A 69,672-nucleotide genomic window follows, 5' to 3' on the forward strand; every position below is an offset into this window, starting at 1 on the left:
TCATCTTGGTGCAGGGTTGTCGCGGAGAGGTGAAGACTGACCCCGGTGGGGGGCCGAGAGGGGACAAGCGGGGGCCGAAGCACCAGAGGGAAGGAGCAGCAGGAGGACGGCTGCGCGGCGCCACGGTGCCCGCTCCAGCAGGTCAGTGCGATCGCTGCGTGTCCGCACGGGGCCCTGCAAGGCACCCAGGCTGCGAAACGAGGACTGGGGAGGAAATCCCTGCCCCTGCCCCTGCCCCTGCCCCTGCCCCTGCCCCTGCCCCTGCCCCTGCCCCTCCTCAGCGCCCCTGCCCCCACGACCAAAATGGCCGCCGCAGCTTCGCGCCGCGCTGCGCCACCGCGCGTGCCCTCACGCAAGATGGCCGCCGCCCTCTCCGCCCGCCGCTAGGGGGTGGGCGAAAGCGCGGCGCGGCGGCGCTCTGCCCGCGCGACTCGATGGTGCACAGGTGCCGGAAGCGCGAGGCGGCAGCGGCGCGAGGAGGGAGGCGCCGTCGGGGCCGAGGCGACCGCCCGCGGCCGGCGGGCAGCAGGTGGGGCCGGGCCGGGCCGGGCCGGGCCGGAGGGGGCAAGCGGGGCTGCCGGGGTGCCCGGGGAGGGGGCGGCGGGGGCCGCGGCCGCGCCGAGCAACGCGCGGGTGAGGGAGAGCCGAGCCGCGCCGCGCCGGGCCGGGCCGGGCCGGGCCGGGGGTGCCGCCGGTGCCCCCGCTCGTTGCTGTGGCTTTCGCCGGTGCTTCAGCCCCCGGGCAGGGCGGCGGGGCGCAGGGGCGGCGGGGCGCCTCGGCCGCCCGAGCAAATCCGCGGGGAGCCGAGCCCGAGCTCGGCCGCGGGGCGACCCGACGGGACGGGGACGGGGAAGGGGTCCGGGAGCGGGGAGCACCGCGCCCGCCAGGCCGGGCTTCCAGCCTGAGATTTTCTGGTTGCTGAGAAACCCGTCACTTATCCAGCTGTCGTGGATTCGGGGGAAGGGGAGACTGAGCAAAAGCGGGCTGCTGCGGCCCCTCGGCTCTGCTGCCTCGCCTCTCCTTCCCCCGTCGGCCGCGCACAGCCCGTCCTCGGGTGGAGATGCGATTTCTTGGCAGCCCTGTGTTAATTTGGAAGGGCAGCAGTTCTGCCTCGCTCGTAGCCCTGGAGTTACGGGGAGGGTTATAACGTGCATCACAGCCTTAACGCACACAGTGTTTGTGGTCTTCAAACCGTGTCGTTGTGCGAGGGAGTTTGTTCTGGCGTTGGAGGCATCCCTCCCCGGGCGTCAGCTGCAGCCAGGCGCGCACCTTTGCAGACGGCGTCGCTTGCCTGTTGGAGTCTCAGAAGCTGCCGTGTTTGAGAAGGCTGCGAAAAGCAAACGAAACCAGGAGAGGTGACGGTTTTGCTCGGTTCTGTGAAGCTGATGTATGCTAGAAAAGCGTGGCTAGCGGTTGCACGGGTTGCTGTCACTGCTTCCTTATTTGAAACTGCTCTCGCGAAGGTGCTTGGTGTTTGATATTGAGCATTGCTGGGCTCCTCGTTGGGGGCAGTTAGCTGGAGTGGGGGATGCTTGTTTTGAGCTGGTTGTCAGGCAGTGGCACCTGAGTAGGTCTCAGTTATTTAAATGATTCCACTGTTACTATATTTCTGAACTGTGCAAGTCCCTGAAGCCGTATCTGTAGCCAGCAAAGATGTCCTTACGCATCTGAAGCAGTCTGATGCACAGAGTCAGCTTGGGTATTTTCCGCTATCCTATGCAAAATCTGACAAGCAATTAAAGTAGAGACAGTAAAAAAAAAAAAAAAAATGGGGGGGCAGGGGGGCAAAGCTAACATGAACTGAAAATGCTGATAGGTGCGCCCAGCTGTGCTGGGGGAGCAGCAGGTGCTGTCTGCAGGTGTGAAAGGTTAGACCTCAAATTAGCCAGTGCAAAGCTTTGAGTGACTGTTTTGAGAAGAAGCCTCTGTCTTTGAGCCGAGAGCCCTTCCCGATGATCTCCTGGCCTTTTAGAAATGTGTGTGTAAGTATTAAACTGTGTTTCCCTTTCCACCTAAGGCACCTCTGTGCAGTGCTTGGAAGCAGCAGTTAAACCTTCTAAAACTGGATACAATTTTCTTTTTATTCCTTAAAAGTCACATTTCAAGGTCTGATACCTTGAGTTTTGTAGGGAGTCTACACTGAAAAGAGTAAACATACCCCCTGATGCTAGGGTGAGGTGAAGTAGTATGGTGTGCGGCCTGTGCTTCAACTATTGTACTGCACAAGAAAAGAAGAACCAGTGCCTGAATGCAATTGCAGATACTAAATTCACGTTTCTTTCAGAATTGGACTTCAGGGGCTCAGTTTTGTTTTGTGCAGGTCACTGATGGCTGAAGTGTTGCTTCTGAGCTGGGCTACGTTTGAATTGACCCTCTAAAAGAGGGGAGTAATAGGCTACCAAGTGGTCCTGAACTTTCGAGTTCTAGCTTACAAGCAAGGCCATGTGCAGCAGCATTAGGCTTTCAAAGGTTTTGATTGAAATAATGATGTTCCCAGGAAGATCTAGGGAACTGGTGTGCCTTGATGCCTAAAGTCTGAACCTGCATGAAAGACAAATACTGTGTTTGGTATAAAATGTCTTTAAATCTGAAAATGCCTGTTCTCTAGATAATTCAGTATTAGATTTTAGGTGGCTCAGTATCCCCAAGCTCGATTTAAAAACCATTTCTGCCTCTGTAGGAACCAAAGTGTTCTTGCTTGGTACAATCTGGTAGGTTAACTTCTATTAATATGAAATAATTAGGAGCTTTAATGCTGTCTGCTTCCAATACCTAGAGTGTTCATACCTACCAGCAAGAAGCATATATACAAACCTATTTGTTATAAAACAACTAATAGTCAAAAATGATTAAATGATGTGTAAAGCAGGATTTGTATAGTATCAGTCTTCAGAAAAGAGAGTACTCGCTTGCCACTGTGGAAGGAAATAACACCTATCTGTCAAAAAAGTAGCATTTTGCTCCTTTCCAATGCTCATATTGACTAGTGGGTTATGTGGTTGGTATATTTAAACATGTTATGATCTAACTTTTTTTTTAAATTTTAGTGTACTTTTTTTTGGGGGGGGGGGGGGGGGCGGGGGATGCAGTCATTTAGATAACTAAATCTTACCTGAAGCCATGGAAGGAAAAGCCTTCCAAAGTACACCCAGCACTGCTAGCCTAATAATTCCTAGGAAGGCTTAAAGTAGAGAATAGCGTGAGGGGCCAGAGCAGCAGCTTTGCTGGATTTGCTCAACCAGGGAGCTGAGTGACTCTTGCAGCTTTTGCTTTCCTGAAGCCTTAACTCAAAACTGGAAACAACCATCATATAGCAATTCTCCAGTTTCAAAAAAATGCTGTCATGGAGGTAGCAGGGTGGTGGTGGGGGGGATTTTCTCACTTTTTCTGAGAAGTTAAGTTTTGCTTTCTCCTTTTCTTCTTATTAAATGATCATCTGTTAACTTCTGTATACAGACCAGTGTCCTGGGTCTTGCCCATAGCCTTTGAGCACAACTAATTTCAGTGTATGCTGCATCACTTTTCTAGAAGAGCCTCTGCAGTCAGTGTGCTTGTTGTATCTGTTTCATCTGCAAGGAAACAGCACAAAAATCTGTGTCACCGCTTCCTTATAGAGGCTGTGGGAGGAAGGAGGGGCTGGCAGGCAGACGGTATTTGTCAGATGGAGAGCAGGTAATTAGGAAGAAAGCATGCTGTCGGAGGCGGGTATGGCTTGGCAGGAGAGCTCTTGTAGGTTGAGCCCGGTGCTGTTGGATGGTGCTTTATGGAGCTGCTGTGCCACTGCAGCTGCAGATGCAGCTGGACAGGCTGCACGGATCAGGCAAAACTGCTCTTCACCGCTTCCCTCAGGTGCCCTGGAATGGGTACAGATGCTTTCCTCTGGCCTGTACTGCCCCGCCAGGAAAGTGTTAGGACTTCCCCACCCCATCTGACTATAACTTCACCTAGTGAAATGCTCTGTGACTTGGAGAATTGAGAAATGGCTGTTTTAAAGGAAGCCAGGAGCTCTGCCTGTGTAAGGCACAAGATTCAGGCCAAGGCCTGAATGTGTTGTGGACACTGTGTCGTCTGTTGTTCATCTGTCTGGCGGAACTGGCAGGGGCTAGTGGTGGTGTTGACACAGTCCTAGTTCCATAGCTAGAGATCTTCTCATCAGTTGATCTGAACTCTTTGGTGGGTATTCAGTTTCATTTACAAAATAAACCATGTGGGCTTGGCTCTCAAATTGAGGGAGAAGAGGACTGTTAAGATTGAGGTTCTTTGTGGCTGCCCTGTACTTTGCAGAAAATACTCTAAAGGTGAGCTGGACAGTGCTGGCTAGAGTTAATACTGATTGAAAAATCTTTCTTCACCCAAAGGCCTGTTCATCACTGGGAAGGAACCTCTGCAGCAGCCTTACTCTGCAAGTGATGGGCTCGGAGAATAGCGCTTTAAAGAGCTGCACGCTAGAAGAACCACCGTTTACGCTGCCAACTGGACACACGATTTACCCAGCTGTGTTGCAAGATGGCAAACTTGCTTCGGTCTTTGTGTATAAGAGAGAGAATGAAGATACAGTTAATAAAGCTGCCAAGGTACTGTAGAGAGCACGTGTGGAACAAACTCTTTGGAGCTTCTCTCCTTTCTAGGAGCGGTGGAAGTCTGCCAGTTGCTGAATGTCAGACCTAGGGGTGAGGGAAGGAGAAACTGTTGTTGTCTGAATATAGCTGCAGTGTGGTGGGGAAGAAGGGGACAGCTGCAAAGCTACTAGTGCGCTGCTTCGTGCTAGCAGTGATGGGAAGGGAGGTTCAGATAGTAACACTTGCATTCATTTGTGGCGTATTAATCTCTTGCAGATATTCCTAAGAGAGAATTTCTTAGGTGGGCTATGCCCAAAATGCTGTGTTTATTCTTTTGTGTAAGACTTTGTACCTAGACCTATAATAAAAGTTCAGTGAGTGAATGAGCGAGTGTGCTAAGTGCTTGGTGAGCAGCAGGGGTGGACTGTCTAAATTCAAGCAGAAAATGGTGGCTAAAGGTATGTGGTTGGACTCTGAAGTCAAGACAGAATCCCTTCCCCCCTTTTTTTTCTCTTTCGAAGCACCTGAAAACCTTGCGCCACCCTTGCCTTCTGCGCTTCCTCTCCTGTACTGTGGAAGCAAATGGGATCCACCTGGTTACAGAACGTGTGAAACCATTGGAGATGGTCCTGGAGACGCTCTCTTCTGCAGAAATCTGCGCAGGGATCTACGATGTGTTGCTGGCTCTCATCTTCCTCCATGACAGGGTGAGTACCAATGGAGGCAGTCATGGAGAGTCTGACGGGAGTCAGATGGAACATGACAGGAGGCTGTTGTAACACAAAAAGATAGACTCATAGCCCACAGGTTTTTGTTTGTTTGTTTGTTTGTTTTTAGGCTGAAACTGCTAAAAACATTAGCTGCCTTTTAGAAGGAATAGTAAATTAAAATACTGTGATTTTAGGAAATGAGGTTCATGAACTGAGAACTGCTTCCAGTGCTTCATGCTTTAGGGAAGTGAGACTGCTCGGCCTCAGCATTTATTTACAGCTGTTGCCACTTGTCAGATACCAGTGTCACTACTCCCCTGTTCTGGCATTATGCATTTGTCCAGGACTGAAGATAAATCCCAACTCAGACTGTAGCTTTCAGGCTTTCTGTTTGTAGTTGGAGGTTGTCTCTGCACTTACAGTTGCATTACAGGGCTGTGACAATGAAACCTTGCTCTGAAACCATAGTCCTTTTGAGGGATACCTGCTAGTCACCTACAAAATCCTTAAGGACGTGTAGAGATGTGTTCTTTTTGGCAGCTTTTCCTTAGTTCCTCACAACACCTAGTTAGAACTACTGAAGATCTTATGTCTTCATCTATCCCCACGTCTCTCTCTCTCTCTCTCTCTCTCTTTCTCTCTTTCTCTCTCTTTTTTTTAATGTTTTAGGGAAACTTAACACATAACAATGTCTGTTTATCATCTGTCTTTGTAAGTGAGGATGGGCACTGGAAACTGGGAGGAATGGAAACAGTCTGCAACTTTAGTGAAGCCACTCCAGAGGTAAGAGACAAGTAAATCATGCCTGGAAGAGGGCTTCTGCTCTGCTGAAGCTGGCTTTCTGCTGATGTGAAGGCCCAAGTCCTAAATCCTTCCAGTTATCTTAGTTTACTATTAAATGTGTTGGCTTGTTTCCAGCTCTGACCTGAATCTTTGCTCCAAGCATGCTGTTACTATAAACAATAATGTCTTCATAAACACAGAAACTCATTCCCCCTTAGCTAAAAAGCAACTAACTTTCTAAAGGAGGCAGAGCTGGCTGGAAGGTAGGTTAAAATTGGGGATAAGGAGGCATCTGTGCTTCTCTGGACTTACTTAAAATAAACTGCTTTACTGGGAAGCAGAAAGATGCAGGTTGAAATGAATCAAAACCAAAAATAATTTCAATGATTCTGGCTTTTGCTGCTGGCATCTTCATTGCTTGTTACTGATTTTGGCAGAAAGATTCCTAGTTTGATTTCTGCTGCGTGTTGTGCCTAGTCATTGCTGCAGCCTAGCAGTCTGTAATAAATGTATATTGCCCTTTCTCCCAGAGAATGCACAAATCCTTCACAAACTGCGCTTAGTGTCCCTGGTATCACTTTTCAGAAGGGATAAGGCAGGTACACAGCTGAGGTGTGTGGTGGTGCATGACAATGCAAAGAGTGTAGCGGTAAAACCTGACAGCTACAGGTCATGAAATCCTTCTCCTGTGCAGGTGGATCGTGCAGGGACTGTAGAACTGAAGACCTAAAGGGATGAGTTGACTGTGATGCCCTGAAGTTGCTTTATGTCAGCTTGGCATTTCACACCTGACGCTTACGCAATTGTGCTTCCCCTGTGGGCAGAGCAAAGCACAGCCCACCCTGGATGCGAGCTGGTGGGACAGGGGCAGCCTGCAGCTCCGCGCGCAGCCCTGGCTGCGGAGAGGAGGCTGCTGTGCTGTAGGGAGAGGTCTCTCCTGCTGCTTGGCCGAGAAAACGGATCAAGGCAGCTAATGTCTCCCCCTCCTCTTTGCAGTTCCTCTGTCACGTGAAGTCCGTGCGAGACCAGTCTTGCATCCCTTCTGAAGAGATGGTGAGTAATATTGCTGCCTTGCAGCTTGCTGGAGGAACTTGTTGCTGGCAATAAATAAACGCGCAATGCTCAGAAAAGGATTTTGACTCGCGTGTTTTATCTCTTCATGCTTGAATGGGAAGAAATGGCCATTGGATAATAAGTGAGGTTTAATTTTCCTTTTTTTTTTCTTCCTCTATCCCTAGTCCGGGTATGGTGTTGGGCACAGGGAAGAGAAATTTCAGAATAGTACTGATGGAAGAGCAAGTTCTTGTAATTATTTCATTTTTCGTTGCAGCTTTGATGCTTCTAAGAGTAGTTGCTGAGGTTGCCAAGATCACTGTGATAACATGATTATGTAGCCCTCTCATGTATAACAACCTGTTTTCATTTATTTATTTCTACTTGTTAGTCATCTTATATCTATTATACATCTTATGAGCTGCGTATTCTAAAGAAGTGAGATCTCCCTCTGATTAACACCCGTTTCCATAGAAATGCTGAAAGTTGTTGACTTGTAATTGCTATGTGCATTCGTGGGGGAATTATTACGTTGTGATGTAGTTGTTCCTTTGGGCTATAAATTCCCTGGGGGAGGATTTTTTTAGCATAATTTACTTGTAGGGTGCTTGGTAAGGTTTGGAGCTATAAAAAGAATTGAAGAGTGTGTATGGGAGGGTGGATAGGCGTTCATGGAAACTACCAAGTATTTTATAAACTCCTGCTTTGCTGATAATTATTTTTTTTAGTCTGCAGATTTCAAAATTCTACCCAACAGCTATGGGTATGCACGGGATGCTTATGCGTTTGGAATGATGGTTGAAAATCTCCTGACTGTCTTAAATGATCAGGGTGAGGAATGAAAATGAGATGTGTGTATTTTTCTGCGAACAGTCCTGCAGAGCTTATTCCTTACATGCATAAACTGAGGTATTTGCCTTTTGCTGCAGCTGCGTATTGTGACAGATGTGTTACAGGGATGGTGGGCAGTACTGTTTCTCATTTTTGCCAGGAACTGCCAAAATAAGAACTACTTCTGTACAAGTTCCTCCTGTTTCATGCTTCACCTTTTTAGGAGTGTCTTTGGGGAAGAATGTTGGTTTCCTGCTTACAGAGACCAGTATGGCTCCTGTTCTAGGAGTCATAGTCCCTGGTGGGGTAGTGTCCTGTGTGAATAGGAGCTGGCCGTGATGATGTGGGTCAGGGTTGTCTAGAAGCTGGGGTGTCGGGTTGGTGGTAGGCAGAGCTTGTGTCTGTTCCAGAATCTTGTCTCCGTGTGCCTACTTTTGGTAAACTGCATAATTTTTGTCTTTTTTTCTTCATCTGTAAAACTTAATAACTTGGACCCCCTTTCTCTGAAAGGGTCTAGGATGGTTGGTGAGGAGTGATATGTGTGCAAGTAGTCCTTGAGATAACTTCTTCCCTCTTTGTCTCAAACTGAGTGTAGCAGCAGCTTTCTGGATATGGAGGCAGGACTGACTTTTATCTTGCAACAGCAGATGAGAACTAGGTAACTCAGGTTAAAATGCAGTCTTAGGTTTTTCCTCTCTTCCTGCTATTGAGCATGGTCAGATGTGCTCTCCTAGGTTTGGCTGGAGGTCAACAGCCCACCCAACACGAGCACTGCCAAGTCCATCCACAGCTTGGTCCTGCCCCCATCAACTGCTTCATCAAAAGTTAGGGGCACAGATGCACAGCGCACAGATGTGCTGTACTGCAGCGAAGTTGGGCTGCTGCCTTCTAGCAGAGAGGGAGGAGGAAGCTACTTGCTGGATAGATAGTAACACTCTGGTCAAGGCAAGTTTGTTTCCATTAGAACACTGACCTTTATAATATGCCTTTGCCTGTTCACTGTTAAAACTCTTTATTTTCCCAGTAGCTCAGCAGCTTAGGGAGAAAAATGGGAATGTGGTTCTCCCTTCCCTTGGGGCAGGACAGTAGAGATGTGAGCAACTGAACAGTTTGCTATCAAATAGAGCTTCTAAAGGAAATTTTCAGAAGGAGTGGAGGATCCCTGATCATAGTATGTTCAGTGCTGAGACAGAAATCTAACTGTAAGTGCTCTGGCTTTCAGTTTCAGCAGATATTCTCTCCAGCTTTCAGCAAACGTTGCACCGTACACTGCTGAATCCAGATCCAAAGTGTCGTCCACCGCTGTCAAGCTTATTGTCTCATGAGTTCTTCAGGTAAGGAAAAGAATATCCTGCCTGTTTTGGCATGTGTTGATATTGCTTATTTCTGCATTGTCAACATATAATCAACATTCTGAATGAGGTATTTAGCTAGCAGTGGTGACAAAAGTGTGTCCTTCTGTCACATGCAGCCGGTTAGATCTCAAGCCCATGGGAGGAGATGGGGAATGCTCTAGAAAACAAAATCATTCAAGGTAGCACTTAGAGTAAAGCAGGCTTTGAGATAACCTGCACAGACCTGTGTCTTCTGTCACTTAAATGTTTCTCCAGATAGTGGCATTGGAGTAGGGTGGGCACTTGTTTCTGCTTATTGCCCCGGATGGTGGTCAGAAACAGCTAGTGCAGCCTGTCCTCATCTCCTTGTGAATCGCTGACTTCGGAAGTGTCAGCTGTACTTTGGCACTGTAAACATACAGCTGGTGGGTCACAGGTCAGACTGTCACACAGGTGTTCTTGGTCCACCAGCATTTGACTTTCATCTCCCTTTCTGTTTCTGTATACTAAGTAATGCAGATTTGTGAGATCTTAGTTGTGGATGGTTTAAGCATCATCAAGGATCATGCTTGACAGCCTACATATTTATCCTTAGGAATGACTTTCTGGAGGTTGTGAACTTTCTGAAGACCTTAACACTAAAGTCTGAGGAAGAGAAAACTGAATTTTTCAAGTAAGTCAAATAAGTGTACTCTGGAAGCTTTTTATTTCGGAAACACTTCTGCCAAGTAGGATCTTGTGGGCAACTTGGAAGGCTGGTGGCCTGAAAGATTCTTCCTCAGGTATATGATTTTGATCCTTTTGGCAGACCACTGTTTGCTCTGTAATGTAGTAGTCCAGGTACTCCAAGCCAATCTAGTGCTTGTATCAGAGGAAATTCTTCCTTCCATCCTCCTCTAATTTGTTGGGAACAGTTTGGTGTTTGGGAGGAGCAGTGCCTGCCAGCCTCTCTACATTATTCTGATAGCAGCCTCTGGAATGATGCTGTGGACAGCTATATGAACAGCAACGTTTACCTGCTACAGACCAATTGCTATTGCTGAAGAATCAGGCAGAAACTGGGCTGCAGTAACACGCAGCTCACTTAAAATGTGCTTTTCTGAATCCTGTCTGTTTTTAGCAATTTGGTTGAACTGATGCAGGGCTAAAAACTGAAACTTTCACAAGGGTAACTGGGATGTAAAAAGAAAACAAATTTTCTCTTGTCTGTAACCTCTTTCCATTGTGTTCTAAATGAGATCACACACTCTGTGGGGAATAATGTTGATGTTATTACCAGGAGTTTAATTATTCCAGTTTTCCCCATTCTTCTTAGCAGCACTGTCTCATCTCATTGCACTGCGATTAAGCAGGAATTGTTTGAAAAAGCCCATTTGTATGCTCTAGTGTTGTGCTACTTGCTGTAGTTGAGAGTGGTATAACAAGCTTGTCTGCTGCAACGCTGATGAACTGAGTTGAGCTTTTTCTGCTCAGCTCTGGTGAGCAGTTCCTGACCTCCAGCCTGTACTCTGGCGCATCACTGGAGCTGTTCCTGGGCCCTGCCGCTTTCCAGTCTCCTTGCACAACAGATTTGGCTTGCTCTTCCGCTTGCCACTGCTCTTCTGCAGCTGTGTCCAGCCTCATCGGGGCCCTTGGGTCCCAGATCACTGCTCTTCCTTCCTCACCTGTGTGCCTGGCTCTTTGTGGCTCTTGTTTGTGCTGAGTGCCTCCTGCCTCTTACAGGCCAGCCCTAGAGTAAGGGAGGGGAGATTAGTTGTCTGCGGCAGCCATGGAGGAACTACCACAGCGCTGAGGTTTCTCATGTCAGCCCTGCTGCTGAGAAGGCCGAGATGTTTGGTGTGGCTGGACCATGGCAGTGTGGTAGCACAGAGCTGGAAGGAGTGCCACCAGCTACAGCAGTCTCTGGGAAGCAGCTCTAGTCTGCTGAGCATGTGAGAGCTGTAAGACTTTCCCTATGGCTTCTGTCCTGATCCAGGCTAAGCATGTTGTACCTCTTGCTGTTGCAGGGATGTTCTTTACACAAAAGCCACCTGCTTGCCCAGTTTCAGAGTGTATACTTTAAAAGATTAGAGAACTTCTTTTGACGTGATTGGGGGCGGGGGAACACCTTTCACAACCCTTGTTCTTAGGAGTAGTTTCATCATTTTAGATGAGACTTTGCAAAGTGGAATCTAGCACTGCTTGAGGCTGAAAACTTCAATTTTTTAGGCAGATTTTGTAAACTGCTAAGGATACAGTTTTTGATAGGAAATGTTGAATGACTTAAACTTGTAGTCTCAGCTTTGTGTGGGTAAAATTGTTGTCTGCAATGGCAATGGATGTCTAAGCTGTGCTAGTGCTAGTAGTCAGCATTTGTGGGAAATCCTATTGATATGCTGCCCAAGAATTGTTTTTTTTTTTTTTTTTTTTTTTTTTTTCTCTCTAAGAGAAGCTTCAGTGTAGTCATGGCATATCTGGGCTAGAAAAAGGGAGAAACTGAATTTCTCTTTCTTTGTGTATTTAAAGGCCTGGGAGTTCTTACAGAGCTATTTTCCCACTTGCTCTGCAGTTGTGTGGTCACTGTCAATTATAAAGCTATTTTGATTTCACTAGTTTGAGACTTAGTTGGACCAAAGAAGAGGAGAAAGAAAATCTTTGCAGGAACATTCAGAATGGTTCTCAGCATCTCTCTAACAACAATGTCTACAGAGGGAGATAAAACCCACTTCATTTAAAACTACGATAGAGCTGTCCCCTTCCCAGCATGCTTTCTCACAGCATGTGCACTATTAGTCTCCTCCAAACCTAGGGAAAAGCAGTATCTGTTACTGATATTTTTAAAAGGAATATTCTACAAGAAAGTGCCATTAAACGAAATCAAACTCTTGCAGCTTAAACCCACCCCGTGCTTTGACGGGCACCTCAAACACTTTTTGTGTTAGATGGAAGTGGTTTCAAGTGGGATTTCCTTTTTGCAAGGGAGGCAGCCCATTTGCAGACTGTAGTGGGTAAAATACCCTTTTCTCAAGCAGAAGAACAATTCTTCCAGTGCACTGAGGTGTGAGATAGGAGTGCAGCTCTCTTTTTGCAGTTTTAACGCTTTACTGCTTCAAGTGAGCTGCCGGCTGTGAGCCAGCCGGGATGCCACAGCAGTGGTCAGCTCCTCTGAAGGGGAAGCAATCGGGTGCTGGCTGTAGGTGCAGCAGCACTTCCACGTGCGCTCTTGACAGGCAGTGGTCTGGGTGTAGGATTTGACAGGGTGCGTCTCTCGGTGTTTCTTTATTGCCTCATGATTTGTTTTACAGTTGCTTAGAAGCTTCAGTTAAGAGCAGAGCTTTGTCCTTCTAGGGCAATTTACAGGCAGAGTGAGAGATTGTGATGGAACTTCGTCTCTAGCAGGCAAGGCAGACTCAAAAGTGGTACTTAAGGGCAACAGTTGTAAATGCATGAAAGGTTGTGTTGGTACTAACTGCTCTCTCTTGGAACACAGATTCCTGCTGGACAGAGTGGCCTGCTTGTCAGAGGAGCTGATAGCATCACGGCTGGTGCCTCTCTTACTCAATCAGCTTGTATTTGCTGAACCTGTAGCTGTCAAGAGTTTTCTTCCTCATCTGCTGGGTCCAAAGAAAGGTGAACTTTAAGTACTTCAGAATTTTCACTGACAAGTTTGGAGTGAATTTAGAGACCAAAAAGATTAGTGGTGTTTAAGCAGAACAAATACTGTAATACACAGAACTGGTTATTCCACATACTGGGAAATACTGGCTTCCTCATTTGCAGTAGGCTTTTCACTGTCCTACTGATACTAGGAAGAGCATTAGAAATTGCCTGTTCTCTTGTTTCAGAAGTATTCTCCAATCAGCCTACCACAGGCTTTCTCTGTGGTACGTTGCATATCCTTATGCTCCCTTTTCCTCTAACCCTCCTTGCCCTTCTTTTCTTCTGCCACTGAACTGGTGTGTGGCAACCTCTTTCTCCTGTAAGGGTGTTCAGTCTCTTCTTTCCTCTGCAAGAGGTGTGTGGCATGTCTCGCTGGATCCCCAACTGTCTTCTATCCCTGCAGTATGCCTCTCCTCCCGTACAGTTTCTCCAAAATAACTGCTGGTGTTTTAGCCAAGCAGTATCTGGCTTGTGATTGTTTGGCCTTAAGTGTTCAGAGCCATTGCTGTTGAGCAAAGCATTCCTGCCTTGCTTCTCCTCCTTCCCTCCCTCCCTTCTTTCCTCCTTTTTTCTTTTCCTCCCTTTCTTACTCTCTTCTGTCTCCTCTGACATCCCAAGGAAGCTGAGTTGAAAGCTGACTGTGCAGGGAGCCAGAACAAAGAATCAGACCTGGCAGCTGGGTGACACTGTATCTCTGCTGTAGAAATCTGCCAGTGAATAGTTTTGGGGTGAGCTGTCTCTGGTTTGTGAAGCAGCCTTTTCCCACTTTTCGCCTCTTTTCCGTAGAGCAAATTGGAGAAAGCCAAACCAACTGCCTCCTGTCACCAGCCCTGTTCCAGACTCACGTGATCCCTGTGCTGCTGAAACTATTTGAGGTTCACGAAGAGCATGTTCGAATGGTGTTGCTGTCTCACATTCATGCCTACGCAGAACTGTTCTCTCGGGAAGAGTTGAAAAACATCATATTGCCACAGGTTAAGGACAGCAAAACCATATGGTGTTTTCTACTGCTGGGATCAGTTCTGGTGCAGTTTAAAGCTAAGCTCTTGTAGTCCGGGCAACCTCTGTGCAAGCTTTCTCCCAGCTGCCCCCTCTACCAAAAGCATCTGTCACAGATTCTGATTCTAGCACCCCACTGCCAGCCTCACTTGTGCTGCTCAATTCGTGTGGAATATTCCTATCCTAAACCCAGCAGTCAGGACTGTTGTTTCTGGTCTGAGGGACTCCTTTTCTTCCCATCCTACCTCCCTTTACCAGTAGAGTTAGTGTTGCCTAATGCTGGTGTGCAGCACCCTTTTCTGTGCCGGTCCTGAGCCCCTTCCTGCAGCACTGAGGCCTTCTGTTACCCACCATCCGTGCTGACACCTGGCAGCTTCATAACAAGACCGCATTTCTGCTTGACGCTGCTCTACAACTCGAGTGGCTCTTGACCAGAGAGGACGGATCACTCTAAGCTGAGGGTGTCTTGGCAAAGAGAGTACAATGTTCACTAGGCACTGGGATTAGCTGTACTCTTTAACTTGTAACAAAAAGTGGAAGGCTGTTTTTTTTTTTTTCTGCTGCAGAATAATGTCCTGTATCTGCTTAGTAAGAGCTGTAAGGCAATCTTAGAAATGAAATGTGCTGCAAATGTAACATGTAATGAGAGAAGAGCAAAACAGCAGAATTTTCTGTTCTTAGTAACAATCTCTTATTATTTGTGTAGGTATTGCTGGGCCTTCGAGATACCAGTGACTCTATCGTTGCAATAACACTGCACAGCTTAGCAGTTCTCGTCTCTCTGCTTGGACCTGAAGTAGTTATAGGCGGCGAAAGAACTAAGATTTTCAAAAGCTCTGCACCAAGTTTCATGAAAACTACTGATCTCTCTCCAGAAGGTAAACGATGTACTCGGAGGTGTTAGGATTCCCGTTATATTGTTTCTGCTTGTTCTGTCCAAGCAATGTAGGCAGAATTTCTTGGGTAATTAACTTCTGACTGTTCACAGGCTTAACTGAAAGAAGCTAATTTGCAGCTAAACTTTAATTCTAAATTAGGTGCTGACTGTTTGCAGATACAAAACTGGCATCATAAAACAGTTATATAAAAGGACCTTAAATGCAGGAAATATAAGAACACTTGCACCTCTTTTTCCATTTAAAAATCTCTGTAAGCAAGAGGTACTTTGTGTGTTCATCGCTCGTGGAAAAACTATAGTGCTCTTTATGTACTTACTTAACAGATGTTTAGTATTCCTCTGTCCTTCATGTTTTTAAAATAAATAAATCTCATCCTCTTCCTCCCAATTTCTGTTCATAGATTGGAAAAGGAATACGAACTTCCCTATTTTCTCAGCTCTCAGGAGGCTTTTCAGCTAATCCAAATGAAGAAAGTAGTCCCTGCAACTGCTAGCTAACCTGGAGACAAGCATACTAAGGCAAAGCTTTTCTGGATATTGAAATTTAAAATGCTTACAATTGGAGGGAAAAAAAAACAACTTTTGCTCTACTTTAGACTTGAAGTATAGATACCAAATGAAATGCATGATAGAGAACAGCTTAAGTATAAATGTTTTCTCCTGATTCTGTATGTACTGACAAATACAACCCTCCATTAAAATCTGTGGATGGTTCGTTGCATTATTTTTCTTTACATTATTTTAATAGACTACACTAAAGGAAGACCTTCAGATTTCATGCTTGAAACCAATTTATTTTTCGAAAGAGTAATATAGCTCTGATTTAAATATAGAGGAATAAGAGGGAAAAAAAATCTGGGTCCTAAACTGTGAGTGGTGACCTGCAAAAAATAGCACTAAAGGGTGAACAAGTAGAGGCTCAACAAGATGTCTGCTTAAGTAAGTCCTTCAAAGCACGTACCTTTTAACAAGGGTGCTTTTGGCTAGGGAAGGGTTCTTAATTGCAGTCCTTTTCAGCACTGCAGTCCACACTTCTCTGGCTACACTGATAATCCCTAGCATAGGCAGGTACAGTTGGCTGCCAACAAAGCTAAACCAGACGGATGCAAATACACTTTCTGCACTTAGCACTGCACTAAGCCATCCTGTGTAAAGCTCTGTTCCTTTCTAATTCTGACTAGGCCAGAGTTGTGGTAATGGGGCCTTAATACAGCCTAGGCCAGTGCTGGCAAACCATTGCCATCAGTGACAGTGTGCATCTCCCAGCAATGAAAGGCAACTAGGTGCTTGCTGAGGCATGATACCAGGTATGTACATATGATACACTGTTGCTCAGGGTATGTGTGACATGAGCAAGTCTTTTAATACAGCCTTCAGACAGTGCATCAACCTCCTGTTTCTGTAAACTAACTGCTTTACTCAGGTCCAAGTGTAAAAGAAGGGTAGCGTAGTAGCATAGGTTTGCTTTTGCTTTGCATTCTTGTGAGGCACATAACAGGGGATTTGTGATGCCATGCAGTTTAGAAACCGGTGGTTTTTTTTTTTTAAGCACCTGTTCAGAACATAAGAAGTCTGGTCATTGTGTATTTCCTGAAAGAATGTATCAACAGAAACTGACCCATAATTCACAGTTGCCTAAACTAAACTTTTTACCAGTACAAACTGTAGACTGTAGGAAGAGAGGAGTATTGTTTCATATACAGACCAAGAGGTGCAGCTGTCACATTGCAACTCCTATCTTTATTCACTGTTCCTTGCCTCTGTTGTAGGTAAGAGCACCCTGATGCTGTGGGCATTTTCAACTAAAAGTGAAAACAGACCATGTGGAGTTGGTATCCTTTTGTTTTGCTTTATTCCTGCAGGATCCCCCAGTCATGTTGTAAGCCATCAGAGAAATCCACCCTCTCAGCCCTTGAAGAATAATTCCAGCGTGTTCCCCATCTCTGGAAATGTACCTGTCAAGAAACAGTCTGTGCGACAAGACAATTCACTGGTTTTAAAGACAGGTAAATCTTTGCCCCAGCTGTTCCTTTTTAGAAATGAAATGTCATAGAAATGAAAAATTGCTTGAAATATTGTTCGTCTTCCCCATGTGCTGATTCAAAAGACATTTAATGAAGTAAGAAAGGTAAAAGTGAAGGAACAAGAATGTGATCCTTGGTTTCCTCGGGAATATTTATTTGGGAATCTGGTTCACACACACATTGCTGGCCAGCCTGTTTGACTTGAATTTTTGTGTCACTATTTATGGGCTTCTCTGACCTCAGAATCTGACTTGGTTTATTTTCAAGGCCTTTTCTAAGTCATCTAACTTAACACTTATCAGTAGTGTTAACTTATCACTTATCACTTATCAGGTTTCCTAACATTAATAACCCTCCTTCACAAGCAGGAAGATGGCTGTGCTTTCTAATATGAGAATAACTTAGCGCTGAAATATATTCCAGTGAATGTGACTTTTTGAACTGGCTTGTTTCCATACCAGGTGCTACCTGCAATGTCAAGGATTTCAGAGAGTTTTAGGCACAGCTCAGTCTTTGTACTTGTCCTTCTGAGATGAGTATGTAATACCCTTGTCTTCTGTAGGTGAGCAAGACAGTCACCTCCCCCTAAATGGAGTTCCTGGAAGCATTAACACACTAGGGAGCAGCAGGAGCTCTTTGACTGCCTCTGAAAAACCAGCAGAGGAGTGGCCAGACTGGAGCGAGGCAGAGGAGACAGACACTGAGAAAACTGTGAACATCCAAATTCAGCCCCGAGAGTCGGAGGGCAGAGCGGGACCTTACTTTGCTGATCATGATGGTGATGAGAAGCCGTGGGATGACTTTGAGCCCAGCAGCCCTAGTCCTGAACTGTCCTCAGGAACCTGCCTCACTGTGACACAAGCTGATGCAGTTCAGCTGCAGAGGCCTCTGCCAGGGACCCATCCACTGAGCAGAGAACTTAAAAGCCTCAAACTGAGCTCCCCCGCACAGTCCTACCCTCACAGTAGCTGGAGCAATGACAACTGGGACCACCAGGAACAACTGGGAGAAACCTTTCAGGAAAGGCCAAAGTCTTCATCAGAGTCTGGCCTAGGAGAAGAGTTCACTATCCAAGTAAAAAGAAAACCCGTGCAAGACCCTGAGCTGGACTGGTTTGCTGATATGATCCCAGACATTAAACCATCTTCAGCAATCTTGATTTTACCTGAAGTGAGGACAGAAGCAGTTGCTCTCAGTCACTCTGGTGCAGTATCCAGCAGAGAAGGTGCCTCCCAGAATATGCTGTTTTCATCCAAATTTGCAGCTATTGATGTTACTGAGGTAAGAGTCTATGGATAGTAGGGTTAAGTGACTGTACATATACACTACAACATACTGCTCTGGTACTAGCAGGCTCCTTGATCAGATGGTGGTTAACCTGAGGAAGTTTAAGTAACACATGACTGTGCAGTTGAATCTTTACTTGTGCATACAAGATAACTGAGCTGTGAATGATGTGTTTAGCAGGCACCAGGTAGCTTAGGGGGCTGTGTGGCAGCAGCAAGACAGCCATGTTAAGAAACACTGAAGGAATTGAAGTAATTTGTGCTGTACTGAAGGCATGAACTAAGGAGTTTTTACTGTATCCTGGATGCTAGAGACCTGCATTACTTTAAGGAAAGTTGGTTTGTCAGACAGGGGAAGTAGAATGAAGTTGGCCCCAAGCACAAACAGAAGAGGGCTTTCAAGCATAGAGTATGTATGTTCTGGGCTCGGTGTTCCCTGGACTCATCTAGGAAAAGCTACAGGAGGAACAGGAAATCAGGATCTCTGGTTTACTGAGGAAGGTTTTTTGGGTGCCTAATTTTCAGGAAGAAACAGCTGAGACATTTCACTGTTTCAGTGAACCAGCAGGGTTTTAAAACTCTCTTTTTGAGTGAGAAGGTAAATCCCTCTAGCCCACTGCAGATACTCAAGAGGCTGTTTCCTTCTGTTAGGAGGAGAGGGAGCTAGCACTCCCATAACTGCTAGCTGAATAGACAGCTCCATTGGGGAATAGGTGTTGATTTCAGGCTGTTTTGCTAACTCAACCCTAAGAGACCTACCACAGAGGTAGCAGGGGGAAAGGAACCTTGAATACAAACTGAAGTTGTTTACATAGTTTGAAAATGGCACGTGTGATTCCTAAGCAGCACTGTCTTGACATCAGCCCCCTTTTTGGGGTCACTCACTGTAGTGCAATGATCTGGTGTAGTTGCAGAGCTATGTTAGTGAGACAATTTTTCCTTTAAACTGTTTAGGAAGGAAGGATAGCAAATCCTCTGTTACTTTGCTTATAATATTTAAGGTGTTTCCTTTTATTGGTAAAGCCCTTTAAGCTAGGAAGCTGCAAACATTGGCACCTCTTGGTCTTACTGAGAGGCTTTCGGCTACTACAGCTTTCTCTGTGAGCACTGCTTCTTAGAGCCAAGGTGCTCCATGGGGCAGGAGGAGGCTGCCTTTCTGAACAGTCATCTTGCTCTGTCATTACGCACTGCCCAGCTCCTTTGGCCCTTGAATGCCTGACTTTGTTTTTGGCTGAGTGAAGTACAGAAGTAAGTACATGTGCCTTAATGTTGATAACTTTGCATGATTCTAGGCTGAAGCCACAGGTTGGGGTGAAGAAGAGGAGCTGAACTGGGAAGATGATACGAACTGGTAATGGGACTGAAAGACACAAAGGCTTTACGGCGTGTTGGATTCTGTAAGAGAAGTCATTGCTTCCACAATATAATGGATAAGTACCTCAGCACTGCTTTAGCTGGAAGGCAGGCACTTGCTGTAGCAGTCAGCAAGATCTCCCCCTGGGCCCGATCCCTTCCTTGCCAAGGATGCTCTGTTCCAGCCTGTGCCAAAAACTGCAGGGGTGAGGCCTGCGCTCAAGCAATACGCCCAGCTGCAGTGCATGCCACTGCTGCTGGAAGGAGGATCACTCTGAACAGTGTGTTGGTGCTGATGTGCTACTGGAGGACATGAGGGGTGTAAGCTGTTGTTCTAGAAATCATTGCTGCTCTGAAAAAACTGATGACAATAAATGAAAGTTACATGCAGTTACTTTGTTAATGTGCCATTTTTTCAGAAAAAGCAAAGCCATTAGAAACAACTCCTTTTATCTGTAAGATGATTTCAGGGTGAACATACGGTTTACTCAACATATTTGTTTTTGTTTATACCCATAGATGGCACAAGAGATGTTAGGAAATTTGCAGTGAAGGACTGTTGAACACAAGCTTGTTCAAGTACTGCATTCATTCTGCTCTTAACTGTGACCAATATTTTTTTTTAAAAGATGATGTTACAGTGGACTGGAACAGCAGCACAGGTACGTTCACTGAACAGCATGGAGCCTTAAATTGTTATTGAGTGTATTTTAAAATAATATAAAAATGCCTACTGCCCTCTCACCTGTACATAACAGGAAAAAACATAAGTTACTTCTACAACAAGGTCAAACACCTTTATCTCCAAGACAATCTCATTAAATGTTTGTTATCATACAGTATCTTAGAAAAAGTGAGCTATACATTGGCAATATATAAGATGACAGCTTGGGTGCACAATAGAGTCCATTAAACATATCAGTCCTTTCCAGCCTGATACTATGAAAGACTGTCCATCTCGCACATCAGTTCATTTATGTATCTTAACTACCACTTAATAGTGTAGCAGAACATCACCCTGTGTCACGCTTTTTCCTTCTCCAGCAATCATGGTACAAAGGTATTTCTTCCCTCCAACCAGGGAGCTGAGCTGTTTTAGAGTCTTTGAAATCTGCTGAACAACCTTACCGTACACTGTTTCTCAAAGTGGCTATATCTGTATGTAGAGCCTCCAGCTTCACTGCAAGCCAAGCAGGGGGTGACCCTTTCTGGAGCAGCAGCTTCACAGCCTCCACTGCCCGCTCTATTGTGCCTACTGCTGACTTATACTGCTCCTCAGAGGGTGGGTGACACACTCTTTTTGCCAGAGGCTGCAGATTTAAACACAGGTTAGACATCATTTGTAATCCCGTACATAAGTGATTAGTCATCCTCCAACCGCAGAAGAATCTCTGTTGGAGAAGAACTGAGGGACACTCCAGTGCCTTGTGAGAGCTCTTCCCAGCTGGCAGGTGGTGCAGAGCATTCTGGTTTAACATTAAGGGGCAGCAATGCACACAAGCCTTTTTTTCTTAGAACAGGAAGGGCAGCAGGGCAGAACGGACACAAACCTACATAGAGCCCAGAAAATTTAAAGACTTGCACGTACCTCTCCTGCTGACTCCAGTTCTCCTGTCTTTTTCAGAAAATGAGCGCTGTGGATAATCCTTTCTCGTTTCACACGTTCTGTTCGTGCTTCTGTTGTCTCTTCTACCTGCCTTGTCTAGGGAGAAAGCCACAGGAGAGATAACTAAACAAGGAGGCATTACCAGCCTTCACAGGTTCAGTTTGTAAACCAGAACAATGGAGAAAAAATTATAAATCATTTCAACTTGCAGTTCAAGTTGAATCTAACTCCTCCCTCACTTCTGTGAGCAAACCATTAAAGTTATCTCCAACCTCAGTGCATCATCAGTGCTTATCAGTTTTTTTTTTTACTGATTATCTGCTTGACAGGAACTGCTTGTCCAGATACCAGTCCCTTAAGATTTACAGCCCAATAAACAACTGGAAGGAGGTAGTACAAAAATCATTATGCAATTTAATTTTTGTTCAAGGATGGAAGAGCAAAGCATTTTTATCAAATCTGGGAAATACTGAAAAAGCATCATGCATAGATACAGGATTTGCTAGGCCTGCTGATTTAAGCAAATAGAAAAATTCAAGCAGATTTCAATGAACACAGCAATTTATATTAAGCTTATCTATTTAATCTGCATGCAAGTGATACAGGTATAGACACAAACATGATTCAGATGCTACGTTATTGTGGCACTGAAGCCAAGCTCATCAGTCCTACTTAATATGGCTTAGATGTGTACAATATCAACTTATAAAACAGTAAAATAGTTTAAGATCATACCTTAGCCAGAAAACTAACAACTTTGTTCTTAATTTCTTCAGAATTAAGGCACTGAGGAACAACCTCTTCATGGCTTGTTTCCTATCAAAACCATACAGTAATAGTTGTTCAGTAAATTCGTATTAACAAAGAAATAAAGATGAAGGAGAAACTGCTTCCCCAATGATCTGGAAAGAATTCTGTGCTGACAAATTTTTTTAAACTACCTTGCTCCTTGCAATCAATTTAAGCAACCACTGCTTGATTTTCCTTCAGTTCTAGATCCTGAAATCATACCTAGTGTATTAGCCCTTATTACTTTTATTCACATGCAACAGCATCTGTAATGCTAAGATCTAAATTGGTCAGCAAAGAGCAGCAAACATTTAAGACAGAAGAACTTCTGTATGACAAAAGTTAACAGATCCAAATCTATACATCCAAAGCACTACTCTGCTTACCTCTGCAAAGCGTGTGAATGCCTCCAGAGCATGCTGATGAATCAGCCAAGCCTTGTCAGCTAGCAGAGAAGCAAACAGACATGACAACTGAGGTACAACTTGCCTCTGAAAGAGAAAAAAGTATTAATCCGATTTTCCGGGACTTAGTTGTGCGTATCTACCACCATGGAATTTTATGAAAAATTCACTCTAAGGTCAAAGGGTAAGTTTGTGAAATTTGAGAGTGCTACCGCCATGCCTGGCAAAAAACACTTCAGAACCTGTATGTTCTATTTTTTCCTTCTTGGGGGGGTCTCAATGTCAGTCCTGCCTAACTGTTGAGAAGCAACATGCAAATGAACGCATCAAGCATCTTACATACGGTTAGCACAAGTGTCTCAATGAAAAATAAAACCACTATAGATCATTAAGCCATGGCAGTCGATGTATTTAAATAAGCAGCATATCTTTTCATCAAAAGACTTGAGATTAAATAAGGCCCCAGTTAATATTTACCTGGGCTTCTTGTGGTATAAACACTTTTCCCATAGAAGAGAGAAAATCCAGCATTGCTAGACGAACATGATCTGGGGGATCTAACTGGAAAAGGGAAGACTGCAGTGCAAACACCTGCAGGAAACCCAAATGAAGCTTCATCAAACATGGATTACAAATGAAAACTGTTCTATCTGATCATTAAATATGAGGACATTAATTTTAGAATACTGGACACTAAACCAGGTATGTGGCACTTTGGTTAACGTTGCTTTCGAGAATCCTGTTATTCTGTAAGATAGAGCACATATATATAGCTATGTTATATAATATGTTTATTTCTCTCCAGAAGGCACACTGTGTGTGTACTAGCCAGTTTTATTCAACCTGTAGCATACCTACTTTTGTTTAAAGACCAGGAGAATAACCAAGGATGTTAGAAACTTCCTTGTGTTAAAGGAAGGCCAAACCATGAAAAAGCTCATTAGAGATCTTTGGTAAATCACAAGCACTTGGTTTTCATGAAATAAATTACTCATAAGCTTCTTACCTGAGTAATTAGTTGAGCACTTAATGTTTGGATGAAAAATTCCAGAAGGTGAAGTAACAAACACAGTGTCTGCTGGAGACATGGGTCATCTGACACCTTCAACAGTTCATACAGTATTAGTATCACTATTTTCCGCTCAAGGAACAACTTAACAAAGAATATAAAATCACAGAAACATTCCAAAATTCTTAGCCTTATTTCACATGTATAAAACAACACATCATAAGCAGCAGAAGAAAAGATTAAAGTAATCTTAGAAATATTTCAAGGCAGTTGTATTTTACAAGGCCCTTTCCGTATATTAAGGATCTTTTTTATCCAATTCTTCCTTCTCCACTGTTGCCAATATAAGAAGCTAAACAAACAAGGTTAACTTAGCTATTTCTTTCATCAGTTGTCAAATGTCTTCTTCACACCCAGTCTCAAATTTTATTTTTTAATCTGGAGTATAAGCCATGACAAATCCTTTTTTCTTTACTCCTCCAACTGCAGACATGAACAGTTGGATATAGAATCATGAGAAAACCTTTCCCTCTTGTGCTCAAAGATAGAAGGAGGGTTACTACCTCTATGGGCTTTCATGTGCTAATCTAAATCACCGTGTTTTGTTTGCACTCTAATCAACATTTAAAATCGGTCTAACCTGTAACTGATATAAATCAGAATGAGGTATTTCAGGCTTCTTGTAAAGCAAGTCTGAACTGGACCAAACAGATGGAGTAGTGAGGAGTCATATTTGTAATGTTCACAAAAATTCAAACTCCATGCTTCCCAGAACACGCCTAATACATACACCAGCTGACAGCACACGGGAAGCACAACTACATTGCACTTGAGGGAAATGGTCCAATCCGAGGGAAATGATTTAATAATATACATATGAAGAAACCACACAAACCTCCAAAAGAAAGCATGCTTTAGAATACTGTTTGAATAGCAAGCTCTCTCACCTGCTTAGCCTGGAGGGAAGACCAGAACTGACCAAGCACTCCTGAGATAGATGTCTGAAGTTCTCCCTCCAGAGTGTCACCAGCAGAATTACAGGCAGTCAACATGACAGAAAAAGCAATGTTCTGGTAGAAAAAAGGAGTACAAAATAAAACCAAAAAAACCTCCATACTTGTCAAACAAACCCAAACCCCAGTTTCATATTAAACTTCTAAAACTACGAGATGCCTGGAAGCCCAATGTGCTTAATGTCAGCTGTACAGTACAGCTAATCCACCAGCCACTGGCCAATAAAGCTTCCAAATCAAGGATAATACGTTCTACTTCTGAGAGTTTCACGCTGTGCTATGGTAGTTAGCTGCACTGTCAGGGAAAAGATGGTAGCTAACGCTTTGTGTCCGAGGAATCGAGAATGCTCCGATTTCTCACGCTCATCTCCTTTGCCACAGAGACCAGCAAACATCCTTCAGACATAATGCCACATGAAAACGTCTCCAGCTTTAAAACTGAGAAGTAATTGTATGATAAATCAAAAATTCTAAAGAAAAATATATCTGCTCACCCAGAGAGAAAGTAACAAGAATAACTAGTGAACCACAAGACCTCCGCTATCACCTGCAGACTACAGAGTTCTAATATGCTATATAACAGAATGCAACATTAAAATGACAGTCTTTGCTCAGATGTTTGACAGCTAGACATGGGAAAAAGCTGTACAGCAGACAGACAAATAGAACTGAGGTGAGAGCTACCACAGAATCCTTATAGTTTGGAAACCTGAAGTTAACACATTTTTACAAAGAGAATCAAACTTGCTTTACCACAGGTCGGAGCTCTCCCAAAGCACGCCTGCTATTCAGCCATTGCCTGCACTGTGTGAGCCCTGCCACACAGAGCTGATGTGCCACTTGTTTCCTAAGATCAGGATTCAGAGCCTTGAGGGATATATGCTGCCACACTACCAAGTTTTCCACTTCTTTGGGAAGAAACTTATGAGTAAATTCTACCTGCAAATAAAAGTTAATATGAACAGAAAAGAATTTGCTAATCTGTCAAAGAGTTGAAAAACTAACAATCAAAAAGCACTGCTCATTTGCTCTAGAAGTATTACATGAAAAAAGTCAAAAACCTTTTGTTTAAAGTTCAATTTTTTGTATTAAAAAAAAAAAAAGCTTACGTAACTGCCACTTTCCATCACAAATAGGATGTTAGAATGAGTCAGCAACTTATTCTTTCAGCCACTTGAAGCAAGGGCCATATAGAACTGAAGAACGAGCTTAAGGGTCATAAATGTGCATGATTTCACTAGAGACAGTAGACCAAACCCAAATCCAACCTAAAGATTAAGTTAGAGAACTTGAGAATGAAACAATTTCTCATTCTTGAAGAGCAATACTGTGGAGGTTTTTCCTGCAGTGATCAGTGTTTCCATCAACGATGAATCAGATCTGCCAACACTTGTTCACGTAGCATACACTGGGAACAGCCCAACCATCTGCAGTGATGGTTCTTAGGAGTTTGCAGAACCAAGCTGTTACTCTTCCTACTCGAGGACTACTAGGCAACAAAATTCGAGTATAGTTTTCTTTTCACAAATGTGAATGAGCATATAACAGCTACTATTCTTTTACTGTGTAATTGATACAATCAGTTGCAGATCAGTATATAAAAAAAGTTAACATTATATTCCCAAGTAACAAAATGACTTTATCTGGTTTTTACTCTATTGATTTTCTTTATACTAGTTATCTATTCCAGCATTATCCTTCACTATAATCTCTATTAAATGACTTTTATTTGTAATACTCAGTCAAATTGCATCCTTCAGTTCATTTTTAAATGAATTCTGTCTTTATTCTACAGAAAATTTTATTTTATACTCATTAAAGTGGAGATATAGTGAATTTCTACCCCACTGGAAAATATTCTTTATATAAAGAAAATAGGCATCGAAGGCTGGTTCCACTCCAAAAGAGAAACTACAGTCACAGTCAGCATCAGCAGATCTGGGAGATGTACTGTTTTCATACTTAATCAAAAGAAGGACTTCACTGCCCTCTGGTAAGGCCAGAATTAGAAAGATGGATGTGCCCTTGATGTTTTAAAGATCACATCTACACAAATTAGAATCCACTATGATAAAGTAAAATCAAGTACAGCAAGAGAGCAATCAACCTTCTGCCACTTCTGAAGAATGGAGACAGTATTTTTTAACATAGGACACTGATTCAAATCTGATCTAATAAATACAGAAGACATTGGTGCTATACTTGCCTGATGATCTGGAGCCATTAAGAACAGCATACGCCTCAGCAGAACACCCAAGGCTGAGACCTGGTAACACTCACTTGGCCAAGACTTTATCTAAATTAGGATAACAAAGAATGTGCATCCAATTAAATTAAGGAAAAAACACCATTCAGCAAATGAATTCTAAACAGAATGTTTCCAACAGTTGTAAAACCAAAAATGTAAATAGACACTAGGTTTCACTTTAAGCAGCATAAAATCTTGTTCTTGCAGGCAAGATTATCTTTCAATCAAAGCACCACAAGAAATATTCACTGATAAGTCATCAACCGTTAGAGCAAGGTCTCTTTCTGGTTTACCATTAGCCTTTTATTATTTTCACCTATAAGTGCTATTCTTATTCCTAACATTCCCCCTTGAGTATCCACTGACTCCCCAATTTGACTCTTCTCAGTAAAAATCTCTGACATGCCATGTGGGATTGCAACAGTAGCACTCTAAATAAAACAATGCAGGGCACGTCAGGAGTACTAGGAACCTTGTCTTCTACTTTCACAGTACTGCTAATGCTAATTATTAATCACCTTCAGGAATTAAAACTCCATTTTGGATTTGAAAAAAATGAAACTTTTGGCCTTGGTCACAGAAAGGTTGCAAAAGAAAAACAGGTGCCAAATTCCAAACATCACAGTGGTTCTTACCAAATGGGCTATCACAAACACATGGTGAGCGCATAGTTCAGCTGTTCCATACCTGGAACATGAAAGAGAAGTTAAGTGGGGCTATATTTCCTACTCTTCTACTAACTAAATATTCTAAGTTTTGTCTCAGAGATGACCATTTAAACCTGATAAGCACAAATATAATTTACTTGAGAGAACTCAAGTAAAAAACTTTCCAAAAACAGTTATCAAATAACAGGAAAAGTATGTTCCCCTTGCATGAATGTACAAGTGGCCGAAGTCATTTCGGTTCCTAATTTTCAGAACATGCTCTATATCTGAATAGAATTCAATTCTGTAACTATTTCAACTTAAATCTCTCTCTCGCAGAGCTATAAGCAACATCAACAGTTCCAGTCAGTTCTGTTATCCTGCTTGACTTGTAATAAAAACATCTTACCGGGCAAGGAAACACCATGAATCCATAGCTAGTAAAGATGTGATCATACTAGAACCGAGCACAGCATCCAGTAAAGCATGCTCCTAAGGAGAAAACAAGTAGGCAAATAAAAGCAGAAACTGACTGCAGGCTTACTATCACTTTTACTCTACTAAATAGCATAAAACCTAATTAGATTTTCACCTTATTCAATTAAAATGTTCTAATAACTGCTTTTAATACTCTATATTCACTTATAAGTTCAAGCAAGTAGCTCTATCTTTACTTTTTGCATACATTTTATTACAATGAGCTGAAGGTCTTTCACTTTTCAAGGTATGTGTCACTTCTTCGCAAGGCATCATTTATGATTTTTTTTTTGAATGTATTATCTTTCTTTTTTTTTCCAGGACAACTTACTGAAGAACACAAAAACTTTCCTCTTTTGGGAAACTAAATTTTATCTGAAAGGGGAATGTAGCATTCAGAAAAAAAGCTAAAGTAGGAGTATTACTTTTGTGAAGCTCTTAACCTTATGAAGTTTTACATTTATCTAGAAGTTTTTTTGTTTATGCATGAGAAAGTGAAAAACATTATAAAACTTTTATCAGAGCCCAGAATACTCCTCCAATGTAGGAAAAAAAAGATCTCATTTCCATTTTATGGCATGGTCTTAAGTGGAATCACATGAGTGTATTTTTAGCCTAATACTAATTACTCTGAATATTAGATATCACTTTCTTACTACCTTACAGTATAGATGAGCAAAACCAGGCAAGTTTAATACAGCTGCAATACTGCATAAAAGAAAGCACTGAACTTTTAAATAACACACACCAAAGAGAAAAAAGATTTCCAAAAGAAACTAAGGTTTTCAACAACATGTATAAAGACCTTTCCTCCCTCTCCTCACAGATGATTTCTACTGTATAACTAAACTCCTGCTATATAACTACATCATAGCTGCTCTGTGAAGAGTAATCAAACCCCTTCACACCTAGGCATGACTTCAGAGCTAGATCATTAGACAGAAATCAACCTTTTTATATACCACATCATCTGAAAAGATGAATAAGCAGGAAACAATCTTACCAGCTGAGGAAAGTGTGATGGGAGCGTGGAAGCAATGAAGGAACACAGGTGGACACAGACATAATGATAAAGGGTGATGGGAACTGCTGGCTGTCCTGTACCAATCACTTCTGGCAAACAAACAGGGAAAGAAAGCTCGCCAGAACATTGCTGGAAACTGAGAAAAAGTGCTGAGAACAAAGACAAGCTGCAGGAAAAAAAAAAAAGACAAACAGTTGGGTACAGATATACAGATGCAGATGTACAAATCCCAAACCTGTAAACAACATCTATACTACAGAATCTTTCTATCAGACTGGAAACTGCCAGTAACCTCAGTGCTGCAGGCCTACATTCCTCATACCTTCCCCTTTTACAAATTCAGGTTATTATGAGAGAGTTCAGGCATAAAAATGCAACATTTTAACTTAGTGGAATTACAGGCCCTTTTCTATCCTGGAAGGAAGCCAAATACCATTCCTTTCCTGAACAAAGGTATTTTTGGACCCACATAATTCACCCCAAAGCAGAACACTGGATCATGTTTTTCCCAGGATAAGAATGTAAATGCATAGAATCTGTTAAAATTAACATTTGTTTTTGAGGGGAACCCTAGCAACAGAGTCCCTCTGTTTGCCTGTGCTGCCTGATTGCTATGGTCAGGAATTACTATGAAATCATTTTTAGTACCTTCTTCCTGTGTTCCAGAGACTTTGCACTTCTTCAGGTTGAGAGGACAACTTGTCCATTATGGCAATCAGAAGAAGACACTGGGGCAGCTGCTGCTCAGGAGGAAGACCTGTAAATTTTTTTTTTTTTAATATGATGATAGTTGCCTTGGTAAATATATTTTGCGTGTATGTAAAGCAGGTTTTAAACAAGTGACAAATGACAAAGAAAAGGTGAAGAAAAGTTTCCAGCAAAATAATCAAAAATCACTCTTTGACATAGCTGATACAAAAACAAAAAAGTAATGTTTTTTAAAGAACATTATGCTTGAAGTAAAAGATAAATACAATATATATGCACTATTTCACGCAAAAGCTAAAATATTTCAATTCTGAGCTGCCACAATAATGTGCTGCAAGAGTTGCAGCCTGGGAGCCTCATGCTTCCAGTCTCACTGAAAGCACTGTATTCTTCAGAGCTTGAACAAACCAAGCTTTCAACTTTTATTAAATGCATCATAGTGACCACAAGGCCACAGCGTGCACATGGGCGAGGAGGAAGCCCTGCTCATAGAGAGAAAGGGAGCAACTGATGCTTACACCGTAACTCCCAAGAGTAGCACAGCTCAGAATCATGGTATATTGGTCAGAGCAGAAGTTTTCTGGGCAGTTTTGACAAAAAGCTGATCATCTTTTAGCTTGAACATTCTATTTTCCACATAAAATACTTACTTCATGAAAAATAGCTGTTCTCCCCCATCAATATCACAACAGGAAACATTCGGTCTACTTAAAAAAAATTTATGACATAAATGTGGATTGCAATGATGCAAAACAGACAAATTCAATAGGATTTCTGTTAAACAGGTTAGTATTGAAGTTCCTGTGAGTGTTTTGGAAAATATGTATTCAACAGCAACATGAATTCTCTGTTATAAAATTCATCTGAGTTAATACGCAACTAGCATAAAAAAAACCCTTAGTACCTACAAAAGGACAAGAGGCAAGCAAACAAGCGCAGAATGCTGTGTTATGTGCTTGTCATTCAGAAAAAAAAAAAATCAAGTCTGATCCCTTAAAGGTGGTTACATAGTACTATAATAGAAGCAGCTGTATTTTAAACCCACCTAACTTTTCACTTAATACTTGCTCCATAAAAGGTCCAAAGGGAAGAAGCTGGTTGATGAGAGGATCTAGAGCCACAAGAAAAACCCTGGATATTTCATCTTGATGAACCTCTGAGATCACTGGAGCATACAAACTGGGAGGAAACTTGCTGGGGGGGGGGAGGGGAGGGGAAGGCAGGAGAAAAAGAAATAGTTAAACATTCTCAGTAGTATTACTTTTGAAAAGAACTGCAAAAAGGCAAATTCATGAGTTCCCCATTACTGTGAAATAAAAGCCAAGACAGAAAGGACTCCACAATACCTATTAAAACTGAGTTACAACTGTATTTGGCCTTTAAATCAAGCATTACAACTCAGTATTTTACTAAACAAATGAAAAAAAAATCAAACTTTCAAGCTCACAGAAAATGCATGTGAAATATATAAGAAAAAATGTATCACAAACAAGGCAAGCAATGAAAGCCAAAGAAACACTTGTAGATACAGTTTGACAGTAATAAATTTGACAGTACTAATTTAATAGACAACACTAATAAAAGGGTACTACTTAATTTTTTTAAAAAGAAAAAGAGTTAGCCATAAATGGAAAAAATAAAGGGATATGAGAATAAAGCAAAATAGATCATGAAATGAAAACCTTCTACTCTTGCAGCTTATAAAGAGACTGTAAAATGCTACTTTCCTACTGAAAAAGCCTGCTTCATTTTGCTGAGTGAATAAAAGTTTACAACCTTCCACTTAAGAAAGCTCTACAAGCTAAGTAAAATCAGAAGAGGAAACTCATAAAAAATAATCACTTGATTTTGTAGTAAAACATGCAGTGAACTCATATATGCATCTTGCCACAGAACCTGGTTTCAATTCCAAAAGAATGACTGAAATCAGCCCTCTGTTATAAGTTCAGTTTGCCCTTTTCTTCCTCGTTATTGCAGCAAACAGAACAAATAATTTTTGAAAGAAAAACGATAAGCAGTTTGCAGACTATAAAAGAAAATATTTTTGCTTTTTATAGCATAACATTAAAAAGCCTTTGCCTCCAGCAGAACCATGCGGTCCTTTTGTGAGATTTCATGAGATTTTAAGCACAATAGTAAAGCTGTGAAAGAATTTCAAGATACTCTGTTTCAAACTCCCTTCAGGCCAATGTTTCCATACTTGGTCTTGAAGTAGAAACAATCTGTCAAATTGTTCCTAATGATACCTTTGTTTAGATGTTGGGATTTTTTTCCTTCACTAGAGTTCATAAACCTAGAAGAGTAGCGTGTGGCCATTTATTGATAGATGAAATAGGAAGGAATTAGTATTAGAGAAGGGTAATTCTGAACTGCCTAGACTTTGCACAATGTCACTAACAACCCATTACTGTTTGTTCCAAAGACTGCTGGGTTGCTGTTTCACCTCTTTGCCTAGCGACTTCACTGCAAAGCAACTGAACAGTGACTACTACCTTCAGGAATTCTGACTTTAGGAAAAAGAGCCTTCAGATGAACTTGCACAGATAGACCTAGGGTCCAAGTCAATCAGTTGTGTACTCTAACAACTTTTTAAGAAAAGCTTACAGAAGCAAGTGCAACAAGGTTACGTTTGTTTTCTGTATTTGATGCACAGAGCACTGATTAAGAATGGGTTTGAAGTAGCTAGCACAATACACAAGACGCTCAACTTATTCAAACTTCCCTCACCTCTATACTTGAAAAAAGAAATAAACAACTCTGGAATGTATTTTTTTCATCTAAAAATACTTTAATTTTTAAAATGAAATATGCAGATATTCTTAAGATACTATCAACAGCCAATTGTTTGTACTTCGCTTACCTGTATATTTGAAGAAATAGCTGGTGTAACTGAGAACATGAATTCAAGAAGAAAGAAAGAAATTCCTGCAAAAGTCATTAAATTTGAACAGTACTTTTAATATAAAATACATGATTGAACACATTTTCTTTCTGTTTTACTATATTTGTGTGTAAAAAGATACACGGCAAAACATGATTAAATTCTAACAATCTTGAGCACAAAGCAAGTACAAAACAAATAAAGAACTCCTAAGGTTAATTACATTGCATGTATATATATTCTACTTAAGACAGTTAGATTTATAGGCTCATTTTAAAAACTTAGCAAGCACAGATGTGATAGCCATAGAGAGTTGCAAAAGCCTGAAATGCTCACACACATATTGTAAAGCTATTTTATCCTGTCATAATACTATTCACTTTGTGCCAAAAAAATCAAAACCTTGCTTTTACCCCTGGGACAAAGTAGATACATAATATACCATCAATGCCTTTTACTGTTACTGCTTAATGTTTCATAAATGGTCACTTAAGGTAAAACAGGAAATACAGAGCAGAAAAAGGAGAAGAGATTACCAAGAATATAAAGGATGGAAAGCAGGGGAAAAAAATTTTGAGTAGGAACAAGCAAATATACCACACTGGACCATGTGCTCTTGTTAAAAACTCCACAAGGAAAATATTACTAATTATCTATCTATCAGAAGAGGATTTTCTCAGAAACGTTATGATCTTTCTCTCTTATGTGCTTCACAGAAAAAGAGCTTTGCTGAGCAAATGATGGTGGACAGGAATCTGTTGCCATTGTTGAGCAACAGAAAAATTGCTTTAACAGTTTTGGCCATTTTATGCAAGAAATCTGGAATTCTGTTTGACTCTAAATGAGGTGAAGTGTTTGAAAAGATTACTTAGCATAATGTTCAATGAAGAAAAAATTCTCAATTTATTTTACAAAGAGATATTGAAATCCAGAGCTTGTGCTCTTTACATATCAGATTCCTACTGAGAAGTAGATCTATTCCACTTGTGCTGAGGATAATAATTAGACTAGACATTGTACTAGGATATTTAACAAATTTGATATCCGGAGATCACTAGTCCTTATACCATCAAATTTCTTTCACATACATTCTTAAAATGGGTTAGTTTATAGCATTCCCTTCTAATGATGGGGAAACTAAAGCACAGCAATAAAGTGGCTTGGCCAGGGCAATGGAAGGAAGTTAGCGTCTGAGCTAGTAATAGTACACTGACATTTCTTAGTGCTGCATCCAAACTGCTAGACAATGCTGCCTCTTACACTATGTTGTTCATGGCAAGAGGTTACAACTGCTACTCAGCAAAGAAAAAGGCTTATGTGAAAATAAAACTAAAAGGGAGCTACTAACAGCCTGCTAAATCAGGACTTTCCTAACCAGAAATCCTCCTTTCAGTTAAGCCTGTGCAAATATTATAGATAAGAGGAAAAAAAAAAAAAAAAAGGAAAGAAAAAGAAAAAAGGCGGGGGGATTATCCACTAGGGATTTAAAACCAAAAGTCACTTATTTTTTCAGAAAAAAAGGTCTTTAATACCACATGACTATACCTGAGCTATTCTAATTCAACAGATCATGTGTAAGTATTAAATGATGAAAGAACAACATATCACAATTCAAAGTGATATATATATATATATATGTGTGTGTGTGTGTGTGTAAGAAATATCTTTATAGATTATATCTTTATATATCTATATAAAGAATCACATTCCACAATTCGCATGACTTCAAACTTCTATCTAAAATATAATACATTTTTCCTAAATCAACCTTGAAAATCCTTGAGGAAATCTTAAATTCAGGATTGTTGAAAATTTGGACAAATATACTCATTAGAAATCAATTCGAAAATGCTAGTAGTCTCATGTCAATAACGAGCCACAGAAAATTAAACAAGGAATGACTGCGATCATTATAGAAAATTGAGGAACAATTCTGAAACCCTGGGAACAGATTTAGCCTGTTAAATTCTTCAAGCAAAAGTTGCTGTTCCATTGACTCAAGGCTGTAAGCTAAGACTAGACATCCCCTACCAATTGCTTCTAACAGCTTATGATTCTTTTCTGTTTTTCTGTTAAATCATAGCAATAATCCTGCTTGGGCTCATGAGTGTATTTAGCTGAAAAAACTACAAGCCAGTTATGCACAGATGTTAATTATACCACCCACTGGGTGTAGTCATAAATTGTTAAGATATTATGCTGTACTATAACTGCCCAGTTTGCACAGCAGAGGCTTAAAATTAATACTTATATAGAATTCAAGTATTAAGTCTTACCTTGGTGTAGTGTACAAGAGAATTAGCAAAAAATCTGCATAGTTTGACAGTCTTCTGGAATATCTTGAGGTCAGCACCCTCCTATTCAAAAAAGCAGTTATAAAACTTTATCTAGAAAGAATAACACAATACAAAAGAAAGTTAAATTGCTAACAATGCTCAAAACACATTTTGAAGTTGGTTCCCATACACTCTCCAGTAACGAGGGAAAAACTTTAGAAAACGTCAGTATATCTCAATATTTTTCATAGTAATATTCAGAATTGAAATACTGTGTTTTGATTCTCCTTTGGATATAGTCAGTTTAGGAAATAAAGTTCCTGCAGAGTATGGCAAAAACTTATTTTTAATGCCTCACTGAAACATCTCCGATCTAAGCAAATTGTGGGCCTCATTTTCACATGATTTCAAAAGAATGAGGTATTCTACTTGCCATATACTTTGGAAAACACCCCCAAGCAATAATACAGCAAAATAAACTTATCTTTTTCAAGTTCAAAAGTATTTCTGGGACCTTTTTAATTCACCTGTATCTCTGACATCTTCATTTGTTCAGCCAGTTGCAAACAGGAGTGAAAAGAAAGAAGAGTATCCTTGCACAGGCCACTGAGGATATCATCGTGTTTCAGATGGCACTGAAGCAGGGAATGATGCTTCAGGCTTTGCCTAAAAGACAGGAATAGAATCAGATATTTAATTGTCAGAAGTGATCATGTAAAAAGTTAGTACAAATCCAAGTATCCTAATCGTTCTGTTTAGGCTTTTAGGCCACACTAATCCATGTGGTATCTGTGCACACTAAAACAGCAGTGTCCTCACAAAAATCTAAAAATTTAGAGAGGAGAACTACCCTCTCGGCAATTATGACCAAAGCACAGAGGAGAGGCAGGATAAAAGCACAAGACATCACAACTTCATCCAAAATCGTAAACAGAATTGTAGGTCAGACCTTTTAAAACTATTCATTTACACTATGGAATTTCAAACTTTCTTCTGAAATTAATGTAAAAAACAAAGCTTCTTTTACTTTTTAATGACAGATTCTTAGCTATCTTCATTTAATTCTACTTATTAGCTAAATTTTCACAGGAACTGAATTTTCTAAATTCAACTGTATTTGAAACCCTGAATATAAAACACTGGCTATTTAAAATTACAGTCTAGTCATACTGCAATGAAATTCAAAGAGTTCAGTGACATACTTGATTATAAACTTCCATGTGTTAGCATGAAGAGCATGATCCATATTGGAAATGACAGAGCATATCTCCAGCACAGTGTGGATTACTGTGGAAGAAATAATAGCAAAACTCAAGTTAAAGCAGATTCCTCAGATTACAGCTGCTCTACTTACCTGGGAAGAAAACAGCTGCCACATTTAACGAATGTGCTAGAGAATACTACAGCAACAACACTGGATCAGGAAAACAGCTCAATGCAGAGGTGCTGCCCATTTCCTACAACCCTGACCTACATCTTATATCTCTCAAAGTTAGTTTCAGGAAGAAAACAGAAATATTTCAAGATGCAAAATGCTGCCTTCAAAAGGGCTGGTCAAGACAACAGAACTGAGAAGACTCAGAACTCTATCTGAAAGGTGCAAACTTGCTAGGAAAAAAAAAAGACTGGGTAAGACTAAAAAAATCTTTAGATTTGCATGTACCTGACACCATATCTGCAATGTTATCTTCACTAGAATCAGAGCCCATAGAAATCATATCAAGTAGTTCCATCAGCTGTTTCTGAAGAGAATAAGTTTCCTTAAACATAGCTTGTAGGAGGTCAGAAACCAAGTGCAGATGCCCACAATACACTGATTCACTGTCCTGTAGGAATAGGGAAGAGTTGAAAGAAAATAGAATTTTTTTTTAGAATCACAGTCTGGTATTTCACCTGTTAAAACACTGAGAACTTTGTTATACACTTCAACAGAAAAAAGAACAAGGCTTATATACACCTGCTTCCACTCATTACTCAGCAAGATCTGTAGCTTCTGACACCAACCTCCACTTGTTATGTGCTAAAAATAACGCTATTCACCTGCACTCTAATCAACAGCTAATGAAATCTGCCTGGCTCTAAAGAATTCAGTGGGCTTTGCATCAGGCCTTGATGCACAAATTTAATATCAGACTTCTAAACAAAATAACAAAATAAATTGTTTTGTTAACAGCAATAAAGATTGCATTCCAAATATTTCCCAATACTTTCAAATCAGAATGGGTAAATAAGGAATGGAACCCAAAGGAGGACAAATTGAAAAGTGAAAAAGGTGGCAGACCAGAAGCTATTGAGTCCTGTGAAAACCTTATTCTACTTACACTGCTTCAGAGGGAAATATTACCAGCACAATAATTACTGGTGCATCTGAAAACGCAAGTCCGACACTCATATACGTTACTCATCATAAGTAACATCAGAATCCTCATCTCAGCTTTCAGTTCATTTTGGAACTTCCAGAGAAATATGGCAAATACACCATTTTAGTCACCATTGATAGCTCTGAGAACTACTGCAGCCATCAGAAGTGCACTGATATCACAGAGCACCTGAATTCATAGACAAATTTTTTAATTGACACTGATGCAAAAAACGGAAATAATGCAGTCTGCCTTTCAGAACTTGATCAAATTCGCTGAACAGATGGTTGAAAACACATCTTTGTACTTGGCACTAAGCACATTCTGCAGTTTTTTTCTATTATTATTATTATTTTATTAAATAATTCTACGGCAATTTTTTTTTCAAAACAGGATCTTCCTACAAAGGAGGGCTTCTTAAAAAATAAGTTAAACCAACTTTCTCTGTTAGCATAGACCCACCTTGCAGTGTATAAAAGTGTTCTTTATCACATAAAGAACAGAGGATGGGAGGGTGCGGACACTCTCCAGAGGTAAACACTCTTGGAGTGTACAAATGTACCGCACACAACTGGTCAGAGTTTCCAACAGCTGCACCACTGTCTGAAAGCATAAATAAACAACAATAATCAGTGACGATACCAGCTCTGATGATAATTTCAAAAGCAGCTTTTCTTAGCTGAATTATTCCTACACATTTACGACATTAAAGTTCACAACTTTTTATATAAGTAGTTTTCTAAAGATGAATGAAGCTCCACAAAATAATCTGAAGTAATTCCAGAGCATTTCTCCAATACCACATATTCTTTACATGAAAACCACACATATCTTTTGGTTACTGTTTTCAATTTACAAAAAAAAATAAAAAATAAATAAACTCAGAATTAAGTGGCTATATAAACAGAGGCCACATTTACTCTTTGAATGTGAAGTGTCACATGCCATTTACATTAAAGACTATGAGTTTGAGCTGCTTTCTTTTTTATTCTGATTAGCACTGCACACTAACTAATCAAATCATTCAGAAAATTTTAATTAAGTGCCAAATGCAAATGAAAATCAAACTATATTATAATCAGCTCCTTCGTAGGTAGTAAATATATTCCTAAAACCTTGTTAGTGCTTAGGTAAAAAGAAAAAATAAAATAACCATTGCTCTGATGGTTTATTTCACAAGACTTGCCTGTAAGAGATTCCTTACAGTACTGCATAACTCAGTATTCTGGTTGGTTAAACCTTTGGCCTGATGGGATAATTCATACATCAAATTATCGAATAACTGTAGAGTCTGTCAGAACAAACAAATGCAAAACACTTTATTTATTAACATATTCCCATAAATGGTAACACCATTACACATCTGCTTGCTTCCTTGGCATGGAGTCATAAAGAAGCAAGTCACAGGAGAATATAATGTTTTCTAGCCTAACATTTGAGACATGAAGTGTGACATTCAAAAACTGAAAACTATCACTTCTCTAATTATAGACAGAAACTATAGACAGCTGTTACTGACCATAAGTGCTTAATAAAAATGTTAAGTACTTTCTCTCTGTTAGTAAAGCAAAATTCCTAGCTGATTTGCTTGAAATAAAAACTCTTTGGCAGAATAAGATATGTTAATTTGGTTTTAACCAAATCATTTTAAGACAGAACATTTTTTATTTTGCCTCAGAAAAGTAGTTTTTTGTTCTGAAAATGATCATTAACATTTTGAATATACAAAGAAATAAAATCATACCACTGTCAAACAACAATACTTTCTGCTTTGGTTGAGGCCTTTGGATATTTTACAAGTGTTACTGCTGACAGACAGCTGTTTCCAGGCACATGCAGGACACTACATATACCAATACGGTAGATTGATTCAGAATTATACATGTTGTGAGCCATTTTTCTTTTAATCTCTAAAATCTGCTAGAGGATGTGAAAGAACAGAAATGGAAATCAATTTTTTACAGGCTTCTTAAAATACAAAAGCTGAGGCCTGAAATTTAAATCAGAATTCAGCACTGCTGTATTTCATTTAAAGAAAATTAAAGAATTTTAATGTAACTACAGCACAAAGTTCTCTATCATTTAATCAAAAAACAGAACATGCATTAGGCCAGTATGGGCTAGAAGTTTATTTACCATGTTATTCTCAAATGAAGAATCAATACATCCAATACAGTTTCTTAACACTGAATTAACACAAAATTTCACATTTAACTGAAGGTGATATACCTTAGGCAGTACTTTTGAGAAAAAAGTTTGTTCCAAATCTGCAAGGCTGATATGAGGCAAAAACATTTCAGTCAGGATCCTCAAAACACCTGCAAAGCAAAATATTTACAAACTGTCACAGAAAAACAACACACAATTATCAGACTATTCGGCAACCTACCAGTAAAACAAAGAACTATGTCAAACTGACCAGATACTTATTTTGAGACAGGCAACGCGACACTTGCCACGCATATGTTATCTAAAAAAAAAAAGGTTGAGCAACAATATTCAAAGGCCACCTGGATGCAACCCTGTCTATCGTGCTCTAAGTGACCCTGCTTGAGCAGGGGGGTTGGACTAGATGATCTCCAGAGGACCCTTCCAACCTTCCTGATTCTATGATAATAAAGGCTCCAATATACATAAACCCATTAGTTGCATCACACTGGACTATACTAAGTTGAAAGTTGAGCACAATCATTTGTCCATAATCAGATACCTAGATGTAACCAGAAATTTCCATATTCTAAATTGCATATAGCTGCACATTCAATATGCCTGTTGCTCTAATACACAACTTAACTGTGAATGTTAGCAACAGTCCTAAACAGTTCCTTATCAGACTCATTTTTTTTCATCACTGCTGGATATTAAAAAAGTTTAGCTGTCTGCAAGATAATAGTGACACTACAATACAATAAAATACAAGATGAAACGTACCTTCCTTTCAGAATCTACAGTTCAGAAATATGGGGAGAGAAAAAGCAGTCTTATATGTATACGTTCCTCAGGGGCTTTTATAAAGTTTATTCAGTATGTAATTCCTGCAACGTGCAAGGTCCAGCAGGACTGCTAAAGATCGAGGAAGTAATGCAGTCACCAGTTATAACATAAATTGTAAACTTGTGTACAATCTCTAACAAGCTTGTAACAGGCACTTCTTGACCCCTACTTACGAATATGCTCAGTCCAGTCTTCAGACTCTTGATACATAGAGTAAAAACGTTAAAGAAACTTAAACTTATCCTGCATAAAGATTATTCTTAAACTATTTGCAGAAGTCACGGGGGCTTTTCATGTGCTATCCCGTGTACACTTAGCCCATCACATGAACTCAGCGGAGCTACTCTAAGACGAGCAGATACACTGCAGCGCTCACAGGATCCTAAGTATTTCTGTAACGGAAACAGGGAGCAAGGTTGGGAGAGAGGGAAAGAAGTCACTTAAAGTGTTAAATGAACCACACGGTACTTTCTGCGGTACGTGTTTTACTTCGGTGAGAAGCAGTACTTATTTTTCACTTATTCCAGTGGGGGTCCCGACACGCAGCGTTTCCACCGTGCCAGCCGTTTGCCAGGATGGCACCGCCCTTCCGGCGTGTTTTTCCCACCCACAGATTTACTCGCGGGAGGAAAATACCCCCCCTTCCCCGCCACCCCCAACCCTGATTTCAGGGCATTTCGGGGCCTCCCCTCGCCGCCGGGACCCCGCGAGCGGAACCACTCCCCCCAGAAGGATATGAGGAGCCGGGGAAGGACGGCGGGCAGCTCCCGGCGGCAGAGGTCCCAGTCCCATCCGCCCAGCTCTTGCAGGAGCAGCTCGGGATCGGTTTGGGACATGGCGCCGACTGAAGTCACCTCAGGGCGGCGGGAAAAGCGCAGTCCCGCCGCTATCCCAGCAGCCTCCGCGCGCCCGCGGCGAAAAAGGGGGCGGGGCGGCTGCGTCCGCAGCCGCCCCGCCCCCTTTTTCGCCGCGGGCGCGCGCATGCGCAGAGCGAAGAGGAAGGGGGCGAGCGGCCCACGTGGAAGAGCGGGACGGCGGCGGCGGCGGCCTGGTGCGGGTAGGGCGAACCGGGCCGGGCCGGGCCGGGCGAGCGGGGCTGAGTCCCCTCGGCAGCGCCGAGTCGCAGGGGAAATAACCCACGCGTGTGGGGGGAGAGACGGAGGGAAAGGGGGGCGATTACACGTTTCTCGGACACCTCGCTCTGCACTGATTTCGCTGCGAAGGGAAGGACCAAAATTACTTGATACGGTTGCTCCTAACGCCGTTGCCTGCTGGCTGTTTTTTTTTCCAGCCATTTCTTAAATCTTTATCTCTTTTTTAATAAAAAATAGGATGCTGCCATTACACAATATTTTGCTAATATTTTGGAGTCGTCTGTATCATTAAACTACTATTTGCTCTTTTCCAGAAATACTTTACCTGATATATTGGTAAAAGCAGATGGTATTCTACATGCAAAACACAACTACATAAAAAAAACTGTATATATAAAAATATAAAAAAGCAAAAGCTTTGTATGAATACTGCTATTAGATGAGTGTTTCTGGCTGTAATAAACCAAGTTGATTTTTTTTGCCTGTTGTTCCAGAAAATGGCATTTCGATTTAATTTTTCTATTGAAGAAAGTGAAAGCAATGAACCAGACACTCACGATAAGACAGAGTTACAGCTGGGCTCTCCCAGACGCTGGCAGGAACCCACAGCAGGAAGCAGGCCAGCTGCTGATGCTGCAGCAGACCACAGCCCAAGGCTGGCTACTGATGAGCACCAAGATGCGATGCCATCAAAGAAACAGTTCTGCCTCAAAGCTGCCAAAGAGCACGATATTCCCGAAGATGTTAACCAAGCGTTGGAAAATAAAGTTGTGGAAATGGTATCAGGCCTGTATCACGTAAATATGTCTGTAGTGGAAACGACAGTTTTGGATGGCTCCCATGGAGAAGATATAGTGTCTAAAAGTGTTTCGTCTCACTCCGATCTCATCCCAGGCATCTATGAAGGAGGACTAAAGATCTGGGAATGCACCTTCGATCTCATAGATTACATTTCTGAGACTGAAATGCAGTTTACTGACAAGACAGTGTTAGATCTCGGGTGTGGGGCTGGACTGCTCGGAATAGTTGCATTGAGGGGAAAAGCTAAAGCAGTCCATTTTCAGGACTACAACAGCACAGTGATTAATGAAATAACCTTACCTAACGCAGTGGCTAACTGTACAGTTGATGGCAACAGGACTGGCAGTGGAGATGACAGAAAAACTAGTAAGCCTCCTTCAAAAAGGCTCAAGAAAGCAAAGTGCTTACCTGATCTACTCACAAAATGCAGATTTTTTTCTGGAGAATGGTCTGAAGTCAGCAAGCTCCTGTTAAGCAGCAAAAAACCCTTTTCGAAGTACGATCTCATTCTCACATCTGAGACCATCTATAACCCTGACTACTACAGTGCTTTGCATGATACACTGTCTCAGCTGTTGGATAAAAATGGCCGTGTGTATTTGGCAAGCAAAGCATATTATTTTGGGGTTGGTGGTGGTGTCTACCTCTTTGAGAAATTCATTGAAGAGAGAAACGTGTTCAGGATCAACACAGTTAAAACAATTGATGAAGGACTGAAACGTTTTATTATTGAAATGGCCTTTAAAATTTCCAGTTAAAATTCAGCCATTGGTGCTTGAAAAACATCTTAATAAAAACATGCTTTAATCCTCATCTCTCTGCTTTCCCCCCTCCCTTTTGAGGTTATTCTGAATTGACAAGTTAATGACGCTCTTTACTAGAGATTGAACTGTTTGACAAATTCTGATGTCTGCGGGCAAAGGACTCTTCTCATTCTTGTTTTGAATAGAAAAATGCAGTACTGCTTAGACCAGCATTTATTTATGCAATTTTTAATTGTCATTTATATAGATACTTTAAAGCTAAATGAGTTACTGCTCCCAATCCTCCTCTCGCAATCTTTGGCAGTGCCAGAACCTTATGTCACAGAAGTGGCTACTGAGTGCATCCTGATACAGCACAGAAAGTTTAAGGCTCAGGCTTCCAACTCAGGTACGATTCAACTGCAGCTAATGCACTTCAGGATCAGCTGCAAACCTGTGTTCTGCCACCAGAGGGGGGTGTGGTTGTATTTATCACATGTATGCCAGTCTGGTAACCTAACCTCACAAATTACAGTTTTTCCATATATAATGCATATATGATTTATTCAAGCATTAGAAAAATGTAATAGAGGATATTTAATACTGTTTCTGAATTTTCATATTTGTATTTTCACATTCATATCATCACTGTAACAAAATCTCAGTAAGTTACTGGTAGTGGGAAAGCCTTAGTGCTTTCAGAAACCAGTAAATCAGATTTCTGTTTTAGTAAAGAGTTGATAAGATTCTAAACAAGAGAAGTTCTTTAAAGCAAACAAGAAAAAACCCACAAAACACAATGCAGGAAATGGGAGGATGACAGAAAGCTGAGCTTTAGGTTGCAACGGGGAAAGGAGATAAACTAGATTATAGGAGAAGCCTAAGAGTGGTGTAACTGTTTTTTAACAAGATCTTTCCACACAATAACTGCCTGTATGCAATGACCCATTTCATAACTTGCTTTTTTTTTCTTCCAATATTGTCACCTCAGATAGTACTTCTGGGGGTACTACTGAGTACTATTATAGTTCTTTAGTCTTTTAAGCACTCCAGTAGGGCAGCAAGCTTTCAGAAAAGGTCTGTATACATGTCATTCTTTTGTGCTCCAGGTTGAACATCATGATAGTGAGGTGAGACTGTATGTTACTGCAGAAATTACCCTATCAAAAAAATGCAAACAAAAATCACAGACTACAAACCTGGTTCTTAGTGCTTGGTATCACAATTCATAAGAAATCCATTGTACGTTTTGTCTCAATTAAAACTGGTCAAAAAGCTATTTAACAAGTCTACCAGGTGCATCAAAGCTAGCACTTATCAGCATGTACCACTTTACTGCAGCAGTAAAGTGCTGCTGTACCTTTACAGTAACATGTGCTTAGCAGATAGTCAGCCACTGCAGTAGATCTGGATACAAGGATACTCAATAAATCTATGGGAGAAATGACAATAGTCTGAAGAGGTGGAAAGAAGCTTTTAACAGCAGCAACCTAAATTAGTTACTATTACATAAATTCCTGTCACTTAAGTCCATGAAAGTCAGCAGCAAAATTTCTATTTTGACCAGCTTCCATTAAGAGTCAAAGATTTCCCATACTTTATGGAAGAGCCTTAACAACTACTGTTGTTTCAAAAATAAGTCTAAGTAGGGTATTTTAAATGGTTGTTTCAGAAATTACTGAAGTTGCTCTTTTATAGGAGAGGAAAAAGCCAGTCAGCCTGGCTGTAGTTGTGCTTTGGAACTCTTTTGCATCAACCCTGAAACATACTGATGACAGTCACCTTAAAGGATGCTGACATATACCTACTACAGACTGGAGAAGAGAAGTTTTAGCTCTGGCAGATCTTCAAAGCACTGTTAACAGTTTTTTTTGTTGAAACTAAGAACTTGAAAACAAAGCAACTACTATTTGCCTTTTTCAAAGAGTCTGGAGACAAATCACTGCTTGCCTGCTAAGCCTAGTGCTGTTTCTGATTGTACCTGAAGTAGTAAGAAATGCTGACCTCTATGATGTTAGCGAATATGGTACAGAACAAGAATCTCATTTATTTCTTTATGAGTAAATAAAAAAGAAAGCACTTACAATCTTCTATTATGCCTCCTCTTGAGAATATTTCACTACCAAACTCACTGTCTTGGGTTTAACATACCCATTCCTTTGCTCAGCATCCTCATTTTATTCTTGAATTACTTGACAAAAGTAGCAGTGTTCATTTGAATACAGAATCAGATTTCTTCTTGGACTTAAGTCCTAGACTGCCATAGCCACAACCACACAATGATCACACGACACCTGGAAAACATGAAAACCCAATACAGTATAATTAAATTCCCATTTTAGAACTAAAGATAATCAATGCAGGATGCTTTTGCCATGCGACATCAGCAAAATTACCACTAGGATTGCCTTAACTCCAGTTGAGATCTGTTCCATTTTTAGAAGTCAGAGGATACACAGAGAGGAAGCAAAAATCAGTATTTATTTTTAAATACAAACAAAACAGCCAGCTTATAAAACGAAGTACTGCTCTCCCTTTTCTATAACCAACATTAAGGCTTTCTCTACTTGCCAAGTCATCTCAACCCTAGTGACTAGTTTCCTGCTTCTTTTCTGGAAGCATAATCTGGAATAAAAATCTTTTACTTACCCACTTGTAATACTTGCATATCTTAATTGCTTGTTCAATTAGCATTTCTCCTGAATGACATCACATTACCAAAAACAGGATTGAGGGGCGCCTCAAAAGTCTTTTTGATGACATAAAAAACAATTACATGAGGCCCTATGTCTTGTATGAGGAAACAAAGTCAGCCGACAACACGATTTATCTACTCATTTCTAAGTTATCTCCCCTTTTCTCCCCTTCCTCCATCCCCATGCTTTTTGAAAGTGTCATTACAACACAAAATCCGGTCTAAATTATATCTTTCCCGTAAGTACTGTGGAGAGAAACATTAAAGTATGTCATCAAATATCTCAGGAAACTAAATTTAAAAGCTTGTTTATTTTAACAGGCGCTACCCTTAACTGATGACTTTCCTTCAAAGACTATTTGCCAGTTATGGGAAATGAGGCCATTAAAAAAAAAAAAAAAAAAATCAGCCCTGTATACTGGCACCAGCTAAATGGCATCTGTTAGAGTTACTTTACTAAAGCTTAGGGGAAAACCATCCACAAGAAAATCAGAAAGCTGGAGTCTCATGTGCACAATTTGCAAATATTGACTTTCCTGCTATTCTTCGTCACTAGGTACATTGGCATATAATCATGTTCTGGTATTAAAAAACAACAAAAAAAACCAAACTAGCAATCAATGTTACTGGGGCATCAGTGATTAAAAACAAAAATAAATATACATAAAGGTGATGCAATGTCTAATCAATGTAGTAAGGCTGTAAGAGCAAGATTTTTATGATAGAAAGTGGACTAAAGCCACTCAGATTTCATACTCTTTGTGCTTTCAATCACGTGCATTTTGAAAAGCTACCACATACTTCCAGATACTGCAAGGTAGTGTACTAGGAATCATGGCAGAGGGAATAATTAAGACTTATGCAGTCTTTAAGAGGTATTTGTTTAAGTCAACAATGTAAGCATAAGAACAAAAGGTACTGCCTTAAAATACGTAACAGCATTCAGGAGAAGATTGTCCTCAAACAAGAAAATAAAAATTGTAGCAGGCAAGCAACTTCACAGCAAATGAAGGACAATATTCTACTACAACAGGAGGAAGCAGGTGCAATAACTTAATTCAGACACCATCTAGGGAAGATCAGTATAGCCCTGGAGGAAAGGAGAAAGCATAATGAACTTACTCATGTGGAACGAAGGAAGTCCAGAGGCATCAGGATGAAAAAAAGTATTGTCAGAATTCAACAACATCACCTGCCAGTCTGTTTTACTGATCCTATTTTGTATAAAATAGTAGGCATGATCATGATCATTATTTTTATCTACAGCACAAATAGTGACTTTTCAAAGCCATGGAGTAAATGGAAGACTTAGATGATGAACAAACACCTCCCAATTTTTGTAAAGATGGATGAGATGAAGATGAGAAGACTGAACAGCAATACAAAAGAAAAAATGTGGTAAACAAAAAAATCAAGGTAACAGTTTTGGTCCTAAAGCACTTAATTTGATGGCAGAATATCATAGGATAGATCAGTCAGACAGGATCAGATGAAAGCAGAAAGTGGAAAAAAGATGATGGAGTCTTTAATTAGATGGCATCTCAAAAAGCAGCAGCAAAAAGGCTTAGAACTGCAGATTCTTCACAAAGAAATGATCTGAAAAGTATGAGACATCTAGGGATTACTAGCAGTAATATATATTAGAGTCCAGTTACTCCAGATTTATGAGAACACACACACAGAAGACTTGCATTCCATTTTATTTATAGTAGTACAGCTCACAGAAAGTTACCCGTTTTGAACTGCTTGTCAAAGTTCAGATTTCGTAAGTAGTCAATTTATTTCTTGTCATCTGACCACGTTATTTCATAATCTGTATACACTTTCTTCAGTATTTCTACAGTCACCGAGTGATCTGCTTTACCATAGCCCTGCAAGAAAGAACAAGCATTTATTATATGAGTATAAAAACTTCATAGGACTATCAGGTTCTTGTCAATATAAACTATCTGGTTACATGGTCTGATACTTCAAGTAGTTCATATACAAATCAGAAATATAGGTTCTGCAGAGTTACTCTTGCAGTATCAAATTTTATTTATTAATGCCCTCTACCATTTTCCCTCCAATTTGCAGAAATTAAATAAGATCAGACAATCTCAAGTAATAGAGGATGCAGTTTCACGATGCAGCTTCTGCAGCAGAAACTTTAAGATGTTCCCACTCCCTCAACCACCACTTCTATTGAATGTTTTTCCAAACCACAGAGATGGCACCGATCTAGTTTAATGTATGGGCATAAAAACATCTCATCTAGCTCAGATGGAGGAAAAGGGAACAAGAAGCCATATGCATGACCATGTGAGAACTATTCTGGCCACCAAATAAATCACTCTTCATGTTTTATTTAGCTGCTGTCTTCCTTTAGCTGGTACTGGAGCAATCCAAAAGCCACTGCAACTCTAAACTAAAGCAGGTTAGATGACACACCTGATTTTTAACCCTCATTTAAATCACAGGTCACATTTTAACTTTCAATGAAACTTAGAACAGTTGTGATGGAAGGTGCCTTTGTCTCATATCTTTTGCACACCTTAACTTCAGTCCTGTAAGACCCTAAGGTATATATTATCCTGATTTCTCATTTCAGAGCTTTTTCTGGTTTTCATAAAACACCAAGTTAGTACTGTTTTACAATTATGCAACAAATCTCCAAACAACAAAAAGCATTACAATATACTGATTCCTGACATGATCATAACAGAGATCTGAATTTCTAGGGCCTGACAGAGGCCCCCATGATAATAAAGCTCTGCTTTTACACAGTGCTCATCTGTAAGTTGCAAGGTACTAAAAGGCAGAGAAACAAGATCTTTCCCCTAACACTTTGCTGATTTGACTGCTGCCTTTAACATTAGTTGGTGCTAATCTGTCTTTTCTGAAATGCTGAATTACAATGGGCATTGACCATCCTGAGACTTTAGCAGAGTAAGTGTTATACTCTCGTTTCCCACTCCCTCTGAGCCTTAAGGAGTCTCTTTTTTTCCATATGATACCACTTGGGAAGAGTAATCTTGGAACAAAAATAGCACTAATATTTAAAAATGCTTAAGACATTCTGGGTCCAACCTTCAATCTTCATGAAGTTAAAGTAAGCAAATTTGAAACAACTAACCATAACCTTCTATAATTTCATTTAACTTGATAGAACTATTTTATACTTGGCCACATCAGAAGCCTAAAATCTTTACTCATGATATTACTATAGAAGCAGCTATGCATCAGAGATTAACACCAGAAAGATTACAGCATATTCCCCAAATTACCACTTACTGAGTCTCTTATAAGGAAGCTGAATTTACACTGAACAATAATAGATAACAGAAGATGTTCTAGTTTCCATACTGCTGCAAGTTATTTTTATTCCCACAGGACGCTTGTGTGTGAAACTGCATCTTCACTTATTAAAAATCCACCACACCTAAACTGGGTCTACTCTTCACACCTAGTACATACACATAATGTTCACAATTTTGCTAATCAACTACCAACCAACATTTTGTGGCTAAATAAAGATCACACTACTGCTGGATCAGTGCAGCTACGTATTAGCTATTCCTGTGCTCTGACACTAAAAGATTCTGAATTGAGAGTTAATAATTTCTATTTCTAGCCTCAGTAATAACTAACATGCAGCACTAAGTAATCTATTATTTTTGTTTTGGCCTTCTTCCCTTAAAAATAGTGTTTTGTTTTATCACAAAAGAGAGCCAGGCAAGTTTTCCGGTGAATGTCTGCAATGTGATTCAAAGCGCTGAAAGTCACCACATTATGAAACAAAAACCCCTGAGCATCACAAATGAAAACATGCGAAGGAATACAGCAGATCCACTTACTGTAGAAAGTCCAAACACCCTAATTTTCTTGTCCTTGCTATTGTGATCAATTTTTCCCCCTCCAAGGCACTTGCACTCATAGCCCAGCTTTTCCATTTCAGGATTTACTTTTTCAAATATGTGATCTGCACAAGGAGAACAATCAGAGCCGTTACAACATGCGCTAAGTATCAAATGCTCTAGAACGCTTACGTTAAGCTACTTATTTTCTTCTAGTTTCATTCCCTCGCTTACAAGCTGAAGTGGGGTTTCGAGAGAGACGGGCGGAAGGTATAATTAAGGTCGTCTATTTCTCTTTTTCAGTTACCACGTCTCGCTCTCCTAAGAGAGGTTTAGCACGTCTGGGGTAACAGCTGACAGACACGGGCCGTGCTGTGCTTTCCACGCTCGCGCGATACTATCGCGGGGCTCCAGCCGCGACGCAGCAGGAGCTGCCCCGCCAGCCGCGGCTCGGCGTCCTCGGGCCCCGGCCTCCCCGCCCCGGGGAGCGGCCTCGCGGCCGCCCCCCTCCCTTCCTCCGCCGCCGGTCACCCACTGTGGAACTCGGCGGCCTTGGTGCCGCGGACGATGTCCCGCCGCTCCTCGCCGCCCGGGCGCTGCAGGCGCACCAGGATGTACTTGAAGATGCCGTCGGCGTCGATCTCCACCTCCGGCACCGCCGCCATGGCGGCGCCTCGGGCCCGCCAGCGCGCGAGCGCGGGGAGACGCGACGCCCACACCGCGCCGTTACCCCCGCGCGCCGGGCGGGGGGATGGGGCGGCTCGGGCCCCCCGCGGGCGGGGCCGCTGCGGCCCTGCGCGCCGATTGGCTGAGGCGCGTGCGTGGCGGGGCTCCTGGCGGCCGTTGGTGTCGCCGCCCAACGGTTCGTCCTGAGGCGACGCAGCGGCTGCCTCCTCCCATCACAAAGCGAGCCGAAGCCTGGAGTCAGCCCTTCCACCCTCTCCTCTCAAGTGGTTAAAAAAAAAAAAAAAAAAAAAAAAAAAAAAAAAAAAAAAAAACCGCCACGAACGTGCTTATTACTCGCTTAATTTGCTTCTCAAGGCCTTCAGGAGCCTGTTCGCAACACTTCTCTCCAAAACTGCGTGGCTGGTACTTACCTGCTGATTCCCTGCCTCCGGGAGTTGGAGCATGAAGACAGACCCAATGCCGTGGTTGCACTGTGGGAGCAAGGTGTTCATACCGTGGGGAAAACAGGATCATGGAGAGGTGAACTTGCACTCTGCTCTCTATGATGAGCTCCCCAGTCTAATTTCTGCGAATAAATACTCAACGTTCTGCTTTTCTGAATACTTCTGTATGCAGAAAGTAGAAGTGCTGCATATTGTAACACTTGCAGTATCGCTGTGAAGGTTGACAACATTGCATTGCATCTAAACAGACCTTATTAAAAAGAAACACCCCAAAAGGTTTTAAATTTCTGACTAAATGTGTCTCAGTCATATTTCTGTTGTTTTAGCTGACAGGTTTTTTTGTCATCTTCAACATATCAAGAATGTCACCCCCTCAAAAAAAAATGGAAGGAGACTTCACAGGTTACTTTTTCACATGTATTAAGTAAAGTTTACCTCCCATTTATTTATTTATTTTAATCTTCCACTTGATAAGTCAGGCAAGCTCCATATAGAATCTTCATGAAATCCTATAAAAGTGAGTAAGAAACACAGTTTTGTTGAAAAATTAAATCTATGATATTCATTAAACAAAAAATTGTTTCCCTGTGTTGTTAAGAGTCTGCTCTTGCATCATAGACTTACTCAGAAGAGATAATGCTCAGGCATTTTTAAATCTAATAAAAAAAAAGGCTGTTAAAACGTTTTAGAATATTTATGCAAACATTTTTCAGTATAGCCACATCAATTTTAAATGCTGTATAGGTATGTGCAATGGATGTGGTTAGTAAGTTATTAATAGACTAGCTATAATAGCTTCAAAGCATAAACACAGTGCTTGACCTACAGATAGTGTACTATGTAGACTAAGAAATGACACAAAAAGCATCAATAAAATAAAGGAAGCTCACATATCATCTAGATGCAGTACTAGGTAGATGTTTAACAAGAGGTAAGCACTTTCCAGTTATCATTTACTACTTCATAGTTAAGAGTATATGAGTGTGTTTTTGTAGCTATTATAGCACTTAATTTAAGTTTTCTAACAGCCTGTTGTTTCAGGTATCACTGTTAATTACCTTTTTGGACACAAATAAGCATAATTGTGAGAAAAATGAAAGCAAGGAAGAAAAATAAAGCCTTATTAAGGTAAGCTAAGTACTTAAAGTATACCACAAAGAAAAGGGAAGAAAAAAAAAAGAAAAAGGTGGGGAAGGGCTATAAATAGAAACCCAGGCCTACCATCCCATCTGTTCTGGATTTGTGGAGACAGGTAGAGAAAATGATAAAACCTGTGTCTGGCTGAAAGACCCTTTTGAATCAAGGGGATGAGAGAGTCCTATAAAGATTATGTAGTGGCTTTTAAAGTTTGCTGTTCAGTCTAGTAGCTCTCTTATTTGAGCAAGAAAGGCCTAGAGGTAAAAAAAATAGTTTTTTAAGCTTGTTTCTAACACTTTAAGAGGTGGGGGGTTTTGTTTAGTAACGTTGGTAAGTGTGTATCTTATTCCTTAATAGTTTTATTTGCTAATTCAGTCAAATATCTGCTGTTCTAATTTTAGTCTTGTGTTTATGGGTTTGGAAGATTTTATGGTGTTTTCTTGCTTGCGTGAGCCCTGCCTTTTTGTTTTAACCTGAATAGGATATTTTGTTTTCTAGAGTATAAAATTCTGTATTGTGGCCTTAATAACAGAAAAGTTGCTGCCCAGTTTTGTGATGCAATGAAGGAGCTAGCAACAAACAACACGAATGTTGGTGAGTAAGGAAGAGGTTGCTAGTTATGGTAATAGAGACAACTATGGCATACCTCAGGTGCTGACTAAATTTTGTTGTAGTGGTTTGCTTACAACTAGGGAGCAGTTATCTAGTTTTCACCCAGTGTAAATTGGAGCAAATGAGTTGGAGTAGAAAAAGCCCATGGTATGCTTTAACTGTTCTGTTCTTTTTAAGTCTTTTGTCTTCCTGAATGCCCATTCTATCCAAATATGACTTCCTATACCATGCTGAGGGTATAAGAGTTTCCTGCTGGCATTTAGGCTGAAGAAAAAAAATCCCCTGCTGTTGGCAGTGGTTAATAGTATGTCACTTTATGGCCCTCAGGGGTGCAAAAAGGATGGCATGGGGTGACGCAGGTCTTAAACCGGAGACAGTCTGTCTCTAATAAAATTGCATACAGGGACTTTCCTCTTGTATGGGCTTGCTCATCTCTAATTCTAGTGAAGAGCGTAGTAATATTTTTGAAAAATTAAGGAATCTTTATTTTCTATGGCAAAGGAATATGTTCTCTTCATTATGTACCTCTAAAAACATTGTTCTGAGGAAATGTAAATAGCTTAAACTAGATAACATTGAAACAACTGAGCAGTAATTAAAACAGGATAATGGATTTCATGTTGATTAGCTGTAGGCACACCATAAGGCTGACTGTTGCCAGTATAACTATTGTAGCTACCTCAGAAAAATGCACTTTACTTTCATGAAGGTGAGTATTCTGGTATGTATCACAACTTCATGTTCTAAAGGTCCTTCCTGAGAGAGCTAAAGCAGATAATAACCTTGTGTTCTGCACCCCTTGCTAGAGGTTTCTATGACTATATTTTTTATTTTTTAATAAATTTTGAAAGCATAAATCAGTTTCAATGCAGTATGAGATAGCAATAGGGATATGAATGATACTACATGCCTTGAAATTTCATGACAGTAGTCAGGTGGCAGAGACCCTGGTAACATTCCTGGTGATGGAACAGCTAGTAAACAGATCTTTATTAAACATCAGAGACTAAACAAAAGAGGTGGTAGAAGAGGTGGCACTTGCTCTGCTTGAAGATATTAGTTTTCTGTTAAAAGCAACTGCTTCTTCTTTCATGAAGAGACTAATTATTCTGCCAGAGCACTCATTAAACAGTTTGATCTTCATTTTACAAGATCTATTTTATAATTTAAAGCCAGTTTCCTTGTGGCTACCTCACACAAGGAAAATGGTAGCACTAAGCAAACTTCTGAGGTGCTTCTTAAAACACAGTGAAGTATTACAGTAGTGTCAGTAAACAGAGGTGTTCTCAGAGTTCCTGTGTACTGGACAAAATACTTTGGTGGTGGAAACTGCTGATAGGGACAAACATGTTCTTACTGTCAGACTTAGGGTATTTCTTCTAGGCTCTGTAGTGGCATTAAGGCTGTGATATTTTTATCTTTTTACAGTAACTTTATTGAAACCTTTCTTCCTTTCTGTGCCTCTTTGTCTCTCCCCTCCCCCAAAAATAAAAGGATTATTTTGTTAAGAAAATTTGCATAGTTATTAAGAATTTTTTCTAAGTCTTTTTCATAGAGTTGTATTCTGTAAAGCTCATGAAGTGGACAAACCACCTTCAAATCTGTGAGGAACTTCCTACTTGCAGATTTAATAACATTTGTGTGTTAAAAATTAGTTCTGGTGTGTTCCCCAGATCTACACAGTAGCTAAGTGTATCAAAACACAAGCTGCTTCATCTCAGGTTTTTATGTTCTCTAGTCTTATACTACTCAAAGCTGCTATTCAGATTAGGAATTTTCTTCTGACAAATTGGAAACTCTGGCTGTAAATACATGGATTATGTTACTTGTGTATATTGAATGCTAGTTTTTCAATAGTGCCTGTATATAGTTTAGTGATTCTGATTAGGTGCCTGTATCAAACCTTGCAACAGAAGAATGTACTAAAAGTCTACTCAAAAAAAAAAAAAAAAAAAACCTTCAAAACATCAAAAAATCTTAGTTTAAATGTGCCGTCAGTATAGGAAAAAATGGATGATAGGTAAAATAAATGCAACTGCATTTTCTCCTTATGCATTGACAATCAATCTAGAGCATGCACAGAAAATCTGCATATAATAAAACTGATACAATACTGTGGTTAAGTCAAAAGATAAGTCCTGAAGAGTCCCTGAGAAATAGATGCCAGCAGAGGGAGGTGGACACTGTACCTTTCAAGAATTTGTGGAGAGCAGAAGCAATTCTGCTCAGTTACGCCTTTCCTGTATTTGACCTATCCCTTTCCCTTCTCTCCTTGATGTAATTATACCCAAGACTGCTGTTGTAGGACCCTCTTCTACTGAGTTCCTAGAACATTCACTGCAAAAGCAGAAGGATTAAATCTCTTACTAGCCTTCTGTTAAATATCCCTGAAAAGGCATTTGTATACGCAGCAGGATGAAACCAAGTGCTAAGATTTACAGAAAAAGCAGTGAAAACCATTTTTTTGACTCTAGGTGTGCATGCTTACAAATGTGTGAATGGGCTTCCTATTTAAATGCTTTGTGCCTGCAAAGACCAGATCTTCACAAAAGGAGTCCCTATGAGTAAGAAGTCCAGCAAAGGGAGCAAGAGACTTGCATGGATGAGCAAGGAGCTCTTGGCCAAATTCAGACAGAAGAAGAAAAGATGCAGAATGTGGAAGAGGGGACAGGCTACTTGGGAGAATTATAAGAATGCAGTCAGAGTATGTAGAGATGCGGTGAGGAAGGCCAAGGCCCAGTTGGAACGGAGTCTTGCAGGAGATGTTAAGGACAATAGGAAGGGCTTCAAATACATCAGTAGCAAGGGGAGGACTAGGGAAAATATGGGCCCACTACTGAATGGGCAGAATTACTGAATGCTGCCTTTGCTTCAGTCTTCACTGCTAAGGGCAGCCCTCATGAGTCCTGCAGCCTGGATGTAAGGGAGAAAGTCTGGAGAAAGGAGGCCTTTCCTTTGGTTGAGGAGGATAGGATTAGAGACCTTCTGGGCAGGCTAGACATCCACAAATCCATGGGCCCGGATGGGATGTCCCCACGGGTACTGAGGGAGCTGGCGGATATTGTTGCCAGGCTGCTCTCCATCTTTGAAAGGTCCTGGAGAACTGGAGAGGTGCCTGAGGACTGGAAGAAAGCCAGTGTCACTTGAACCTTCAAAAAGGGCAAGGAGGAGTACCCAGGCAACTATAGGCTGGCCAGCCTCACCTCCATCCCTGGAAAGGTGATGGAACAGCTCATTCTGGATGTCATCTCCAGACATATGAAGGAAAAGAAGGTGGTCAGGAGTAGCCAGTATGGACTCATGAAGGGGAAATCCTGCTTAACCAATCTGATGGCCTTCTATGATGACATTGCTGGCTGGGTAGATGAGTGGAGAGCAGTGCATGTTGTGTGCCTTGACTTCAGCAAGGCTTTTGACACTGCCTCCCATAACATCCTGCTAGATAAGCTCAGGAAGTGTGGATTAAACAAGTGGATAGTGGGGTGGATTGAGAACTGGCTGAATGGCAGAGCTCAGAGGGTCGTCATCAGCGGTACGGAGCCCAGTTGGAGGCCTATGGCTAGTGGCGTCCCCCAGGGCTCAGTACTGGGTCCCATCCTGTCCACCTTTTTCATCACTGACCTGGATGAGGGGACAGAGTGCCTCCTCAGCGAGATTGCTGCTGATCCCAAGCTGGGAGGAGTGGCTGATACATCTGAGGGCTGTGCTGCCATTCAGAGAGACCTGGACAGGCTGGAGAGCTGGGTGGAGAGGAACCTCCTGAGGTTCAACAAGGGCAAGTGCAGAGTCCTGCACCTAGGGAGAAATAACCCTAGGCACAAGTACAAGCTGGGGGCTGACTGTCTGGAGAGCAGCTGTGCAGAGGAGGACCTGGGAGTGCTGGTGGATGACAAGCTGAACAGGACCTGTTCAACCCTGTCTAACATGCTCTAGGTGACCCTGCTGAGCAGTGGGGTTGGACTAGATGATCTCCAGAGGTCCCTTCCAACCTTACTGAGTCTGAGTCTATGAAACCACCACAATAAAAGGTACACAGCTTCTCTTTCCATTTCTTCACACCAGTTCTAATAAAGAAATATCATTCCTGTCTATACAGACTAGAATCATGAATCTACTTCTAAAATTGAAGCAAAGCACTATGTACAATATTTCAACTCCTCTCCTGGGCTAGATGTTAGGAGTCTGTCTCTGAGTCTAAATTCTATTTTGACTTAAACTCTGACTTTCAAATAGCTTTGTCTGTATGAAATGACTCCTTTCTCTCGTGTTTCCCTATGTTTTGAGTTTGGCAGCCAGCTAAAGTCACTAAAGAAGTAGGAAGGTTTAGTAAAGGAAGCTATAAAGAAAACAGACTGGCTTCCCTTCCTGAGTAACTCCCTAACAAAAGAGGTTTTTAAAAAAGCCTGAATTGAAAGTCTGAATATGAATTGAATCTGAAGAACCTATGTGCCTGATGGTTTATTAGAAAACTAAGGTTTTTCTCATCTGTCATTAAAAGCTATTTTAGTCTTGAGTGAAATTTCTGAGAAACTGTTAACTGTTGATAATTGTTGCTTGTTGTATGAATTTGGATTGAAATGTGGTATGGGGAAGAGAAGATGTGGCTATACTGCAGCCGTATGTGGTGATATCAAAGCCAGTCATCTGGCTGCAGAAAGGGTTTAAATTGGGCTGGGTTATCCTTCCAAAAAATGAAGGCCTAAAGGTGCTATGGCTAGCTTCTTTTCAGTGCCCAGACCAGGCCCTGGTTAACTCACACAACACCTTAGAAGGAAGAAACTGGGATTGTAACTCAAGATCAAATGTAACATATCATTAAAGAATAGGCAAAAAAAAAAAAAAATCTGTAAGCCAGGAATATATTAATGTCAAAATGTGCTCCTGTTTATTCTCTTTTGTCTCTGGGCAAAAAGTGACCAGAAAAGGAGCATTACTATTGTGCAAATATGTTAAATATATATTGTGCTGCAGTGGGACTCAGGGGTAGCTCATTTGCGGATTCTCTCAAGCCATTAAGGCCAATTGAGATTATCAAAATCGGGGAAAGGGAAACAATCTGCTTGAATTTCAGCTAATAAATTACTCCTTTTAATGAGCTCTTTGACAGTAGGGCAGAAGATGTAAGGATATGTTTGGCCTTCTGCAGAGTTACAGGAAAATGTAAGCAAAGAATTTTGAAGTAGGTAATTTCCATTCCATGGAATTTTCATACAGAAGGTGGAAAAAATAGGAGCATCTTTCAACTGTACATGCAAAAGTTTGACTTGCAAACTTCTTATCTCAGAGTGAGAGCACATACTTCAGCTGAGGAGAAGAATGTCTAAGACACTGATGCAAATGAAATACATTGTTTTACATTGTGTATCAGGGACAACAAAGACTGCAGGTCTGCTTTGCTGCTTGAGCCACTTACTAGAATAGGCTTTGAATGAAGATTTTTTTTTCTTCAACTATTGGTTAGCTGTTGCTCAGATTAGCAACAAAGCTGACAAAAATGTAGAATAATTACATTATCCTTCTTAATATTTAATCTTTTGGATCTGTGTATTTGTAGTCTGCTCAGAAGGCAGGGGTTTGGTTTTTGCACTAATGGTAAGAATCCAAACCAGTCTCCAGGATGTAAGAGATAAAGGAGCTCTGAGTATCAAACCTTGTCCTTTGCGTTCGTATATAATGCTGTCATACAACCCTTTTCTTAAATTGGACAAGATCTGTACCAAAACAGTCAAGCTTTTTGCTCTGCTACATTTATGAGGCTGTTCTAGAATCTCATTGCTCTACTAGCTAGAAACCTCCTCCTAATTTCCAGTGTGTTTACTTACAAATGACTTGTATCCTTTTTGTGTGTGTGTGTGTACACAAGTGCTAACATTATCCCTTTAGATGCAGAAGAGTTCTGATCACATTATTTACTGGCCTAACATCTATAAAGAGGCCATTACATCTTTTCTGAGCCTTTCTAGCTGGTGTCTCTTCCCTACAACTTAAATACAAACTCCAAATAGGCACCTCAGAAGATGCTTCTTTAGAGAACTTCATGAAATATTCCTCCTGTTCAGACCTGCACTTTCCAGTCCTAGACTTCCCTATCTGGAAGTATGCTATTCCTAGCTTTCCTTCTGCATGACTTTAATTGTTGCCTGCCTGACATAGGATTGCTAGTCTTCCCCACTTTGAGGGAAAGGTCATAAATAATACTGGACACATCATATGCTGTAGTATCCACTTGTTTTGTGAAACCAGTCTTCTGGGTTTGTTTTTCAGGGCTCTGTACTGTCCTTGTGTTCTTTTGTGTTCTGAGTATCCCTCTCCTGCAGCATATGCCAGTGTGTACTACAGAAGCACTGTGTACAGGTGATGATTTCAGTGTCTCAGCTATTAACTTCAATCTGCAGAGATGAACAGTGTGACCGAATTCTTTTAATTGATCAGACTCTATTTCTATGGTATTTCTATTTCTATGACATCTTCAACACAAAGGCTTTTCAGGTGCTGCTGCTTTTCTTCAAATGCCCATTCAAGGAGTAGACAATGAGGGCAGCTAGAAAGGTGGAGTTTTAGCTGGAGGAACTCAGCAGGGAAACTTTGTTCCTCCTTATTCATGGTGTGAGAGTGCAGTTTTCCAGATCAGAGATAAAAATTAGAATAAAAGGGGAGGTGGGTGGGGAGTGGCTGACACACCTGAGGGCTGTGCTGCCGTTCAGAGAGACCTGGATAAGCTGGAGAGCTGGGCGGAGAGGAACCTCCTGAGGTTCAACAAGGGCAAGTGCGGGGTCCTGCACCTAGAGAGAAGTAACCCTAGGCACCAGTACAGGCTGGGGGCTGACCTTGTGGAGAGCAGCTGTGCAGAGAAGGACCTGGGAGTGCTGGTGGATGACAAGCTGACTATGAGCCAGCAATGTGCCCTTGTGGCCAGGAAGGCCAATGGTATCCTGGGATTCATTAGAAGGAGTGTTGCCAGCAGGTTGAGGAAGGTGATCCTGCCCCTCTACTCAGTCCTGGTGAGGCCTCATCTTGAGTACTGTGTCCAGTTCTGGGCTCCCCAGTCCAAGAGAGACATGGAGCTACTGGAGAGAGTCCAGCATAGCACTATGAAGATGATCAGAGGGCTGGAGCATCTGCCCTATGAGGAATGGCTGTGAGAGCTGGGCCTCTTCAGCCTGGGGAAGAGAAGACTGAGGGGGGATCTTATCAATGTCTACACCTGAAGGAGGAGGTGTCAGGGGGGCAGGGACAAACTCTTTTCAGTTGTCCCATGTGACAAGACAAGAGGCAATGGGCAGAAATTGAACCACAGGAAGTTCTGCCTGAATGTGATGAGGAATTTCTTTACTGTGAGTGACAGAGCACTGGAACAGGTTGTACGGGGAGGTTGTGGAGTCTCCTTCTCTGGAGATATTCAAGGCCCACCTGGGTGCAACCCTGTCTAACATGCTCTAGGTGACCCTGCTGAGCAGTGGGGTTGGACTAGATGATCTCCAGAGGTCCCTTCCAACCTTACTGAGTCTATGAATGTAATTACATGAAGTCAAACAGCAGAATTCTGGCTGTAGAATGAAGGGAAGAAATTTAACTACTTTTATTTCTGGTGGAAGAAATTTAACTACTTTTATTTCTGGTGGTGATGTTTTAATATTCCTGTTTGAGACAGTTTAGCTATAGCAATAATTCTGCCCTGAAAGTAGCGGTTACACACAGATGAAATGAAAGAAGAGCTGCTTTCCAAAATCCCACCAATATGTGCTAAATTCAGTGAGTAATGTTTGATGTACACAGGAAAGGATTCTTGTTACTCCATGTTCCTAATTTATTTACCCTAGTAAGTGGGGAAATGCCTTCAAAATGACATGTACACAGTTTATTTCAGGGGAAATAGTTTAAATCTTAGAGGATATGAGCAAACCTATAGAATTGCTGAATAGATGGCTTAACTCTTATTTTGCATAATTAGTAGCTAGGTGTTCCCTGTCAAGCTGAATAAGAAATGAAAAAATTAGAATACTATCAGTTTTGTTCTGGATTATTTTCCTTTGTCTCTAGGCATTTGCTCTCAGCTCTCATTTTTCTTAATGGAGAAAGAATAGTCTCCTTTGACTTGAACAGTCTTTAGATAAAACTTTGTCTTTCTATTAACTGTAGAGGGTCTAGAGTGACTGCACATCTAATTTGTGTACATCTAGGTAGATGTAAATCTGGACACTTCTTTCTGTTTCTACGGTAGGGTAGCTTCTCTGTAGTTAATATAGGCAGTCTAACATTGTGGGGATTTTGTCACTTAGAAAAAGTATAAATAAACTGAACTGTTAACTGCTTCAAATAAGGATTTTGTGTGGGCTCAGTACTTTATAGGTGATAAATGATAATTGCTGTATTTCCTGCTTGTCCTATGCCTATTACGAAATTAAACTTAGTTGGTAAGTGGAAAACACTTTTCTTTTGCCCAATGGCTCAAATGAACTGAATGTGATTTTTCCACGATCTCAATAACCAGACTACTACTGATTACAATTACAAAAGATGAGGACATCTCTGTTAATAAAAGAGGAAAAAAAAACCCAACTAATGTTCATGATGAATGCTAAACATATTGGAGGGGGACTATATTCTTTGCATTTGAAAAAAATGTTTTTGTGTTGATTACTTTTTGGACTCAAGTAAAAGGGCATATGAAAGTAAGTAGTCTGCTTGACGCCCTCTTGCCACCTCCACAAAGTGAAGCAACTTAAGGGTAAGTGACAAAACTTGCACTTCCTGATGAGTCAAGAAGTCTGGAGGGGAGCGGAAGAGCAAAGACTTCACTGGAAAGTTGAAGCATTGTTTTCAGGCCCAGGAAGTAAGGAAAGTCCTAATGATCTTGAGCTCAGTTAGTGAGAATCTCAAGAAGCCTAGTGGCACTGTTTTTCTGTCTGGAAGACACTAATGCCAAGAAATTAAGTGCCATTGCTTTCAATGTTAGTGATAAAAATTGTTCTTGAAACAACTGCCATACAAATTAATTGAGCTACACTCCACTAATCTTCTGTTAAACATCTGTCCCAAAAAGCAATTCCTTATCAAGCTGATAGAAATAAACTTGCTGTTCAAACCTGTGGCAGACCAGATAAGTTCTTGAACTGCATACTATTTCATGAGCACTAAGTACCTCTGTTCTCTCATGGTCTATTGACTGGAAGGAAAAAAAAAAAAAAAGCTATGAATAATGTGATAAACTCATGGGTTTGTATCATGGCAGCTACTCATGGGTCAGTCTTTCCTTCTGCCTGCTGTGCAGTCATTCCCTGCACTTCAATCTCCTCTTTTGAAGAGGTCAGATACAGGTGGTAAGATCTCATTCCACAGAAAGCCTGTGGCTTGGGTAATTGTCCTTTCTGCTTCTTGGTTCTACGAACTACCTGAAGGACTAATAAAAGTCACTGTGGGTTGCCTTAGATACAGAGGCCATCACCCAAGTGCCTTTGGATATAGGAGCCCAAGCTTCTAGATGTTTCAGAACTATGGCTCTTTAACTTATGATCTGCTGCAGATAACTCTTGCAGAATTTACCCATCTTCCAGAAACAAGTTAAGGACCAAAATACTATTCTGGCCCTTTGACCTCTCTAAAGCTGGCTTAGCAGTCAGCTCTATGTAGAGCTCCTGGAGTGGGTGTTCTAGACCGAAAACCTATCGAGAAACCTGAGGAATTACAATACTAAAGTTACAAGATGCTGTATCTAATGATTTAAAAATTCTTTTATCAAAGATTGTTCTAGCTAGGAACTGAAAACGTTAAATGCTGTGTTCATCAGTTTATGGAAACTGTCTGAAACTGAATTTAAGCTCCGAAAAGAACCTAGCTGAAGTATGGAGTTCATAGGTAGCTGAATATATTTGTAAGAAAGTAAAGCTACTGGCTTCATTGCTTTTGTAGTCTTTCCTTCATAATAATGCAAATGGAGAATGGAAGGTAATGTGAGCATTCCAGTGCTACTTCTAGTTCACATGTCACATGTTGAAACTTTTTTTTGGAATCAGAGGTAGGTAGAAGAACTGGAGAGTAAATTCAACAGTACAGTATTTGTGCATCAGTTATACGGTTGTTCTTTCATACATGTTTATGAAGATTTAAAAGGCAGTAAGGTTCCAAGGGTCTCCACTATAAGATGCAGTATAAAATTGGAAATAATTATGAATGGGATCAACTCCACCTGCAATTGTGGGTAACCAAGCACTAGATGTTAAGGCTCAATCTACTCTTATCCATCTCAAGGTGTGAGGGTACTCCTGACTCTATCACACCTTATCAGTGCCAGTGATCCCAGGTTAGCTTTTTTTTTTCTTTTTTTTTTGAATGTGTATTTTTGTCTGACTGTAGGAAATTGAGCAGTATGAGTCACAACAAGTTCCCGAAACAAGAAATGGAGATAAGGTTTTCTGGCTTCTGGCATTTTGCTCCAGACAGAGTGGAGACTATCTTAGGCAGTCTGAGAAATTCCAGCTTCTGAATCCTATTCACCTTATTCACACTTAATGAGCTACAAAGATGCCGAGAGATGAATACTTCCTTGAAAATTATCATTTATTCCTATCTATACCTTAGGGAAAACTTGTGCATTAGACATTTTGTCTCTGTTTTTTTTTTCTTTTTTTTTTCTTTTTTTCTTTTTTAAGGATTAGTGTTTCAAACTCCGGTCCAAACAGGAAACATCTTCACTACTGGCACCAATCTCCCTTTCCCCTCAAGGCTGGCTGCAGCACTTATTCTTTCTTTTCTGCTTTCTTCTTCTACTGAGTGTTACTTTGGATGAAGGCCCCCCCCCCCTGCCCTGTGACTTCAAGATTTCTGGTAGTTTTACAACTCTCCACTCATGTGATAAACTTTTGTTGTATAAACTACTTTGATATCAGCACTTATAAATTTTTTTTTTAAGTGACAAGTATAGCTACTATTAGATGGAACTAGATTACTCAGAGATGGTCTCTGGTGTCATCTGTTGACATAAAGGTATCATTAAAATGTAAAAAGGAAGACTGGAGCTTAGAAATATGTAAATGCATGTATAATCCTATGTAAATAAAAAAACCTCTTCCTTAAAGAAGACATGGAAAATGGGAATCCCCCTTTTTCTTCCTATATGGATATACAAATCTAGATCTCTTTACATGGATATATAGTAGGTTCTCAGGTAGCCCAATATGACCTACACTTACCTCATTTTTGTGATTCTAGCAAGTTCAACATATTTTTACCTCATCTAAAATCACTTCCCACTTCCTCCCCTTTTCAGAAGCTACTGATAAGATCTTGACATATTTTTTTTCCAAACCTTAAAAAAAAAAAAAAATCTCCAATGGAAAGCTAGACCCTACAAAGAACTCCGGCTCTAGCACTTCACTACCTTCATATTTTGAAAACATTCCTTTAAAACTTTATTGCAACAAAATGATCCAATTATTGCTTGTTATATACCAAGCAGATACGGAGAAAAGTTCATGGTGTTTCTCCTAAGTGCATCTTACAAGTTTGTAGTATCTAAAATACCTTTTAGCTTTTGGAAGACTGTCTAGACTTCTCCCTTCTATCCATTCCTTTTTCAGAGAAGGAGAACCAAAAATAACCAACCAACCAACCAACCAACCAAAAAAAAAAAAAAAATAAAAAAACCCAACTAAATGCCTTCAGTGTTTCCACATAGGCCATATTTTCTGAATGCATGTTACCTGAATTATGATCTACAGGAACTGATAGTTTGTAAAATTAGTGTTATATGCTTGTGCATCAGACAATTACATATGTTTTTTTTAGCTAAGGGAACAAGATGAGGGTGTATGTATAAGAAATAAAATTAGTAAATGAATATTAAAATTTTTGATTAAATAAACTTTTGATCTAAAAGGTTCTAAATGTATCAGTTATGTTGCTCCTGATTTGATTCAGTCTGGTCTGCTTGTCTTTCTAAATTGCAGTAGTTAAGATAAGGCGCCATAAACAAGTTGAGACTTGGCAATGAGAGACTGAATGAAATAATTACAATTTCCAGAAATTACATGTTTTTTTAAATTACAGCAAAACATTAACACATACAGAGTTTGAGTTGTTACAACTTCTAGGGTTTTTTCCTCACAGTGCTTCTACCTTGCCAGCAATTTCCCAGTTTACTTCTATCTTAATTTTTAGTGTCTTTTTTTTAAGCATCACTGTGCTTGTTTTTTTTTCTCTTACTTAGAGACATGATCTGAAAGAAATAATTCTGAATTCTACATTGGTTCTTTGGAACCCTTGCAGTTCCTCAAAGCTTAGTATTATCTGCAAATTTAACAAGAGTGTTAATTTGTATTTTGCCATCCAACATGTTAATTAGCTTAGTATAGTTCAGGATAAACTCCTGCAAGGCTCATTTGTACAAATCTCTCAGATTTGCAGTGATATTTCAATGACTGCTCCAAGGGCAGTTTTTCAACCTCTTGCATGCTTGTTTTATGATTTCAGCTAAGCACTATTCCCCCTGTTTACTTATAAGAATGTCTCATGGGATAGTATTAAGTCTTAATTGCAGCAAACTACAGTGCAATATTATTTACTCACCCAGCCTTGAAGTACAAATGAAAAGATTGACATGACTGATTTATTCTTGGTAAATGAATGTCGGCTACTTCTGACACCTTAGTATCCTGCTGATTTTTTTTTCAGTGTTTTCTTTAATGTCTTTTTTTTTTTTTTTTTTTTCTAATACAGCTCTAGTATCTTCTGAGGTACTGAAGTTAGTGGCCCTGGCTTTTAATCACCTTCCTCCTCTCTTCCTTTTAGAAGTATGGGACAATATTTGTTCCTCTTCAACCCTCCAGCATCTTTCCTTATTCTCTCAAGGATAATTACTAAGGGTTTGGAGATAGCTTGGCTGAATCCTTAAGTAATAATTTGACTAAATATAATTCATCTAAATTGTCTTTACTGTGTTCTTTCCCTACTCTGACCTGTTCTCTTTTGCCATGCATAATGCTGTTGCAGTGAGTATCTTCTAACCTTTCTCTAAAGAAAGAAAAGACAGTTAGTAGCAGTGTCCTCTGTCAGTTGGTCTCCCTCTTTATATAAGAGAACTGACTGCAACAAAAAAATAGTTATGCCTGATGTGTTTGTATAGTCTTTTAATCTTGCCTTCTATGTCTCATAATGGGCTATAAACCAGTTTCCATGGAAAGCAGTCTGTAGTGTGAAGGTCATAGTATTCTTAGAAACACTGATGCTACTTTATTATTTTCTTAATACAAGTGTGGAATTATTTTTTTCAATATACTGGAAAGTACCCATAGGGCAGATAAATGGTTATGCTCATGCTTCTTGTGGTAGATCAAATTTACACTTTTTCAAAGCTGACATGGCAGTCAATAGAGACAGAACAAAAAGAAAATTCAATTTTAGTGAGTTGCTTAATTATGGCATTTTGTTCCTTCTGTTCTGAGGTTCCTGTAAAGGAGAACGGATGATCTACAATTTTCTCATTCATTTTGAAAAAGCTGGAATTTCACCCATGGAAATGAAGCTGTAGAGCATGTAGGAAAAAGTGATCAGCAGTTCTGAAAACAGGGCTTGACTTAAGCTAACAAGTCTCCTGTTCTTGTGGCAGTGGGAAAGCAGATTAACTTCAAGAAGCTGTATCTGTGTTCAGGCAGCATGAGAAGAGAGTGGACAACTGCACCAAGCTCTGAAGCACAAGAAAGGGGATTCTTTATTATACTCAAATCAGTAGGTAAAGGAAGAAAAATCTGCAAATTTGAAAAAACAGAGTGAAGAATAAATCAGTAGCATAAAGACCAGCTGAGGGGCAGACTGGTTGGCATATTGAGCTTGGTTATCTGGAATCCAACTTAAGCAATTGTATTGGAGTAAATTTTTCGTGAAATACCTAAGTAACCCAGATTCAAAACTAGCTTAAGCTCACAGGAATCCCAGTCTTCCAGAACAACAGGATTTAAATTCTTAAGTGGTTATCAAACTTCTAATAATGAGACTTTAAACTCTCTGTCAGGTGGGTGATTTTGAAAACGCTTTTCAGGTTTTTGTTTTTCTGAAAATTTTGCACTTGTATTTTTCATCTTGTTAATTAAAAAGAGATAAAAAATAAAAGCAGTGGGTGACAGGATTTTCTGGGAAAAAAACAAGAGCCCCATGTCAGTAATGAACTTGGGAATACTGCCAGTAAAAAAGAGACAGTCAGACTTTTTTTAGACCGGAGTTTTTACTGGGATATTGCTTTTAGTCTCTTCTCCCTCTCTCTTTTTTTTTTTTTTTTTCTTTTTCTGCTGCAGACAAGCAGTCTCAGACAGTCACTGTAGAGGAAGACCATTGAAAACTATGAAACCTCTCTTCCTTCCTGTGGAGATTCCCCTGGCAAAGTAATTCCAGTAAAGTTTCCTCCACTAAGCTTTGGAGCTTCTGCTATGAAAAAGATGAGCACTTACCAGCAGGAAGCTCATAAAGCAATTTGAAAAAGTGAATCTCCAAAAAAAAGGTGAAGCATTTTTCCACTTCTGAGACCAAACAGGATATAAGCTTGTGCTGAAGTAGTCTATAATTTCTCTGTATGTATGATTATGACAGCTGAGCTATATCTACTAAGGAGAAAAAAGATTGTTCTATGGAAACTTGTTACCATTAGTTTGTATTAGGATACCACCTACAGACCCCTCATAAAACTAGGACCCACTGCATGATGTACTACAAAGTACAATTAAAAATACTTGTCCCTCTTCCAAGGGTTTACAACCTGAAGATCACTGACAGAATAAACTGACAGTCAGGAGATGTTTTAATTCTCAATTTACAGTTGAACAACTGAGATTAAAGAAATAGCAGTCCTGATTTCCTGTGAATTCCAAGTCCATGGGAAGAGTCTGGCTGTTACAAATGAGGCTAGACCAGGCCTGCAGTCACAGAATGTGTTTACAGGACAGTCAAAAGTTAACTTCAAATTTCCAAAATTTCTTGATGGGTTATCTGTGATTCTAGCCTTACTAGTTCACATCTGCTAGAAAGCGTTGCCCTCTCTGCAAATATTCAGTGTGTTTGATCAGTCTAATTCTCATTTTATTTGGTAACTGATTTTTGACACACTTTTTAAGGCTTCATATTGAAATTTATAAGAAACTCTCATTTTCTGATAGTAACTGGGGCCACTTCCACTCCTTGCTATGTCCTTTTTCCTTTGAATTCCTTGGCCGGACAAAGATTTATCAAGCTATGGCTACTTCACAGATGTTTTACTTTTTCTACTAAGACAAAAGTTAGTCCTTAAAAGTACTTCATGTTACTTGATCTGCTTATTCTGCTGAAATATTTTATCATCTGCTCAAGTGGAGTGTTGATAGCTTTAGTTATCAAGCTGTCAATGGTATTGATGGGCACATCTTAATATAAAAACTCACTTAGGAAAAAATTTGATATATTTCCATTCTCGGGATACTTGTTGTTCTGAATTTAAAGAAAACATGTCATGTCTTGTCGTAGTTTTGAGGAAAAGATCTGCTGTAGTAGGTATACTCCTTTGAAAGCTTTTTGTTAGTAAAGCTAACTCTACTAACAAAATAGCGTTCTCCTCCCATCTGGCCCTATGAACAATGTACCAAAAGTGTCAGAATAATTGGATAAAGTATATATATTTTTCTATTTCAGAGCTTTCATGAACATTCAAAGTTTCTGTAGCCTCTTAAGGACATATTCAATTCTATTGTCAAGTAAGGGGAATTGTATGCCTTAATCTCCTAGTTCGCTTTACATAGAGGACTTTAAAGCAAATGTCTGAACTATAGTAGTGATAGATGGTGATACTTTAAAGAAGCTGTCATGTCCATTTCTGTTGATTCTTATGTCATCAGTATGTATCTGAACATCTATAGAAACCCATAAAGAGTATTTCCTTTTTTACTCTGCAAGAAGTTGCATAGCTTCAGTATTCCAAAGAAAAATTGTGGCTGAAAATCACAAAGAGCTCCCTCTGATCAGGAAAAGCACATCCATATATGCTAGGAGAAAAGCTGGAATAGACTCACACAGCAGACTCTTAAACGAACTTTTATGCTGATATCCTGGAATTGTGTGTTTCTGTCAGTAAAGCTGTATCATCTGGCAGTTGGCAGTTTGTCAGCATGGTTGTCTTTGTGGGAGGGTTGATATGGGAAGGGGAAGTGTCAGGCTTAATATGTGAGAGGGTCAGAACCAGGGATATTCCAATAATTTTTTTTTCCACGTGGAATTTCCCGTCTCATGGAGGGTGGGCTGTGCTGAGAGAATAAAAGGCTGCAGTAAGGGCAAAAGGAACACACAATCCAGACTGCTTTGAGCTGAACTTCATCTTCCAGGCCATATTCAGCAACTTAGCAAAGGAAAGCAATCACTGAAAAATACTAGACTTCTATAGCACCTGGCCATCACAACGACAATCTGTGAGTATAAATGGAGTGTTTTATTCCATCTCATTGCGTAGCTAAGGGAAAATTGGACAGAATTCTGTGCTGGTGTTCCTTAAAATCTGTCTTGACATTAAAAATTATTTTAAATGTTGCATTTCCCCTAGATGAAAATCTTATTTAATTCCTCAGTAATTTATTAAAAAGTGTGTAGAATAGAAACATAGGCAGTATTTTATATTGAAAAGCAATCTGTTTTATACAAATGTCTTCCTTTTTCTGGTCTTTCGTAGCTGTCTGCACAAAAGATAGAAAATTCTCAGAAACATGGTTTGCTTGTGGTCCCTATCTCTTCTTGCTTATGGTAAGTGTGTGTATCTCTGTAGACAACTGGTTGGATGATACTGTTAGTGTAGCTACTTTGTCTGAACTCCAAATTAAACAGAATTTTTGAACATGAGCTAATTAGCATGAGGCTAATTTTCATATAGGAAAAACCTCTAGTTGCAATAGCATGTTTCCCTGCTCACTAGTCAGACAGTGGTTCATGTGATTTGCTACAGAGCCTGCAGAACTTTGTAACTGGGCATAGTTTTACAGATTGAAGTCCCTATACTTAATGCTGACATGTCTTTTTTAAACATGCCAATTAGTTGTATATAAAATAATTGCAACTACTGCCTGTGCAGGTTCAGATATTGATAAGGATGGAATATTTTTAGGTCTTTTTCTTCTAGAGAATATATGAAGTGGTACCAACTTCTCAGTATCTTCTCATTCCAGGACTTATGATATTGGAGGAGGTGAATTGTTGGACCTACCATTATTCAGACACAAACATGACCTACGATGAAGCAGAGCTGTGGTGCAAAGACAAGTATACTAACATGGTTGCCATTCAGAATAAGGAGGAAATCAGCTATCTGAATAGTTTCTTACCCTTCAATCCGGGTTACTACTGGATTGGAATCAGAAAAATTAATGAGACATGGACCTGGGTTGGAACTAACAAAGAATTGACAGAAGAGGCAGAAAACTGGGCTTCAGGCGAGCCAAATGGCAAAGGAAACAATGAGGACTGCGTTGAAATCTACATCAAAAGAGGAAAGGATGATGGCAAATGGAATGATGCACAGTGTGAGAAAAAGAAGGTTGCCTTATGCTATACAGGTATGATATATACCAGTGAGCCCCTATGGAGATGACCTAGTGAAGTGTCGTTTAATATAGTCTTAAATATTAACTACCTGACCCTGCAAACACTTGTACCCTTACCCTTAAACACAGCCCCTTGGTAGACTACTCAGAGCTGAAGCTGGTTGTGCTCTAAGAGCTAT

At 40.5% G+C, this 69,672-nt stretch overlaps 5 protein-coding genes and 1 long non-coding RNA gene across 8 annotated transcripts in view; 3 read left to right on the forward strand and 3 right to left on the reverse strand.

The window, feature by feature from the left end:
* The first annotated feature begins 455 nt into the window (after positions 1-455).
* Positions 456-19,859, forward strand: SCYL3 (SCY1 like pseudokinase 3). 2 transcript variants are annotated; one of them, XM_062580893.1, is made up of 14 exons: positions 456-529; positions 4,359-4,574; positions 5,081-5,266; positions 5,939-6,052; positions 7,049-7,105; positions 7,834-7,936; positions 9,159-9,270; positions 9,866-9,943; positions 12,740-12,879; positions 13,696-13,883; positions 14,615-14,786; positions 16,669-16,812; positions 17,393-18,111; positions 19,409-19,859. In XM_062580893.1, exons 2-14 carry the CDS (start codon positions 4,410-4,412, stop codon positions 19,469-19,471), a joined length of 2,241 nt encoding a protein of 746 aa, XP_062436877.1. In that variant the 5' UTR covers positions 456-529; positions 4,359-4,409; the 3' UTR covers positions 19,472-19,859. The 2 variants fall into 2 exon arrangements, with proteins under 2 accessions (XP_062436877.1, XP_062436878.1); XM_062580894.1 differs by lacking the exons at positions 456-529; positions 4,359-4,574 and having other exon boundaries at positions 5,140-5,266; positions 5,986-6,052.
* Positions 16,432-40,754, reverse strand: FIRRM (FIGNL1 interacting regulator of recombination and mitosis). Of its 2 annotated transcripts, XM_062580890.1 has the most exons (24): positions 40,643-40,754; positions 40,079-40,118; positions 39,141-39,229; positions 38,098-38,202; positions 37,374-37,514; positions 36,215-36,377; positions 35,754-35,838; positions 35,079-35,217; positions 34,552-34,632; positions 32,255-32,319; positions 30,440-30,588; positions 29,335-29,443; positions 28,666-28,852; positions 27,595-27,677; positions 27,174-27,225; positions 26,497-26,586; positions 25,044-25,229; positions 24,225-24,347; positions 23,275-23,370; positions 22,746-22,859; positions 22,251-22,355; positions 21,811-21,891; positions 21,058-21,171; positions 16,432-20,779 (listed from the first exon to the last, which is right to left on the reverse strand). In XM_062580890.1, exons 1-24 carry the CDS (start codon positions 40,739-40,741, stop codon positions 20,594-20,596), a joined length of 2,682 nt encoding a protein of 893 aa, XP_062436874.1. In that variant the 5' UTR covers positions 40,742-40,754; the 3' UTR covers positions 16,432-20,593. The 2 variants fall into 2 exon arrangements, with proteins under 2 accessions (XP_062436874.1, XP_062436875.1); XM_062580891.1 differs by lacking the exons at positions 16,432-20,779; positions 21,058-21,171 and having other exon boundaries at positions 22,251-22,309.
* A 153-nt stretch (positions 40,755-40,907) lies between these two features.
* METTL18 (methyltransferase 18, RPL3 N3(tau)-histidine) lies at positions 40,908-42,753 on the forward strand. Its single transcript, XM_062581633.1, has 2 exons — positions 40,908-40,962; positions 41,494-42,753. The coding sequence occupies exon 2, from the start codon at positions 41,497-41,499 to the stop codon at positions 42,556-42,558; it is 1,062 nt and encodes a 353-aa protein (XP_062437617.1). The 5' UTR covers positions 40,908-40,962; positions 41,494-41,496; the 3' UTR covers positions 42,559-42,753.
* On the reverse strand, positions 42,507-46,900 carry LOC134143526 (uncharacterized). Its single transcript, XR_009959130.1, has 3 exons — positions 46,361-46,900; positions 44,628-44,837; positions 42,507-43,703 (listed from the first exon to the last, which is right to left on the reverse strand). It is a non-coding gene; the product is annotated as an uncharacterized LOC134143526 (long non-coding RNA).
* Positions 46,901-46,922: 22 nt separating this feature from the next.
* Positions 46,923-49,839, reverse strand: LOC134143525 (14 kDa phosphohistidine phosphatase-like). Its single transcript, XM_062581634.1, has 3 exons — positions 49,610-49,839; positions 49,075-49,199; positions 46,923-47,109 (listed from the first exon to the last, which is right to left on the reverse strand). The coding sequence occupies exons 1-3, from the start codon at positions 49,737-49,739 to the stop codon at positions 47,017-47,019; spliced, it is 348 nt and encodes a 115-aa protein (XP_062437618.1). The 5' UTR covers positions 49,740-49,839; the 3' UTR covers positions 46,923-47,016.
* An 18,427-nt stretch (positions 49,840-68,266) lies between these two features.
* The window catches only part of SELE (selectin E), a 7,617-nt gene continuing 6,211 nt past the window's right edge, over positions 68,267-69,672 (forward strand). Inside the window, exons 1-3 of the mRNA XM_062581901.1 lie at positions 68,267-68,371; positions 68,629-68,699; positions 69,119-69,505. Of these exons, the coding sequence (XP_062437885.1) occupies positions 68,663-68,699; positions 69,119-69,505 (424 nt within the window). The 5' untranslated portion in view covers positions 68,267-68,371; positions 68,629-68,662. The remainder of the gene's footprint in view (positions 68,372-68,628; positions 68,700-69,118; positions 69,506-69,672) is intronic.

This window comes from Rhea pennata, chromosome 8, assembly GCF_028389875.1.
Source record: "Rhea pennata isolate bPtePen1 chromosome 8, bPtePen1.pri, whole genome shotgun sequence".
Lineage (NCBI taxonomy): Eukaryota > Metazoa > Chordata > Aves > Rheiformes > Rheidae > Rhea > Rhea pennata.

Coding starts and splice junctions, on each gene's coding strand:
- METTL18 (XM_062581633.1), top strand. CDS start 41,497: ATGGCATTTCGATTTAATTTTTCTATTGAAGAAAGTGAAAGCAATGAA.
- SCYL3 (XM_062580893.1), top strand. CDS start 4,410: ATGGGCTCGGAGAATAGCGCTTTAAAGAGCTGCACGCTAGAAGAACCA. Junction 4,575..5,080: donor CAGTTAATAAAGCTGCCAAG/GTACTGTAGAGA, acceptor TCTCTTTCGAAG/CACCTGAAAACCTTGCGCCA. Junction 7,937..9,158: donor GACTGTCTTAAATGATCAGG/GTGAGGAATGAA, acceptor TCTGGCTTTCAG/TTTCAGCAGATATTCTCTCC.
- FIRRM (XM_062580890.1), bottom strand. CDS start 40,741: ATGTCCCAAACCGATCCCGAGCTGCTCCTGCAAGAGCTGGGCGGATGG. Junction 29,444..30,439: donor AGTATTAAGTGAAAAGTTAG/GTGGGTTTAAAA, acceptor AAAAATTTACAG/GTCTTCCTCCTGAGCAGCAG. Junction 27,226..27,594: donor TCATGGTGTTTCCTTGCCCG/GTAAGATGTTTT, acceptor TTCATGTTCCAG/GTATGGAACAGCTGAACTAT.
- LOC134143525 (XM_062581634.1), bottom strand. CDS start 49,739: ATGGCGGCGGTGCCGGAGGTGGAGATCGACGCCGACGGCATCTTCAAG. Junction 49,200..49,609: donor CAAGGCCGCCGAGTTCCACA/GTGGGTGACCGG, acceptor CTCCTTGTGCAG/ATCACATATTTGAAAAAGTA. Junction 47,110..49,074: donor GGGTGTTTGGACTTTCTACA/GTAAGTGGATCT, acceptor TCTTTCTTGCAG/GGCTATGGTAAAGCAGATCA.